The 72,089-nt window shown below is 37.1% G+C and overlaps 3 protein-coding genes across 3 annotated transcripts; 1 reads left to right on the top strand and 2 right to left on the bottom strand.

Annotated features, from left to right (window-relative positions):
• Window positions 1-18,195: 18,195 nt before the first annotated feature.
• On the bottom strand, window positions 18,196-44,058 carry IntS6 (integrator complex subunit 6). Its single transcript, XM_089727607.1, has 16 exons — window positions 43,733-44,058; window positions 43,558-43,635; window positions 42,892-43,131; window positions 36,598-36,778; window positions 32,190-32,395; window positions 30,543-30,725; window positions 29,885-30,037; window positions 29,059-29,289; window positions 28,733-28,924; window positions 27,089-27,298; window positions 26,315-26,515; window positions 24,702-25,004; window positions 23,142-23,256; window positions 21,719-21,873; window positions 20,866-20,992; window positions 18,196-20,061 (listed from the first exon to the last, which is right to left on the bottom strand). Exons 1-16 carry the CDS (start codon window positions 43,847-43,849, stop codon window positions 19,832-19,834), a joined length of 2,922 nt encoding a protein of 973 aa, XP_089583733.1. The 5' UTR covers window positions 43,850-44,058; the 3' UTR covers window positions 18,196-19,831.
• Window positions 44,059-45,506: 1,448 nt separating this feature from the next.
• Snup (snurportin-1) lies at window positions 45,507-55,094 on the top strand. The gene is made up of 9 exons (XM_028185576.2): window positions 45,507-45,886; window positions 46,382-46,475; window positions 46,750-46,920; window positions 48,109-48,303; window positions 48,887-49,017; window positions 51,244-51,392; window positions 52,441-52,655; window positions 53,958-54,014; window positions 54,840-55,094. Exons 1-8 carry the CDS (start codon window positions 45,735-45,737, stop codon window positions 53,976-53,978), a joined length of 1,128 nt encoding a protein of 375 aa, XP_028041377.2. The 5' UTR covers window positions 45,507-45,734; the 3' UTR covers window positions 53,979-54,014; window positions 54,840-55,094.
• A 7,763-nt stretch (window positions 55,095-62,857) lies between these two features.
• LOC149502930 (uncharacterized) lies at window positions 62,858-64,461 on the bottom strand. Its single transcript, XM_089727606.1, has 2 exons — window positions 64,023-64,461; window positions 62,858-63,760 (listed from the first exon to the last, which is right to left on the bottom strand). Exons 1-2 carry the CDS (start codon window positions 64,421-64,423, stop codon window positions 63,559-63,561), a joined length of 603 nt encoding a protein of 200 aa, XP_089583732.1. The 5' UTR covers window positions 64,424-64,461; the 3' UTR covers window positions 62,858-63,558.
• Window positions 64,462-72,089: the final 7,628 nt, after the last annotated feature.

The following is a 72,089-nucleotide window of genomic DNA, read 5'->3' as shown; positions in this document are numbered from 1 at the left end:
CGCGGAGAATACTTCGAAAAGCAATAAATACATTTTTAAATAGTAATGTTGTGTCACTTCGTTAATTCCCGAAATTTTCAGTGCCACCTAGGTAATTGAAAAATGAAACCATTCCATCAGTATTTTCTTATGACGTTGTCACGTTCAACTATCGTCAGTAAACAGACTTTACAGACAACCGATTTTTTTTCCTATCTATGTTGATAGCCTCTCAAGGTGCACGGTCATGGTGCACTTTCAGCTGCAAAGGATAAGTTGCGTATCCCGAAATTATCTACCACTTCAGGATGAGGTTCATGATGTTAATGCAACCAAAAGATTACGAAATAATACCCTTACTACTTTCACCTCAAAAAAATTTTCTTTAATGATTCCATATTATATTAATTAAGCTACCATTACAACTAATTTTGTCGATATTATTTACTACTACTATTTACGCATACAAGCAAACCTAATATAAACGTAGTCATCGCCGCGCATGGACGTGTCAAGTCGTCGTGGCCTAAAGGATAAGACGTCCGGTGCATTAGTATCTAGCGTTGCACCGGTGTTCGAATCCCGCAGGCGGGTACTAATTTTTCTAATGAAATACGTACTTAACGAATGTTCACGATTGACTTCGACGGTGAAGGAATAACATCGTGTAATAAAAATCAAACCCGCAAAATTATAATTTGCGTAATTACTGGTGGCAGGACTTCTTGTGAGTCCGCACGATAACGTACCGCCACCCTTCCTATTTCTGCCGTGAAGCAGTAATGCGTTTCGGTTTGAAGGGTGGGGCAGCCGTTGTAACCATATTGAGACCTTACAACTTATATCTCAAGCTGGATGGAGCATTTAGGTCGTAGATGTCTATCGGCTCCAGTGACTACTTAACACCAGGTGGGCTGTGAGAACGAACACCCAACTAAGCAACAAAAAAAAAAAAAAAAAATTACATCGACAATACAAACTTAACCACACTACTGCCTGTTGTAATTTCGTAGCACTCCAAAAATACCTTACAGGTGGGCGGACTCATTCGGAGCTTTTAAATGAATGGATTCAGGTATGATTACTTATATGTATAATAATACTACGTGCTAAATGATAAAACGAGGATGTGCAAACTCTTTAGCTCGTTCTTCCGAGTACTTCCTTGGGAAAAAAATGCTTAGTATACTCCACCTGTCCGTCAAAATTAGGAATCGTTTCACTAATGAGATCTATAAAATTAAGTCTCATAGCCCTTATTTTCATCGGAGAGTAGGACTACGAACGTTTCTAGCGATTGTTAGTTCATTAGATTATCGGATCTATGCAACGTAAACGAGCCCAAAATGAGTATTCCGTTTAATCCGGCTTACGGGTCTATTACCGCCGGAAGAAAACAAGGGATCAGAATTAAAGAAAAGATTAGTAATTCGCCGTCTGGGAGGCCGGAGTGAAGTGGCGCAAACAATAAATCTTGTCCGTTTTCTTCCGTCTGGCCACTGCAAAAACAGCCACGCGTAATTAATTACCTCACTTGGTTCGGGGTCAGCTTTGGAATCCAATCCCTGCTTTCGACTTTTTTTGGCTTATACCGAACTGTGGATGGATAATTGATTCGATGAACTAGATAAGGTTCTAACGTTTTCTTTTCTGTAACATTCAATGATTTTCTAATAACTACTTAATCTCGTTTTCCTAAAAAGTGATGAAATTGAATTCATTTTCGTTTTTACCAACGTCCTAGCTATTTCTGCGGAAAGATCCAAAATGTTGTAAGACGGCTGTCTCAATGGCTCGCAGGACGACCTATCCCAATACTAAAGAATAATGGTAGCTAACAAAATAGTAGGCAAACTAGTAGACAGCGGCTTGGCTCTGCCCCTGGCATTGCTGAAGTCCACGGGCGACGGTAGCCACTCACCATCAGGTGGGCCGTGTGCTCGTCTGCCTACAAGGGAAATAAAAAAAAATGGAAGAAGTCGTACTTTTTATTTTATTTTTTATCACCTTAGTGGTGGAAATGAAATTAAAGTAAGATCCCTTAGCCTTGTGCCTATATTTTTATAAACACAAAGGGTGCCTACGAGTGCGTCCTAAGATCAAATATCTGATTTATAATTTACAGAATCAAACATTGAACAGTTTACTTGCCATCCCGCATAAGTAGCAAGTTTTGAATTTGTTATGATCAGTACTTTTCAATTTGTAACTAAGTTAATTACCACGCAAATTCACTGCCTACATTGAAACTCCGAGTAATTCGAGATCAATAAAGGCAGTAAATAGAATTGTGAATTCATTAAAACATTCCTGAAGAACTGATTGCTCGTCGGCTAAGTAGTTACTTCTATTTCGTCGAACCAAAGTTACGGCAGTCTATTAATTCCAATGAAACCAAGAAATGCGAATATTTTTTACAAATTAATCTTCAAAGCATCTGATAGTTCGAATGAGGGATGACACTTTGCATTTTCATTATAAAATTAATATCGGTCATTGAATAAAAAATTTGTTATACTTACAAGATTTCTGTTTTGATTATAGAAATTTCTGTACTTTATTTAAAGAAAAGCTATTGATTTTGTTTTTCAACTATTGAATTCCTAGCATTATTTAAAATTACAAATAATTCGAAATAGATTTCCTGTAACTGCTATCCTTAGTTGGAAACTAAAAAAAAAGAAAAGCTCGTTCAGGATCTCAGTAATGATCTGCTGCGAGCAAGGATCGCTTTGAAATTGTTTTCGTTTTCCTTTCAGCGGGTGCCGTCCGTTGGCTTACTGCCGCCGAGGAAATACGACGCGCTTATCTCTTGCACCGGAAACGTATCGCGGATATCAATGCTTTCAACACCGAAAATACTTTATTCAAATTTAAATTTACACGTACAGACGTAAGCACGATTGAATAGTAGAAAAAAGGTCAAGTGCTTATACTCTCTCAAAACAATTCGATGAGCAATATAAAAAATGTATGAATTAACAATGATAATAAAATTAATGATATCAGCTTGTCTAATAACTATGCTTTCTGATTTGTGAAGGAGGTGTAACGCCCCCTTGTTTAGAATGAACATATCATAACCATGACTATTGCATTTAATATTGGGTGATTTTGACGACGTAATTTTTCTTTTATTAACTTAAATAGACAACTCACTGTCTATCTGATTCTCAACAGCTACCGTATCTATCCGTATCGTATCGGCAAGATAAAATAAATGGAAATCTAAATAAGAAGCTAAGTAAATAAGAAGAAATCGTCACAATTCGTAAATACAGCACCAAAAATATTGTGTCCTTACGGTTAATATTAAGTAACAAAATACTTATACATTTTTATTTTTAGCAACTTACGCGTAATTTTAAGCTATTATATTCAACCTTGCCTGAATAAGGAGCTCCTGATGGAAGCCTCTACGGTGGCGGCGTGGGCGCCCATGCGTCCACATCCGGTTGAGGTCGAGGGCGAAGCGGGGTGGTTCCGGGACACGATGCGACGCATCTGCGACGTATCGATGCCCCGGATCAGCCCTCGGCCTCCCAATCGCCAGGTGTACTGGTGGTCGCCCGAAATCGCGCAACTCCGCGTGGAGTGCGTTCGGGCGAGGCGCGAGTGCGCCAGGCATCGCCGCCGTCGCTTGCCGCGGCGCAACGATCCGGTTGCGTTCGCAGTGGTGGAGGCCCGGCTGTACGGCACATTTCGCGTCGCGCAGAGGGCTTTGCAGCTGGCCATCAGAAGAGCCAAGAACCAACACATGGAGGGTCTCTTGGAGACGCTGGATGAGGATCCGTGGGGGCGACCCTATCATATGGTGCGCAATAAAATGCGCCCATGGGCCCCCCCAATCACGGAGCGTCTCCAGCCTCAGCAGTTGCGGGACATCGTCTCGGCGCTGTTCCCGCAGGAGCGGGAGGGATTTGTCGCTCCCGCTATGGACGTCCCGTCGGAAAACGGCGGCGACGCCCCTGCTGAGGTGCCCCATATAACGGGGGCGGAGCTCCATGTGGCCGTGCGTAAAATGTGCGCGAAGGACACGGCGCCCGGCCCGGACGGCGTCCATGGCCGGGTTTGGGTCTTGGCTCTTGGTGCCCTGGGGGACCGACTCTTGAGGCTTTACAACTCCTGCCTCGAGTCGGGACGGTTTCCTTCATCGTAGAGGACGGGCAGACTCGTGCTGTTGAGAAAGGAGGGGCGCCCGGCGGATACTGCCGCCGGGTACCGTCCCATCGTGTTGCTGGATGAGGTGGGTAAGCTGCTGGAACGCATTCTGGCGGCCCGCATCATTCAGCATCTGATCGGGGTGGGACCCGATCTGTCGGCGGAGCAGTATGGCTTTCGAGAGGGCCGCTCAACGGTGGACGCGATCCTTCGCGTACGGGCTCTCTCGGAAGAAGCCGTCTCCAGGGGTGGGGTGGCCTTGGCGGTGTCGCTCGACATCGCCAATGCGTTTAACACCCTGCCCTGGTCCGTGATAGGGGGGGCACTGGAAAGACACGGAGTGCCTCTCTACCTTCGCCGACTGGTGGGTTCCTACTTGGAGGACAGATCGGTCACGTGTACCGGACACGGTGGGATCGTACACAGGTTCCCGGTCGTGCGCGGTGTTCCACAGGGGTCGGTGCTCGGCCCCCTTTTGTGGAACATCGGGTATGACTGGGTACTGAGGGGTGCCCTCCTCCCGGGCCTAAGCGTAATCTGTTACGCAGACGACACGCTGATCGTGGCCCGGGGGGGGAGTTTTGCTGAGTCTGCTCGTCTTGCCACCGCTGGGGTGGCGCATGTCGTCGGCAAAATCAGGAGATTGGGCCTCGACGTGGCGCTCAGTAAATCCGAGGCCATGTGGTTCCACAGGCCCCGGAGAGTGCCACCTGTCGATGCCCATATCATGGTTGGAGGCGTCCGTATCGAGGTCTGGGTGCAGTTGAAGTACCTCGGCCTCATTCTGGACAGTCGTTGGACCTTCCGTGCTCACTTTCAGAACCTGGCCCCTCGTTTATTGGGGGTGGCCGGCGCGTTAAGCCGGCTTCTGCCCAACGTGGGGGGGCCTGACCAGGTGACGCGCCGTCTCTATACGGGGGTGGTGCGATCAATGGCCCTATACGGGGCGCCCGTGTGGGGCCAGTCCCTGGCCGTGGGGGTAGCGAAGCTGCTGCAACGGCCGCAACGCACCATCGCGGTCAGGGTCATCCGTGGCTATCGCACCATCTCCTTCGAGGCGGCGTGTGTACTGGCTGGGACGCCGCCTTGGGTCCTGGAGGCGGAGGCGCTCGCCGCTGACTATCAGTGGCGGGCTGACCTTCGTTCCCGGGGCGTGGCACGTCCCAGCCCCAGTGTGGTCAGAGCGCGGAAGGCCCAATCTCGGCGGTCCGTGCTGGAGTCATGGTCCAGACGGCTGGCCGATCCTTCGGCTGGTCGTAGGACCGTCGAGGCGATTCACCCGGTTCTTGTGAATTGGGTGAATCGTGACAGAGGACGCCTCACTTTCCGGCTCACGCAGGTGCTCACTGGGCATGGTTGCTTCGGTGAGTTCCTGCACCGGATCGGAGCCGAGCCGACGGCAGAGTGCCACCATTGTGGTTGCGACTTGGACACGGTGGAGCACACGCTCTTCGCCTGCCCCGCATGGGAGGGGTGGCGCCGTGTCCTCGTCGCAAAAATAGGAAACGACTTGTCGTTGCCGAGTGTTGTGGCATCGATGCTCGGTGACGACGAGTCGTGGAAGGCGATGCTCGACTTCTGCGAGTGCACCATCTCGCAGAAGGAGGCGGCGGGGCGCGTGAGAGACGCACAGGCCCGCCGCCGTCGAGCGGGGGCCAGGGAGGCGGATCTCGCCCAAGCCCTGGCCCTCTAAGTGTTTCGGGTCCCCCTCATATGTCGGTCTGGGGACCGGCGAGGGGGACCTAAGAAGACGTCGTGCAAGCTGCTCTGCACGCGTTTTACGCATGAGCATCCGGGTGATGGAAGGCCGGCTATCCTCAACCCACGCTGGTTCTGACCCAGCGGGGTATTCCGTAGGATAGACCATTCTAACCGGCGCCATCTAGGCGGGCTTCGGATAGCCTGCCGACCGAGAGGGCTGGTGGTCGTGGCGCCGACGACCACCAGTCCGGCGTCCCGAGGGGGAGGGTGATGGGAGAGATGTGCTCCGCACTAAACGCTTCACTTTCCCCCCTTTGCCTTTTCATGAGTTTTGTCTCATGCGAGGTTTGGACGTTGGTTGTTGAGAGACAGGAGGTTTTAGTCGGTTCGACTCCGACATACCCCGCCCTCCATCCCCAGGGAAGGGCGGAAGTCCGGCGATTTCCTCCTGACAAAAAAAAAAAAAAATTATATTCAACCTTATAAACAGTTTTTGTCGAAGATTTATTAACATGGCTTAATTTTATATGATATAACTTTATAAAACAATTTCGTTCAACATTAGTTTAGCATTGATAAAGAAGTGGGTTGCAAATTTTATGGAATTTAGAAAGTATATCTGCCAAGGGACACGCACGTATACCTCAACAAAAAGTTTTAACTAATAAATAACTCGCTATTACACCTTATAATCTTAAACAGCAAACTTTTAAAACCTGAGTAATATAACTGAGACCAAACATTAACCACAGTCACAAGAGTACGATTTTAAGATGGTACTTAGGATTTTCTGAGGTTTTCGCGACTCGTAAACATGTTAAAAAGCTTTCAGTTTAATTTTGGGTCTATTTTACACGTTTTATGCTTTAATACATTTCGAATTTTTGTTCCAGTGACAATCAACGGTTGGACGACCGTAAACGTCTTATTATTTTGGTTGTATCACGATCGATTATGAGACAAAGCAAATACGACGCATGTGTCAGCTTTCGAATTATTTATTCCAATTTTTTTTAAATAGTATTATTAAATTCCTATAATATTGTTACGCTTAAAGTAAGATATAGCAATGAGTACGGCATTTTTGAGCACCAGAACACAGAATTCTCTTCGGTTTTCGTGAAAACTCCCTTCAGTTGATTGTCGGCTAATTCTTCGCGCTCCGCTGAAGGCTGTACAACGCAATAAATTCTTGGCATTCAGACGAAGCAACCATGCGAGAGGGCCCAGATAAAAATAAGATGACTCGCCTCCTGCCACATTTTTTTACTTCGAAAACAATACTTAGGAACTTTCATACGTTGAAGCGGCTCCAATTGCTTCTCGTTGGTTGGCTGTTTCGATTATTTTAGTGAATTTAATTCGCACAATTAATATATCATTTTATAGATTAATAGTAGACACATACATTTTATATTTATCAGTGAAATAACGCATATAATGGAAAGTATAGTAATAATTTTGGAGAACAAATAAATTTAAATGAGAATTTCTTTTAGATTTGAAGTGCCTATTGTATAACTGAAACTATTATAATAATTATGTATTTTATCACAGATAACGGAAAACTAACATAGCAAAACATACAAAGTCGTGTATGAAGAATTTTAGACTGATAACTTATTGGCTTCGATTATTATTTAAAAGCTAACTGCAATGCTTACATTATAGATTTTGTAAACAAAATGTACGAAAGAAAAAACATTTATTTTATTAAATGGTCGTGATGTACGTCATAGATACAAAAAAAATTCAATTCTGATTTACCTTAGTTGACTTTAGTAATGGAACATAAAAATCTGACGAGCGTAAAAATTTCATGAAAACTAACAAAAAAACGTAGTCTATTCAAAAATTATCAAGCACTATAAACCCTTCCGGACCTTGGCTTCGTGTCTTGCACGACAATTCCCGCATGTCGTTCCGATAGCTGGCGTTTTTGAAAGCCAAAAGCCACTCCAATTTTATTTTCACGCCTGCAGCTCGTAGATACGACGAAAGTTTCGTCGGAGGCTTTCGGTAGGCGTGAGGGCGAAACATAAATAGCGAACCGACGCGTCGCAGCCATTGGTCTATCGACGTTATTTCAAAAACAATGTGTACGTCTATTTTGCAACATCCTATTATCTTACATTCGCGTTATGAACGTGATTTTTTCCTCTCTCACTTCGTGTGCAATTTTGATGGGAATACAATGGATGAATCTATATATTTAAAAATGAATTGCTGTTCGTTAGTCTCGCTAAAACTCGAGAACGGCTGGACCGATTTAGCTAATTTTGGTCTAGAATTATTTGTCGAAGTTCAGAGAAGTTTTAAAAGGTAGATAAATATGAAAATTCTCGAAATTAAATAAAGTTTAGGTCTTTTATTTATCGATTGAGACACTACGAAGTCTGCCGGGTCAGCTAGTATTTTCATAAAAACTGTTCACGTTTTACGCCTTTCGTGTTTTGAAATGAGTCGCATTTTATAATATCGTGTATCGATTAACGAAACTTAATTTGAGGTCGAACCAAATAGGCAGAATGAAATGGCCGGAATTATCACCGTATTAATTGAAAATTCGATTACCAAAACACACAATATAAGCCGGGTGAATAATGTGGTTAGTTGTTTGTTTGCAGCGTTGTATTATATCGTGAACGTTTAATAAAACTATTTTAGCTTAATAAATCAACGATAGTTTTATTAAGATTAATCTGATTACTAATTAATTAAAAATGTTTAATGTGTTTATTTATTAAACATTTGATCTGAAAATTTTAATCTATTACGTTCACAAAGTTTTCTCTTGGCACATTGTTCATTTTTTTTACAATAATTTTATGATTGATGAAAATGATAACAACAACAACAACAATGAAATATGTATTATGTGGTTTTATTTAAAATTTGGGACATATCTGTAATAATATCTGGCAAACCGGTCAATATCTAATAATATATTCCGAAACAAAAAAACATTGTTACTAATTCTAATTGCGTTGATGCTTCGGTAAGCGTTGTAACATATCACTTAAATTCTGCAATATGCCAAAGTATTTCATCTATATATTATCCTTTCTAACGTTTCCCAAATCTTATTTAACATGAAGACATGCCAGCTAATTCAGTAACGTACTTACTCTAATTAAAACATGTCATTGTCGTCGTGAATAGCTAAAATTTATATCTAGAAAGCAATTAATGTGTACCTAAATTTGCGTAAACTAAAACAATTCATTATTATTAAGTGCCAACAAAACCCTATGAATATAAATTTAGTATGGTATGCCTTTTTTCATCCAATTAAAACTTGTTATTTTATAGTAGTGGTTTGGAGACTGATGTGTTTTTTTTTTATAGCTTAGATGGGTGGACGTGCTCATAGCCCACCTGGTGTTAAGTGGTTACTGGAGCCCATAGACATCTACAACGTACACCGGTGCATCGCTATATCAGATACGAATGCACCGAACGTCTTATCATTTAGGCCACGATGACTGATGTGTAATATACAATAAATAATATGTAATAATATATGTGTATATGTATAATAAAAGAATTAACGAAAATAATAACGTTAATTATTTTGAATATGGGATAATAAATTTAAAAATGTGAATGATTTTGCATGCATATTAATAGTGTATAATTTTTATTGGGTATGAAAAGCAAGAAATAAAAGGCTTTTTTATTTTTATTTATTTATTTATGTATAATAATATCTTATTTATAAATAATACATACTTGAATAAGCTATCAAGTTTTGTGTTAACTGATGATAGGGCATATTGTAAGCCTGCACACCTAGGTATCACCACCTTTTTTCCGCCGGTAGCTGCACTGCATCGCCCGAAGGCCACCATAGTGGCTTCGATGAGGACACGGCCGAGCTCACGCTGGCAAACTGCTCCGCCTGGCAGCGATAGTGCCGTGTCCTAATCTCGCTAATAGGTCCAGACTCGTTGCTGCCGACTTGGTAGACTGGTTCTGGTCCAGCGCGGTATTTCGAGATATCAGCCGCACCCTTGGGGCGACCTGACAGGCTGGTAGATAGGCGACGTAGACCCGTCGACTATCGCTTCGACGACCCGTCAGTCGGGCGTTTTGAGGGTGGCATCGTGAGTCTAATTGTAGTATTGACCACGGAAATCCCCCTACTACGGGATTCTGATCTCGGACGGATCAGACGAGAGAGTGCCAGGGGAGTCGTTCGGTGGGTAAGGTCCCAAAAATATTCCATGGGCCCGCGGTCTACTCCCAACACCTGCAGACCGTCAAGTCCCACGTGCCTCATATGAGGTTCGGATCCTGAATTTGGAATTTCAATATTTAAAATTTCTTCTTGTATTTAGAACTATTATGGTTATATTATATTCATGTAATATAACTACTAATATAGATCCAAATTATAAAAAAAAAATCATAATCGAAAATATTTTAATAGATATAGGCGAATGGTACTTGAATTATGTTGTGTTTACTGAAATAACGATAATAAAAAGACAGTTTCCTGGAAGTTCCGCGGCCAATATCGAATAAAACGGTCAATAAAATACAGATATGATCGCTTCAAAATTTATCAGCAACCCATCAAATATCTTGCGGAATTTCACGGGCCGCTTACCCTCTGCCGATGTTTGTACAAGAATCGATCAGAAATTGTTTTGTGTTTCAACAAAAAAGTGATGTTTGTTTGCTGAAGATGGCGAATAGAGATAGATGAGAGAGAGAGAGATAGATAGCTATCATTTAGCAAATAGACCGAGCTAATAATTATTTACTCGTAAAACTTGAATTGAATCATTTGTTACATCACGAGACCAAAGTTTTAGGTGAGTTTAAGAAAAAAGCGTGGACAGGCGTATTTTCAAAAGTGTGTTTGAGATTCAATTACATATTTTAGGTACCTTTCATTACATTGATATACAAACTCTTAACGATAAAATTAAACAGTTGAGTCGATGTACAAACACGTATGATTTTATAAATAAGAAAAAAAAGCATTACGAAAGATATTCACATACGAACAACCGTGGAGGGGAGCTCATTCCATAGCCGGATGGTACGTGGCAAAAAAGACCTCTGGAAACGCACTGTGGGTGACCGCAGAGGCTCCAGGTAGTATGGATGAACTCTACTCCGGTGACGGGCGGTGCGATGGTAAAAACGAGACGTTGGTATCATCTCGAACAATTCCTCAGAGCACTCCCGATGGAACTTGCGGTAAATAAAAATAAATATATATAAAAATGAATTGCTGTTCGTTAGTCTCGCTAAAACTCGAAAACGGCTGGACCGATTTGGCTAATTTTGATCTTGAATTATTCGTGGAAGTCCAGGGAAGGTTTAAAAGGTGAGAAAATATAAAAAAGCTCGGAATTATATAAAAACAAACAATTTTGTTTTTCTTTTGATGTGTTCCCTTGATGTGTCTTTTATTTATCGATTGAGGCACTACGAAGTCTGCCGGGTCAGCTAGTGGGTAATAAAAATAGCTGTCATCATTGCGCTTTTTGAATGTAGACACTTGTGTCAATGTTTCGTAGTTTTAGTCTAAAAACATATTCGTATATATGAAAACAGATCTTTCAGCTCCAAATTAATCGTTATTATTTGGATTAATACTAGACAAAAATTAAATACATAAACAATGAATAAACATTTTTCATTAAAATTCTCACTTCGTGTGGAAATCATTGAAATACGCTAGCAAGAGACTAAATTAACTATAGCCCTTTTCAACCTCGTCTCATCAGCCGTCTGCTCTCCAAGATAAAAGGACCCACCTTAACTGGCAAGGTGAAACTGATTATTTTGAACACCATCTTATTAACGCCGCCTTGGAAAGTATTGTATAACCCATCGACACTCCGCCCCTTAGCGCTTTAATTATTCAGAGTTTTTTTAAGGGCAACCTTGTGCGACCGCCAGACGCAGGTATTTAAGAGAGATTTAAAGCTTTATTAAAACATCTAGGTACAAATACTTGAGTTAAGCCTTCAGTCGATATCTCGAGAAAATCGTTTTAATAAATTCTAGTCAACTTCTGTTCAAAATAACTGATAGAATTTCAAATTAATCTACTCCGATGGCCGAAAAGTACGATTAAGGTACAAGATGAAATTTCTTTTGGGACCAGTTTGACAAGAGAAAATCTCTTTTGTAAAATATATGACATTTTTCACTCACGTCGTTAACGAATGCCGTAAAATTTTCAAAATGACTCATAAAATGTGTTTTTACACACACTGGATTTGGTCAAAAGGAATACGTTATACCTTTTAAAAAAATACGAATAGAATTAATACGTTTAGGAGAGTTTGATTTCATAGATTTCGACTTTATGTGTAAATAAATAAATAATATATATAGAAAAGAGAATTGCATTATTAAACAATGGCATGCTTTAATTGTCATTTTGAAGACTCCTTTCGATTTAGTAATAATGGTTTGATTTTTCAATAATTCATATACCAAACACGAAACTATGCCATTATACAACCTTATATTTAATATCAATGAAGCCATGTTTATTGTGAAGCAGAGCGGAAAGAAGTTTATTTATCTAAAATTGATTTGGCGGTGAAATTGACTGAAACTAATTTAACAAAAAAAAACAATTCACTCGTATTGTTCCCGCTAAAAGTCGTGCCTTTGGGTTTAAGTCAATAATAGCTTTAACAATATCATCATTCGGTCGCGCTCTCAATTCCGTATCTGTCACGAGAACTTGAATTGGCACGCGCTGGGCACCAGCCTAGCTGAATCTGATCCACCATCGTTCACGTTCAGGGACTGTACCCCGTCTCCATACCGCTCAAGCCATAGACACCGTAACGTCATACATCACCTCAATATTACATAGGTCGGGTCGAAGCAAGTTGTAGCGGAGAACTTTCTTCACCGCTTCACCTATACGACGACCTCAATCTGAAATCGATCCGGAAACACCTGAAGTCAGCGACGGAACGGTACTTCGATAAGGCTATGCGTCATGATTATCGCCTTATCGTTGCCGCCGCTGACTACTCCCCGAATCCTGCCTACGCAGGAGCCAGTTACCGTCGACGCCCTCGACACGTCTTTACGGATCTATCAGATCCAATAACTCCTGCCTTAAACACCTTCAGCTCTAATACTAGGAGTATGCTTAGGAGCTCTGGTAACCTTTCTCGTTGAATTCAGCAAAGAGTTCATTACTGTTTGACAGCAGAAATAGGTAGGGTCGTGGTACTCCCAAGTCTTCCTACCACCAGTCATTACACAAATTATAATTTTGTGTGTTCGATTTTTATTACACGATGTTATTCCTTCACCGTGGATGTCAATCGTGAACATTTGTTAAGTACGTATTTTATTGGAAAAATTGGTAGATACCTACCTGCCTGCGGCATTCGAACACCAGTGCGTCGCTATATACGCCAATAACGACTAGACTAAACCAATGAACAGATCAAACAAATTCAGGCCTTACATTTACGTTTCTGATATTTTACTCATTATTGATATTTCTGATATTTAACTCATTACCAAAAAAGAAAAAAAAAATATTTCATTTACACGCATTCGTCGAACAAATGGCGATAAAGCACGTAATTTAGATAACAGAATGGAAACAAATATACATACATCACCCGCGTTATAAATAAAATGACCAAGCGTACTTCTAGATTACAAGATTGCAGTGAAAATAAATTGAATGTAAACAAAAATTTTAATTGGGTAAACGGTTAGAGTATTTTTTTATGTTTTCATTTTTGGTTCCGGTTTCAGTTGTTTTTTTTTTTACATCCGGTATCTAAGTATCAAATTATTTTCGCATATTCGATGTTTAGGTATCGTAATGGTATTAAAGCTTTTTTGGCCTAATAAGTTTCACTTGTCTACAGTCAATGGAAAATTTAAGGTTTTAACTTTCGTAACTATATACTTTGCTTATATAAATTATTTGTGAAACCTGTGATAAGTAAATGAGTAGTGTTTATGTTTGTTTTAAATTTGTTAAGTATTAGGTAATTGACGTGCTTTTTTATATGACCCCTAAATTAATATTTTGTCTCTTAAAATTAAGAAGGGAACCAAAAAGTGAAGAAGTGAACTATTCGCGAAGCAAATTATTATTATTGTAAAATATTTTTCACCAGACTAGCGCTCAGTAGTAGTACAATTCCAGCTTCTTCGGTAAAAAGATTCCATTCATACGTTTTACCAAAATATCCTTCTAAAATAGCCTTTATTATAAACATATTTGAGTACTTAAGCTCACGTTTCAAGGTGAGCATCATCCATCTAGTTATGGTTGTTAGGACTCCGATAGACACTTAACATGAGATAGACTGTAAGCATCTTATTTTATATGTCAAAAAGCAGTAGGTAACTAAAATGTATCCAAAATTTATATGAAAAATACTGTAAAAATACTGTGCGTAGATTTTACTGACGTTTGCTCATGTTGTAAAGTATTTTACAGGGTTTATCTGCTTTTAGAATTTAAAATAAACAGATCTAAAATTTATACCATAAGCATTACATGAGATTGCTGTACAATGCTCTTTTTTTTGAGATTCTAAATTCCAAATATGGTTTAGATTCATAACTTGAAATAAATCATTTAAAACAATCCGATAAGGTTAGTATTGCGACAACCCGCGAACTGGTCGAATTATTTGAAATAGAATCTAATGCGGGGTTGGACTCGGCGCATCCAATTTTGCGTTTACATTATCAGTGTTGTTACAGCCCATTCACTCGCCCTCAATTTCCCAAGGCGGTGCCTCTATAGAATACACGCTTCTCAATTATCTGTGTCGCCGATGAACAACGTTGAAATTAATCTATTCCTTTTAATTATATGTATAATATATATTATGATTCGTATGACACGAATACGAAAATCTTGATCTAGTATTTACACTTACATCTACGTATATTGTATTGTGTTGTATTTATACAATTCAACGATTCGCTTGCCCGAAGTAGTTCCCGTAGGATTATAGATATTGGAATGACCAACCAAAGGATACAAACGTATGTAGAGGAAATGTAATGGAAGGTTAATTGTAAAAAATAATTAAAAACTGTTTTATTAAAATACTGCTTTTGTTGTGTAGAGGTGGTTACGAAATCGTACTTCGTCGAATAGTAAGCAGTTGCGGCAGCTAGTAGTAGGCGCAATGCTAATATCACCGCCAAGTATTATATATTATAATATAATTAAGTAAGCGACAATCAAAGTCTGGGTTGCATTATATATCAGATATCTTTGAAACGAAAATGCTTGTTGAATTTGCGGCAGTTTAGAGAACGATGGTGCCAATCGATACGACCTCTTAATATACCTACTGGTACTTGGAAGTCCACCTATTCAAGCAAGGACAAAACAAGTTGGTTTTTACTGCTGACGCACTGATGAAGACGTCGCTGAGTAAATGCCTTATATACAACTAAATTAAAAAAAATGTGAGCCGTCACGGGACGCCTGGCAGATGTGAAACATCGACATTACTTTATAAAAGTAATATGCAGAAAAGAACAGATTGTGATAGGAACTAAATATGTCATAATGATAAAATAAAATGTTACGAAAACATAATTTGTTTTCAAGTAAAACACAGGTTATGTGTACTGTAGTAAACAACACTGTATACACTACGAAGTATACACTATAGGTATCCGAGCTCAGTGTAGCGAGAGAGATGGCTTAACGCCGGATCGAGTGGGAGAAAATCGTAGTCGATTGCGCATGGCGACGCGTCGCCACGCGAGAAATCGGTTTTACGTGCGGCTATAGATGTTTCACATCAAAAAATGATTTGGAGGGAACATGGAGGCCAACGCGTGCTGTGAATAGTGTTGTTACTAGCTTCTGCCCGCGACTTCGTCCGCGTGGAATAGTTCACAAATAATGCTTTATTTTAGAACAAATTTAGTTAGCGTAAAAAACGTTATAGTGAGCCAATCTTAATGCGGAATTTACATTACGAAATTAGTGTCATGCATGTTGTACTCAGTTTCACGAAAGTAGTTTCGATATATGCGAAAGTAATTTCGTTAAAAAATTAGTGTCGCGAAATCCACAGTATCGCAGTAACCATGGCGCCTTCAGCATCAAAGCTATAATTTGCTATATTCAATGTAGCTAAAGAAATGCTTATATAGGTACCTATAAACTTAAAAAAAGACTATCAAGAAAAAAAAAAGTTGGTAGATTCGAGGATGGTCAACAAGAAGGCATTTAGGTGCAATGAAGTTAGTCCCTGAATTAGCAGATGAAGATCCTGAGAGTTATCAAAACTATTTTCGAATGAGTGAAGATAATTTTGATTTTTTACTGTAGGTGTTTCGGTACCCTTGTCATTGATATTCATTAATAAGATCTATATTTTTTTCTGTACTCCATCGTTGGTTTGCCATTTTCAACGCTTGAAGCGCGTCCGAACTAACAATACACACGTCCGCACAGCGCAGGCCCTTTCGCGACATTAGTTTCACGTCGCGTCTACACTATGAAATTAGTTGCATGACACTAATTTCACCAAAAAATCGCGCAGGGCACAAAACTAATTTGCATGCATGAAATTAATGCATGCATTACGAAAGTATTAAATTACACGTGAAACTGTTGGTAAAACTAATGTCACGAAATTAATTTCACGCCACTAATTTCGTAATGTAAATTCGGCTTAACATATAGACATGCTGTCGCGCACTTTTTTTAGATCTTTTGATGTTATATAGGCTTCCTCGATAAATGGGCTATCTAACACTGAAAGAATTTTTCAAATCGGACCAGTAGTTCCTGAGATTAGCGCGTTCAAACAAACAAACTCTTCAGCTTTATAATATTTGTATAGATGTGGTTTTTTTTCGACGTACGTGTATAATAATGAGAGGTTACTGGGACGAGGACATTACGAGCACTATAACCAATGATCCTATATTTCAGTAATTAATGTTTAGCTATTAATATCAGACCGGACTTACCTTTGGCCAAAAGCGCTTTCATCAGAGTAATCGGATTTTTTTAAATTTAATTTAAATTTTTAGGTAATTTAAGTTTCGCGTTCTGGTCTAAAGGCTAGGAAAATACGGTTGAGACTTCGACCTCATGTCTCAAATTCGGTGCTAGCATTTACGTTACGCAGTCCATGGGGTCTGTGTGCTTAGTGCGAGAATTGTCCTAACAAATTTGAGTTAACTTTTACGCATTCGAGAAGTTAAAAAACTCGCACTAGGCACACTGGTAACCACATAAATTTGGGTGCGCCGTGAGCTCCTTCGTCGATCTAAGAATGATCGCATTTTGTTTAATTATATTAAATTTTGAAGTTACCTGCTAAACTGTTACTGGTGGTAGGACCTCTTGTGAGTCCGCACGGGTAGGTACCACCACCCCGCCTATTTCTGCCGTAAGACAGTAATGCGTTTCGCTTTGAAGGGTGGGGTAGCGTTGTAACTATACTGAGACCTTAGAACATATATATTAAGGTAGGTGGTGCATTTACGTTGTAGATGTTTATGTGCTCCAGTAACCACTTAACACCAGGTGGGCTGTGCGCTCGTCTACCAATCTAAGTAATAAAAAAAAAGTTATAACATTGACGAACTATTAATTGTATTATGGACTATAATATGACTATGTGGCTACAAAGTCATAAATAACTATTTTGATTATATTTAAATGCTATTCATTACGTAATACTTGAGTACAAGCAGATCGCTTGCAATTCCATATAAGGTTATTAAAATACTAATTTATTCCTGGGATCTCAACAGTCGTAGACTATTTAAAACTACTTTTACGTGAACGCGCACCATGCGTTCGTGACTACGAAAATATAACTGTAAAGCATTGGAAGTAGTAATATGACTGAATAAAATAATGATAAATAAGGACTTTTTGGCGGGAACGCGAGGAGTGAAGTTGTGCGATTTGTTTTATTATGTCTATTTAGTGTTTCTTCGGGTTTAAATGTGTAATAACGGTGGTTTATTAACTGTTTAATATATGTGAAAGTGCACAAATGTGGGAAAATGAAAGCCTGACATAGCTTCTCGGGATCCTCCAAAAAGTCCACTGAAAAAATCTCAGAAAATTACCACCATTTTACTGAGATTATATTTCATCCCATATCATCTCATTTCATTTAATTTCATCCCAGTTGATTAATGTCTCAAATTAATCATATTCATTGCATTTCACTCCATATTATCATTTTTCATAAAAATAAGAATATAAATTATAATAAGATATGACTTAAAGGTCATAGTCATAAAATCCCTTAAAAATAAATGATAAATAATAAGTGATATTGATTAATAAGAATCTGTCAATGTCAAAATTCGAATAAAAAAAAACAAACAAAATAAATCCAATAAGGATCATAATTTATTTTAAAAAATATTATAATACACTTTACAATTGACCGAACAGTGTCAGCGCAGTCGGATCGAACATTTCATTGTAAATTTATAAAGCCAATTTTATTCGTCTTTTAAGAGATCGGTCTAGAAAACGACCAAAATTTACTATTTCATTGAAGATTATAATATTCATCCGACCTCGCTGACGGTCCCAATGCATATAAACATCCTACTTATATTTCTCATTGGTAATAATCATTAAAAACTAAATATATTTACATACAGTTATTTATTTACAAATAATATTCAACGATTTGCACATATAAGACACCTTCGTAACACCTTAAAATGCATATTGCTTTTGACATATTTAAATTCTTTTAAAAATATGCTTCCAATTTAAGTGAAATAATTTTATAGTTAGCTCGTCTATTACAAAGTACCCGCGCAAGAGACGTTCAACATGAAATCGATACGAAAACGTCACACAAATAAACAAATCAAGAATAACCGAACTTTCCAATTAAAATAAAACTTAAGACATTCGTGGTCATTATATAAACTATTTTGACATCTCTTTAAATATTAAAACATTTGGTATGTATTGATTCGAAGGCGTATTTTATTCAAACGACAACTGACAATACGGTTCCGTTTATCGTGATTTAATTAAGACGATTCTTAAGTAGTTCTTCGATTGGTAATTTTGTCTTATGATATTTTTGTCGTAAAGGACTAACTATATATTCAGAGAAAAGGAAAACGCAGAACATATTTGTAAAAACGATGTATTAAAAAAAAAAAACATAAAAAGCATACAGTCATAACTTTTACAACGAAATACAATTAAATGCCCTTCTGTCATTGGTATAGGAAACGGTGCAGTGAGAATTTATGTATTTTCAAGATACCGACTTACGAAGACAAACAAAAGGCGGATTGTGGAAACCTAAAAATACCAATCAAAAGTAATTCAACAAAACAAAAAAAATATATTAAGGCCCTTCGTCCACGATTATCAAGTGACGAAACTGACGTAAAGAACGAAACAAAAAAAGAACTTTAATAAATACGTTTCTAACACGTGTTTTCACAAACGATTCTCGCGAGGAATAGCATCATGTTACAAATATTAAAACCAGATAAATTAAATTAGTTTGCTTAATTGCTGACGGTATGGGGTATATAATGAGCATGCATGAGAAAGTACCACCATCTTGTCAGTTTCGGTAAGCAGTCATACTTTCTGGTTTGAATGTTAGGGTTAGCGTCTACATACACGTTTCAAGATCGTTGGTACTATTCAAGTTGTCAATGAACGCGAGTAAGCATTTAGTACCTGGTGGAATCAAGACTGCTCCGTTCGCATACAAAAAATAAAAGAACAAAAACCAGCTTCCAATTGTCGGTCGGTTGCTTTGTGTAACATCGGCACGCCACTGCAATAGGGCTGCGACATTCTTTAAAAAAATCGATAAATTCATTTTATTTTTTTTAATTAATCGAGGACGAGGGTAATGTTCCGCAACAAAAGCAGTTTCATTCTTTTAATAATGTTTGAGCTCCAAACGTTCTAAGCAGACTATTAGTGTACGTCGAGGGCGCGTTAATGGAACGTCCACACGACTTTTTGTCGTCACTAGCTATGATTCGCACCACTGTTGTAAACCGCACTGTTGTTCAAACGCTTGATCGTACCGGAAGCGCTGCTTCCGTTCTTCTCTAATCCGGCCAAGAAGTCTTCTAGTAATTTCGCTAGAGCCTTCCTTTTAAACCTTAAGGATTCGTTAATCACATCACGTAACACTTCCTTTTTAATGTCCACAGTACCTTGCAATTGTTTTAAGTGCTCAAACAGTTTAGTGAAATCTGAAACAAAGATTTGGTCATTAGCTACTTCTAAAATTATTAGAAAACAATCTACTTCGAAAAACTTTCTTCTTTTTAGTTTCAATGAAATTAATAAAGGTACTTCACTAAGAGAAAAATACAGAAATTAAGAAACAAAATATAATGTTATATATCGGTTATATATGTATGCATATCTACAGTGATATATATTGGCTCATATAAGATACTAGAAGTGTCGTAATATATGAGAATAATTTTTAGAGATAAATATTTCACAAAAACTAAAAAAAAACAGTGTGCTTAGTGCGAGTTTTTTAACGTTTTCGATAGCGTAAAAGTTAGCTCATATTTATTTGTATGGAATGGGATCGTTTGTCTACGTTTGCCGCTAGGGGCGCTCTTCCAACTGCATACAAAATTGGTCTAACTTTTACGCTATCGAAAACGTTAAAAAACTCGCACTAAGCATACTTACTGATCGTGTTTTTTAATCCACTGTCTGTTATGTATGTTCTATTCGTTACTCATGATTTTTTATTTATTTTTTATTGCATAGATGTGTGGACGAGCTCACAGCTCATCTCGTGTTAAGTAGTTACCGGAGCCCATAGACATCTGCAACGTAAATGCCGCCACCCACCTTGAGATATGAGTTCTAAGGTCTCACTCAGTATAGTTACAACAGCTGCCGCACCCTTCAAACCGAAACGCATTACTAATTCACGGCAGAAATAGGTAGGGTGGTGGTACCTACCCGTGCGGACTCACAAGAGGTCCTACCACCAGTAAATGTTAAAAATAATGATTAAAATGTAATGTTACCTCTTCCGGGTCGTCTAACGGCGCGGTACACCTGCGCCCTCACGTCGAGGTTGTGTCGACGTATGTCGGCTAACTCCTTCCGCGAAGGTTGAGGCACTGCAGGCGGCTGGGCTGCCAATCTCTCGCTCTACAAACAAACATACAAATTTTCATTGAGTTTATTTTTTTAAGGCATTTTATGACCTAACAACTAAGACCTTTAAGTCATGTTTTACTGTAATTTATATTCTTATTGTTATGAAAAAGGATAATAAGGAGTGAAATGAAATGAAATGAAGATGATTGATTGATTTGAGACATGATATGGGATGAAATATAATTTCAGTAAAATGGTGGTCATTTACTGAGACTTTTTCAGTGGACTTTTTGGAGGATCCAGAGAAATTACGTTCAAGGGCTTTGTTTCATTTTCCCCCATTTTTGCACTTTCACAGATACTAAACAGTTAATAAACCACCGTTCTTACACATTTAAACCTGAAGAAACACTAAATCGTGAACAGTATCAGGGACAATTCCAATTCTAGCTTACAATCGAAAATCAAACTTACAACCTTGGGACCTTATTGTTTAGATGGGTGGACGAGCCCACAGCTCGCCTGATGTTAAGTGGTTACTGGAGCCCATAGACATCTACAACGTAAATGCGCCACCCACCTTGAGACATAAGTTCTAAGGTCTCAGTTTAATTACAACGGCTGCCCCGCCCTTCAAACCGAAACGCATTACTGCTTCAGAGCAGAAATAGGCGGGGTGGTGGTACCTACCCGGGCGGAGTCCCAAGAGGTCCTACCACCAGTAAAAAAACACAGTAAAACTGCTACTGGAGCAATGAATATTAACAAGTCATTTACTTTCCGTTTCCATTTCTTCGCTCGTGAGTTCTGAGCGTCGTTCTGAGCGGCGAGCCCCTGCAGGATCGCGTTGATCTGAAGTTCCTGCGAGTCCAAACGCGTCTCGGTGGGCGGGGACGGCGACCGCGGAGCCTTGCACGGACTACTGTACGCGTCTGCAATAAGAACAATATCATCAATACAACGTTGTGTTTTTCGAAGTGAAACTTCTTTAGACGTGTTGAGAATAAAATCGTTACAGCTAGAGAGATAAGATACAATTTAGGAAAAGCGAGAATAAGAAAATAGACAGAGCGTCTCATGAGCCACTCAGCAGTTTTTTTTTTGCTTAGTTGGTTGGACGAGCTCATGGCCCACCTGATGTTAAGTGGTTACCGGAGCCCATAGACATCTACAATGTAAATGAAGTCACCTTCCTTGAGTTACGAGTTCTAAGATCACAGTATAGTACAACGGCTGCCCCACCCTTCAAACCGAAACGCATTACTGTTTCACGGCAGAAATAGGCGGGGTGGACCTTATCATGCGGACTTACGAGACATTCTACCACCAGTACCGTGGAGAGAGGGATAGGACAAAGCGAGCTAGGTAGCTTCTATACAGCATTCCCTACTACAAAAGAAATTTTGTTTAAGGATGAAAAATGTAGAAAACCACAATGCTACACACCGCAAAAGAAGTTTCACTTCTTTCATGTGCGCCACGTGACACGCGTACAAATTTTTTTATTTACATTATCTACACAAACATTTGTAGTATTAAAAAATTTAAGGTACTTTTATGGGATTAAATACTATTATTTAGTTTATAAATTTTTTTATGTCAGTCGTATCAATATTTTGTGTATTATAAAATTTTTTGAAGTATCTCACAATCCGACACTTTTTCATATAGAAAATTAACCTCAAAACGTTTTTTTTTTTAAATGCAATACATTTAAGAATTTGAAACACTTCATTTTTATAATAATACTAGATGACCCGGCAGACTTCGTAGTGCCTCAATCAATAAATAAAAGACCTAAACTTTCGTATAAAATAAACTTAAAACAAACAAAAGGAATCCGTCCGACGGGGGACACATCAAAAGAAAAAATAAAATTGTTATTTTTATTTAATTTCGAGCATATTTATCTACCTTTTAACCCTTCTCTGGACTTCCACAAATAATTCAAGACCAAAATTAGCCAAATCGGTTGAGTCGTTCTCGAGTTTTAGCGAGACTAAAGAACAGCAATTAATTTTTATATATTATTATATAGATTTGAGGTCCATCTTGTGCCCAGCACACTATGGAGAGAGGGCATTCCCCTTTATTCCAAAGATATCATTATCTCTCCTTTTTATCGTCCATAAAGATTAATAACGAAATTTTGGTATTAGTATTATTGGTATATTGAAGTTTGAAGTGAGATGTAACTGACCGCCGTTGAGGAATGGTTTGACGACGGGCGGCAGGTTGGCGGGCGGCGCGAGGGGGGGCGCGGACGGACACGGCGCCGCGCAAACCGACCCGCCCGAGTCCAAGTTTGGAGGCTCCTGGAATATACAAGACATATAATATTACCAATACTAGTGGTCCGACAGCAAACGTCCCAGAGGACGCAGTCCCACGAGATGGTCGGACCAAATACGATCTTTTCTAAGCATCAACTTCCACAATGCTCTTCATGAAGCTAAGGATCGCAGCAGATGGAGGGAAATCGTACGGGAGAGACCCTCAGTAATGAGGAAAACGACGCGAGGAGGAGTAGGAGTGGTCCCGCAGTAGTCGAAATTCGACTATAATTAATTGAAATTATAAGTTTGAACATTATTAGATTTCTATTGTCAAAGACTTCTATTACCACAGATTTCGCCAAGGCTACACTACAGACAAACAATACTAATCTATTCTCAATTTGTGGTGTGTGTGGTGTGTGTGTGTGTGTGTGTGTGTGTGTGTAATGTTTTTTTTATTAATTTAATGTATTATTAACGCATAATTTAAAAAAAAAATTAAGTTTCTGCACTCTTTCTCTATATTCTCTATAAGTGTGGGAAATTTCAAACTCCTCCGTGCGCGCAATTTTCGTACAAAGGGGTACAAAGTTTTTGCTTCACGTATTAATATATAGATATCGTCGTTGCAAATTTAAAATCTCCTATGCGATATTTTGATGACAAAATGATGTTTTCATATATTATGAAAGTTATTTTGAATACCTATACTCAGCAAAAACTCCCATGTGCATATCTCAATAAATCACTTTATTGCGCGTCAATCTTAAAAAAATCGTAATTTTCGGTTTGCATTTTATTGTAGATCAAAGTACACATGTATCCTATGTGCTAAAAAAATATTTGCATTTTTTTTCCAGGAGGTAGTATTATTAGATTTTCTCGAAAACAACGTTTATACACATGAGTCGTCTATTATCAAAGGCGGCAATCTGTACATTTGGACAAAATTTTTTTATTGATATGTCAATACAGATTTATTTGAATATAATCGTCTCCTTCAAAGAATACGGTTCAAAACCTGCATTAAATAAAGGTTAATAGTTAACCTGTTATTTATCTAAGATGTCGTTCCGAAGAGTTTTGTGACTGCCAATGGAATACAAAGTCAATAATTCGTTTTTCTGATTTACCAATCATTGTCCAAAAGTCAGATTGCCGCCTTTGATAATAGTCGACTCACATAGGAGATTTCTAGATTCGCCGAGCTTGTAGGTGAGCTCACGGGGCTCAAGCCTGACGACGTTGCTAACACGAACCCTAGCAAGAGCCGTGTTTCACAGGATCTACCACAGGATCGGAAACGCGACCCACTGAGAAGATCCGGCGAGAAACTCAGTGGGCTGTGTCTGTGAGTTAATTTACGACGATATACCACTTCAAATCGAATTATTTAGGCTAGAATTGGTCGTTTTTTTTTGAAATAAAATTAATTGGAAAGGTTCCTTTCCTTTGTAATAAACACTAAAGCCTACTCTACTCACCTCGGGTGGTCGCCCCGATGGCAAGTCGGATGGCAAGGGCGTTAGTGGTGATGTCGGGCGCCTAATCGCGAGCGGCGCCGGCTGCGGGGATACGGACAGGGGGACCGCGGGCGGGGACAGCGGCGGGGCTGGGGACGAGGAGGGACGACGCGCCACCACGTGCTGCGGGAGAGGTCCCGCCTTGCGTTTAGGTGGGGTGATCCGCGGGAGGTCGGAACCGCGCTTGCCGCCCGCCCCGCCCCCCGCCCCGCCTCGCACCGTACCCCCCACGGGGTCGATGTCCGCTTCGTCTACCATCATGCGCTGCAAGAGAACAGAAGAGACATTAAGTATTTTTTTACATACATTAAGTAATTAAATTTAATACAGATAATAATATTATCTTCGGTTTTCGCGAGTTGCAACTACAATTAAGACTATTTTTACAGTTTTATCTCGTGCATAGTTCCACAGTACAATTTAATAAACGACAATTCTATTTATCAAACAAATCCAGTACTGATCGATTTCAAATATAAATCAACAAACACAGTGATGCACATTATGATTTGTGACGTCACCATGTTGGCTTAGTGGAAACATGAGCTGAAACTGGAAACAGCTATCGTCGAGATATCTGTATCTAATAAGAGATATAAACGAGAATACATTTTTGGCGGGAATTAATAATCCATCCTTTATTGGTTAAGCGAGTGTTAACATATCATTTTTAAAGCATGAATATAGCTCTGAGATAAATTTACTTAGAAAGTTAATTACGAGATTAGAGACGGGTTAATTAAGACAAAATTAACATCCAAATAACGTACTTCTTTGATTTGTTATATTTAAAATTTACGATTCGCTTTCTATGAAACAAAAAATAGTGAGAAACTTGCTCGACGAAAGTCAGAAGATCTCGATACTTTACGAATGCGTTGAGGGTTGACGAAAATGAAACAAAAGCTTAAGTTAATCTACGATCTAAGACTTATTGATCAACATTTCGATTCGATATTTAATCGTAAATAAAACATTAGATTAGATTTAGATTAGATTATACTTAATCTCAAATAAAATGTAATGAGAAAGAAGCCAATGGAGGTATTGAAAACAATTTCTAACGATTTTTTATCTATAGATAAAAATTTAATAAAAAAAAATTGCTAACAAAAAAAAACAAATAATACAATTGTATAGAAAAAACCTAAAAAGTATGTCTAGCTTCAATTACGTCACTATTTAGTATTCGATAACTGTATTTATTTTTTCGAAATCACGATCAGAATGTATTGTTTAAGATAAAGTCAACTTAGTATATATTAATATATACTTAGTATATAACTTAGTATATCATTACGTACTTAATATATGCTTAGTATATACTTAGTATATAAGATAAGATATTAGTAGCGTATTTAATTTAAATTAAGGTAAAGAATGAAAATTTCCAAGCTCATCATCACTCTCATCACATCTTCAAACGACGCTTGTGGAGATTATTGAGCTGTAGGCAGCGGCTTGGCTCTGCCCCTGGCATTGCTGACGTCCATGAGTGACAGTAACCACTTACCATCAGGTAGGCCGTATGCACGTTTGCATGCTCGGTAAATAATAATAAAATAAAAACTCACTTTGTCAATCTTGAATGGATTCCCGAACATGTGCTGTCGAACTGGCTGAGATTCGATTTCTCGTAGCTGCGGCGTCATCCGCTTCAGATACTCCTGGTAGTTGCCCATCTGCGCGACCGGCATGGAGTGCGCGCTGTCTTCGTCTAATAGACGAGTGTGAGCGAGGGAGGGCTGCAGGAAATTGGCTCGCATTCGGACCACCTGCGGATAAGTTGGTAGTATTTAAAATTGTATAGTTTTAATTTAACACTTGGGTATTGGTTGGGATGTCTTACGGTCAACACGTTACTGTTATTAGAACAGAACACATCAGTAGGTCAGCCTCACATATTAATAATGATTTTTCGTTTATTTATTGCGTAGATGGGTTAACAAGCTTACGGTCCTGTACACCTGGTGTAAAGAGGTTACCTGATCCAATTGACATGATAAGAAAAATGTCACCACGCACCCCCAGATATAAGGTCAAAGCGCCAATTGCATTATCAATCTATCACCAGAAGATAACTTAAACAAAACGTATTTTATGCACAATTGCACAATTTGACGTAATTTTTTCCAATCTCATATTTCCTATCTTTTTAAATGCATTATAAATTTTTCGAACAAAAATAACGAGTCAAACATATCAACCACTTGGCTATGACCCTGGCTTTTCTGACATTCATTCCAACCACTTATCATCAGAGGGGCCGTACGCTCGTCACTGTTCGCTATCGATACATGCAAAAATCATGTGTCGTATGGGTAGCGATATTAAAATTTTCAACTCACTTGATCCAACAGATCTCTCCGTTGTATATCGAATGGATTACGGTATGTGTGGGCTCCGCTTTTATGGCGACCCCGCGAGAGTCCTACCACGAAGCCGCCAAACTCATTGAGTTGATCACGTAAGGCGGAAAATTTATCTTGAAGGCACGGGTGGGTCGTGAGGTCTTTCTTGAGAGGCGACCGTGGCATTACTCGAACACTTTCAGCTCCCTGTAAATTGCAAGCCCGCTGCATTAATAATAACTAGTGGTCCCGCGGTAGTCGAAATTTGACTTTAATTACTTGAAATTATAAGTTTGAACCTTATTATGGTTATATTGTCAAAGACTATTATTTTACTTCTATAATTACAGATTTCGCCAAGACTACATTATAGACAAACAATATTAATCTGTTCTCAATTTTACCACAGACTTTAAACAATAACAAAAATTTGACAATAAACGAAGAGTATATGTGTGTATGTCAAATACATGGTAGTGTGTCATGTTTCTTTTATTGAATTAATGTATTATTGAGGCATAATCTAAAAAAAAAATTAGCATTCTGCACTCCCTCTCTATATTCTCTATAAGTGTGGGAAATTTCATACTCTTCCGTCCGCGCAATTTTCGTAAAAAGGGGTACAAAGTTTTTGCTTCACATATTAATATATAGATAATTAAGTTATGCTACACGCGAAAAGTTGAACGAAGTTGGATGCAAAGCTAATAATAATTCCATTTAATATTTTTTATTAAGCTGCTACGCTAACATTGCAAAGCAGCACCTTCTTTAGGTATGACGTCATCTATGGCTAAATTAGTAGATCACTTAACAATAGATTTAGCCGCATCCAACATACATTGAATGTGTAGCTTGAGACCAAGATCGGAAAAATAAATAAATATTCGATTTTACTAAATTATTAAAAATATATAAATATCGTGTTTTTGTGGTTTGCCTTAATTTAATTAACACTAATCATACCAACACTTACACTTAACCTATTTCTACCATAACAAGTAGATTTACGACAAGTATTACTCAAAATATACAAAACCAAACAAAAAAGATAGTATAAAAACTGATAGACTGTAGATTAATTGGTAAGAAAAAGTCATGAAGTCAAATGTGCAAAAGCAATAAGATGGATACGTGCATTTTCAATGCAAAAGTTCAAAATGGGTCGTTTGACCATTATGGTATGTTTAGTGTTAAAGTAAAGTTTAAATTTAAATGAATTTGTTATTAGATTCCGGATTCTTATAGGCAAGAATTTATGATTTTTGAGGTCATCATTTCTAATAAATTGCTTGATGTCAGTCAGATTAAAGGTTTAGTCTTGATCTTCTCGTAAATAATTCGAAACTCCCGTGTTTGACACATTACTCAGAATAAATTTACACATATTACTTATATTTTATGTCGGTACTATAACATAATTTCTATTTACTGAACCAACCTTGGCACCAAGTGTTTAACAATTAACTTCGAACAATAATTCTTTAATATGTATGTATCAGTTAAATTATTTGTAGTTTTATATATTTGTATTCATCATCATCAGGCCACATTTGTCCACTGCTGGACATAGGCCTCACCCAATTTACGCCACACCGAATATTATGTATACTTATAGAACACAATATAATGTGTACTCACTTTTTGATTGTTACTATTGGCTTTATTAATAACATCAGCGCAGAGCTTTTCAAATTCGATCTTCGCTTGATTCTTCAGTCTTTTCAAATAGTTGAGAACGGAAAAACTCAGAGAATTATCCTGAGTGTCGGGTATGATGCTCTGAAGCAGCTGTGGTGAAGCTCCCATTTTCGTTAAGGCTCTTCGTAGAGGCTGAAAGGTGAATAAATCGCATCAATTACTTTTGAGTTTTACTGGTTCAATAGTGTTAATTCCTATTTTTTTTTAAATCCAGTATAAAGTTAGTCAGCAAATGGATAACATTAACAGTAATGCATTGAACTTACAGCAACATAGTAGGCCGGCATGCGGTCCAAATAATGTTGGAAGGCCATTTTCCACTCCGGCGTGGGTTTGCAGCGATGTACTTTGAACAAATCGTCGAGCAACGGCAATAACATCGGGTAGTTGTAGGGTAGTACGAACAGATTCACACAAGTTAGGTTCGTTGACGCTTTTAAGTAACCAAATGGTTGATTCATTTCTGAGGTTTTACACCCGCTATTTGCCACGAACACCTGTAACATAAATTAAATAAAGGATAGTTAATATGTTACTGCCATCTACAGGAGCAATGAAAAACTAATAACAAGCCATCTAGTGGCCGACGCCCGTAATCAAAATGTGTATAAGAGAAACGACCTAGATCGTATTTTCCCTCTCTCCACAGTCGAGTGGTTCGCGATACGCTCTGTCTATTTTGCTCACTCTCGCTCTTCCTAAATTGTATATTTTCTTTCTAGCGGTAACGAATCTGTCACGAGTTAAAATTTACTCTCAACACGCCTAAAGAAGTTTCACTTTAAAAACTTTTTTTTTATTACTATTCTGTTGAGTAAAAGTAAATTTGATTTAACCATATAGGCATATTCGGTTGATCTTTTACTTAAATACCTTTAATATTTAAAATATGTTTAGGTCATTTGTCGTATTTTTAAAGATATAAGCTTAACATACGTATTTTTAAAGATATAAGCTTAACATAGACAGTCTGGACAGCTTGAATAGGACAATTTAAAGAAATTATCGGTCCATAAAGCTACGTAGCTTTTATACTGGTGTTGATTAGTAACTACAGAAATTAAGTATTCACATATGTAAATATTTTCTTACCTGCCAACAAATTGTTGGTTGCTTTCTGGCGAGTATGAATTGTGTCAACGGACTGGGCTCGAGTTCGTACTTATCAAAGGGAAGATTGTCGATGACCATCGGCTCCTGGCTTGAACATGTGAACTTTACAACTGGATGAGCTGAACGAGGTGGCTGAAAATTATATTTTAAATATTTTATGTTATATTTATTTTTAAATATTTTATTTTTATTTTAGTATTTTTTGTCCTTTTCTCAAATACACTATATGAGAGACTGCAGCAATGTTAGATTAAGTCAAGAGAGTAGAATTACATTCATGAGTGCTAGTACGTTAAGATGCTTAGAAGTTGGATATACTATATTTTTTTTCATTAAGTTCATCAAGATACGATAATATGATTATATTTAATATACCTTTACACTTACTCAATTGTGGCCCTTCCTGGCCCAATAATTATAGAAACAACATCTAATTCTATGGATTATCGAACATCACAGAACAAATTCAAGAGCTATTCTCTAGGTAAACACTTTCGTCATTTATTAACGTAATAGGATATTAACGTAATTAATAATAAAAAAAAAACACAAGATTAGTGACGCGTTCTGAGGAAAAAATTCTAGGTCCAGTAGTAAACCAATAAAGGCTGTTGTAGATGCATCAAATATTACTCACCAGAGTGGGTGCATTAGGATCCGATCGGAACGACTCCGGTATTGGCCAGAAGCCTACAGCGAATCCTTTCTGGGCGACGGTCCGCGGCACGTAGATGAGTCGACGACACGAGTGCCACGCCTGCGGTGCGCCGCCACTCTGATTCTGATTCGCGCTGGTCTGATACGAGCCACCATTCCAACGCTGTAAATGGACAAAGTTTAGTTTTTTTTTATTGCCCTTGTAGGCAGACGAGCATACGGCCCACCTGATGGTGAGTGGTTACCGTCGCCCATGAACTTTAGCATTGCCAGGGGCAGAGCCAAGCCGCTGCCTACCGCTTAATACTCTCCACAAGCCTCATTTAAAGAAGGACATGTCATAGCGCTCAGGAAACACCGTGGAGGGGAGCTCATTCCATAGCCGGATGGTACGTGGCAAAAAATACCTCTGGAAACGCACTGTCGATGAACGCAGCGGTTCCAAGTCATATGGATGAACTCAAACACAACTCGCGTCTCGCGAGCCACTAGACCGTTGAGAGAAGGTAAAAGACAAGCTGGCTAGGTCGTTTGTCTTAAACACAGCATTCTCTATTACAAGAGAAATTTGATTTAAGGATGAAAAATGAAGAAAACCACAACACTACAAACTACAAAAGGATTTTAACTTCTTTCACGTACACCAAGTTACATGCGTACAAGTTTTTTAATTTACATTTATCTACACAATAAATTATAGGTACTATTAAAAAATTTAAAATACTTTTATGGGATTAAAGACAATTATTTAGTTTATAAATTTTTGTTTCTGGTAAAATACTTGTCCGTTTCTTTGATAAATACTATTATGTCAGTCATATCAATGTTTTGTGTATTATCTTCTTATCGCTTTTGTAATTCATGACTGGGGCAGTTATGATTGATTTCATTACAATTGTTTTTGTTCATTATTATTGATTTTTTTCAGTATCATTTTTACATGGTAACATGATAGCAAAATAATTTGCATCACTGTAATTCATTATTATATTAGAACTTTTTGGGCTTTCTATCCATAACTTTACACCAGGTCGAACGTGAGCTCCTATAGTTTATTGAAAAATGTGACGTTAACTTCAAAACGATGCATTTTTTAAATTGTCTGTCTGACTGTTTTATTGCCAGCACAAAAATAAATAACAATAATTCATTTAGACCAAAATTCCATTGTCGTTTGCGAATATGAAAACTTGGCACTCGTTTATTGAACTTATGTTCGTTTTGAGTTTGGAAAATAGGTATTACTAAATAATAGTTTAAAAAAAGTAACAAAAAACGCTTTTATAGAAATCCAACAAAACACTTTTTATAATTAATTTATAAAAATTTAATTATTTTCATTAAAATTTATGTTCTGTTTTTTAGTTGGATTTTCTATATAAAAGCGTATTTTGTTAGTTTTTTTAACTTTTTTTTTCATTTTTTATTTGAATATCAATTTTTTTATTTTTTTGTTTGTTTTAATATTGATTTGTCATCAGTCCTTAATAAGTATACAAAATTTCGAATTAATCCGACGTTTTGAAGGGGGTCAAAATCATGTTCAAAGATTCCGTTACGTAAGATACTAACATGCATACCTACGTCTGAAGCTAATAAAAGCGTATTAAAAATCAAAACAACTCACCCCGTTTCTGTCGGCGTCGGCGTCCACTTCCTTTTCGGTGTCGTGATTGACCTCGTCCTGGTCGTCTCGGCCGGCGGCGCCGTCGATCGGAGGCGGATCCGGTCCGATCTTCTCAAAGTTGATAACGACGCCGCTCTGCACTTTCTGCACTAAGCTGTCGATGCACTGCATCAACATACGGTGCGACGTGATGCAGTATGAACGACCTGAAATTACAAAATAAATATGAACCCCTCTTTTAATGATGCGTAGTTTAAACTTGATCAACCATAGCAATCGCGTGGGAAATTAACATTCCTACCGAAGATATACAACGGCACTTTACTAAATGTATATTTTTATAATTATTATTTATTAATTGAGGAGTGACTTTTATTTATTTATTTATTTATTTATTTATTTATTTATTTATTTATTTATACTTTAGGCACAAAACAAAACTTTTCAAAATGGCTTATTTCTGTATGATCATTTTTTTCAGAAATAAGAAAAATACGAAAACTTTTCATACATGAACATTTTTAGTAACAAACTTTTATGTACATAATCTAGGTAGGTTAATAGATCGTTTCACAGTGTATATATTATTTTTTAATGCTCTAAATTATGAGTTATTATCATATGATTTAAGGAAATAAGCCATTTAGTCGCAAACTCCAAGAAATAAGATGTTTTGTTTTAGCACTCCTAAGAAATAAGCCATTTTGTTACGTTGTTAAGCCTTTTTGATACGTATTAACAAAATTTCCCTACAAAATGTTCTAGAAATGAGCCATTTTGAAAAAAACTCCTATCATAATTAGTAGGGCCAAGAATTAAAGTGAATTAAGCTATTTTGTTGCGGAAAGCATTTTCTATGGCCATTTTCTTCGAGATTTAACTACTTTAGAACCGAACACTTCACGTCATACAATGTGAGTGTACACAAGTCCCGATTGGCATTAAAAAATAAGTAAAATTGGAAACCCGAAATAAGCCGTTTTGAAAAGTCACTCCTCAATTATTTCTTATTTGGATGAACGACTTCGTGGCCTGTCTGGTTTTAAATGGTCACCAGAGCTCATAGACAATTATATAATACAGTTGAGACTTTAACCTCAAGGCCGGTGGCGATATTCTAGTTACGATGTCTATGGACTCGTACACAAACCTACATACATACTTCTTATTCTTTGTTTTCTATTACCCTCTTCTGGGGTGTAGGGCTCGAATCAAATCCTTCCATTTATATCGGTCTTAAGCAGACTGTTCTAGCTCCTCCCACGTCATGCTCAATACACAATACAATAAACATACATACGCCATAAAAAAATCTACAATACATTAAAAGTTACAATAGTTTTACGAAATATACAACAGGATATCAGATAACGATAATAGATAGTACCGGTTGTAATAAGCCTTCTCACTCAAGTTTCATGTCCAACAACAACCATTTGTTGACAAACAATATAAGCGAGCGGCTCAATGATTGGTGTATACGAAAAACAATAGATCAAGATTTGGTGGTCTACGTGAAAACACATAATATAATAAAATGAGATAGAAGGCATCACCGATGAGCCTTTTATTACAATGTAAACAGTCACAGATTACTTTCAAGAGGGTCGTATTATAAAATGTACTAAACTATGGAAGATGAAGTTTACATTTTTTTAAGAAGGAATCCCTCGGGTCTGTGGGCTGTCTTCAAAGGACAACATAAAGCGGCAGTGTAAATAATACTCCTTAAAATTTGTAAACAAACGTACGCATGTCATTATTCGTTATAATTTTCCTCTTCAAAACTTACAAAACAGTGAAGGTTTCTGTTTTGTTCCCTTTGTTTCTATTGTGTATCTCGAGTTTAGAAGCTTAAAGTCGGTTTTACTTTTTGCAAAATTCGAATTTATAAGGATTTCTTTGCAGTTTGTTTACTTTTTTATTTTGTGGTTCCTCCCACAGCGCCGACTACACTCATTAGATCAAACAATTAATCTAATAGGATTAATCGCGCATATAATAACATTAGAACCAGTTATAATACGAAATGTTCGATTTAATAAACTGAAATCAATGTGGTCCAAGATAATTTTTTTAGGGCGTTCAGTTTTATCTCGATTTTAGAATTGCAACGAACGTAGATTTAAAAGAGATCAAACAATTGATCTAATAGGATTAATCGCGTATATAATACATTAGAACCAGTGACAATACGAAATGCTCGACCTGAAATCAATCTGGCCCAAGATAATATTTTAATGGCGTTTAGCTTTATCTCGATATTAGAATTGCAACGAACGTAGGTTAAAAGAATGAGTTGACATATTTTTATATGTTACATTATTTTCGAAACATACATTTCTGGTACTAATTTAAATTCATTGCCTTGTTCACATATTTTAATTGCATACTTACACATTACATTGAAAAACCTACTACATAACACTGAATTATTTATACAAAAACCTTGACTATATGAAAACAAAAACTAGTCGAACAGGTTTTGAAAGGGCTTATGCTATCCCAAGATTTCGAATAATATGTACATCGGTTTAAAAGGCATTTCATTCAAAATTTAACAACACAAATGCATTTCAGAATATTTAAGTCATAGAACAGGAATTGTATTATTAGTTTCGAAGACATCATTAAAATGTAAATTTTAAATGTGTATATTGAAAAAAAAAACAGAGCACTAGAACTACAATATATAATTTGATGCTAATCACTATGCCGTTATAGGAACACGTGAAAATTAATGTTGAGGTCCGCTTTTAAAACTATAAAACACTTCATAGGAAAAGGACCATATCTTAAATATTGAGTAAATAGGCTAAATGAAATATCACGAGTTTAAAATCGATAATAAACAAAATCGATATTGTTGCTCAAATGTTCTGGAAATTGAAGACTAAAACTCAAACTGTCCGTATAAGTAATTTCATGGTTAGATATACAATTTACGTCACCTATTTGGAATATAATTTCATTTTGTGTATGTCTGGCTGTCGAGACGGAGTAAAAAGCGTGATGGAAAGAACGTGGGCGTCTTGTAAATCCGCACGAGTAGGTACCGCTACCTTGCCTATTTCTGCCGTGAAGCAGTAATAGTTTGGTTGGAAGGGTGGGCCAGCCGTTGTAATGTAAGACTGACTTAAAGTACTCATGTCTCAAGGTGTATAGCACCATTTACGTTGTTGAGTTACATGAGCTTCAGTAATAACTTAATACCAGGTGGACCCAAAGCTCTTCCACCCATTTAAGCACTAAAAAAATTATAAAAAGCCCTCTAAAACAGTGCAAAACTTTTTAATGCACTCAATAGAGAAAGATAGACTAACTTTTTAGAGGCACGTTTAATAACATGTGCCTGGAGGTAATATCCTTGATTATTGTTTTATAAAAATAGACGAAAGCAGTTTTAGCTGAAGTCTAAGATTCAAAGTTTGTCAAGTCCGCTCTTGAAGGAATTTGATATCTATCGGTCCATTTAGATCTTCTTTGGAAGTTTTCAATTTATTCATTTGACAATTTCAGAACTTTCGAGTGCTTCTTGTTCGTACAGGGTTCGAAAGTTTTAAACACGTTTTCATTGGCTTGGCCTGTATCTATGCATCGGAATCTTTCAACGTAATTTTCAATAACTTTTATTTGTGCGATTAATTTGAAACATTTTAACTCGTATCAGGGACCAAGTAAAGTACAATTATTGCTTTGACCTATTATTAAAATCAGTGTGCTTAGTGCGAGTTTTTTAACGTTCTCTATAGCGTAAAAGTTAACTCAAATTTGTATGCAGTTCCAACATTTGTCTACGTTTGCCGCTAGGGGCTCTGATCCATTTCCATACAAATTTGAGTTAACTTTTACGCTATCGAGAACGTTAAAACACTCGCACTAAGCACACCGAAGTAGAATCGACAAAATTTTAAAAAATCATGAAGTTACGGTTCGCGCAAATCAAGATAATATTGTATATAAATAGTTATTGGGTATATATTAATAATACGCGAGTATCCAATAGTAAGAACGCAATAATGCAAAAAGTTAGTAACTTGTCGATATCCCAGTAGGTGGGAGGTTGGCACAGCATGTACTCATGTTGTAGGTCAATTTGGCCAAGTTTTACGAGCGACCGCCTGCTTCTTAGCCACAAGCCTCATTGGCCACGATTGGTCTGAGATCAAGAGAGAGAGAGAGCAAATCAGGACAGGAATTATTGAGGCCGCTATCTCTCTACCTATTGTCTGGTCGAAGAAATTTATAATACCTAAGCCTGAATCTTTCGAGCAATATTTTGCATTTATTACACTACTCTTATTTATATAACAAAAATACAATAAAACATGTGAGAAAGTGCCAGCTTTTAAATGAAAAACAATCCAAATCGGTTCACCTATTGGTTTGACGAATTATCAGTACTCACCTCCGGTAACTTCGCACATGGCATCTATTGGTGACGTATCGGAGGGCACGAGGCCGGTGTCCCGTTCTACGGCCGGAGTGCCGGCCAGTCTCAAAACAAGGGAGAACAGACGCTGATCCCACCGAAACGGTTCCCGGGTTAACTCCGAGCCGGGAATAGGGCAATTCATGGGCAAGTTGAACTGGAACAAATGTACATAGGTAAATACTTATATAGACACAAAATAAACAACAGCACAACTAATACTAAACGTAGCAGAAGAAAACTAATGATTTTATTTATTTCTAGATTTGTTTCGTCGTTCATGTTTTTACTGGTGGTAGGACCTCTTGTGAGTCCGCACGGGTAGGTACCACCACCCTACCTATTTCTACCGGGGAGCAGTAATGCGTTTCGGTTTGAAGGGTGGGGCAGCCGTTGTAACTTGAGACCTTAGAACTTATATCTCAAGGTGGGTGGCGCATTTACGTTGTGGATGTCTATGGGCTCCAGTAACCACTTAACACCAGGTGGGCTGTGAGCTGAACCACCCACCTAAGCAATAAATTAAAAAAAACACTGCAACATGTGATTCTAACGACGAGCTCACTGCCAATCTGATGTTAAGTAGTTTTCTCGCACTAAGCACTTAACGTCAGGTACTACATATGCGCATTTACCAATTCTGACTAATAAACGGGGAGTTGTGATTTTTTTACCATAAGCAACAAATTGGAGTGTCATGTAAGATTTTGACATGTACAACAAACAAAAAATTATGTGAGTACACAATAAGTGGAAGTCTTTCAAACGCATTTCCGTACTTCGTTATGCAACGAACGAATGACATTTAGATGAACTCGCTAATGTGACGCACTTTCGAAAACATTCAGTAATGAAATGCCCGAGTCTTACTTTACGTCCACTAAAGGTTTCTCTCGTAAACACGATCAAGTGAGGTTTTATTGTAAAATTAAAACGGTTTTGTCTTTTCGTTAAAATAACTATTTACGCTTTCTGATATGTATGTTAGAGACATTTGTAATTCAATTGAGCATGCAGTTAAATGATATGTCACTACATAGTATAAAACAAAGTCGCTATCCATAGATAGATATAGATCCATAGCATACATAGGGATATAGGGACATATCCCTATATCCCTATGTATGCTTAAATCTTTAAAACTACGCAGCGGATTTTGATGCGATTTTTTTTAATAGATAGAGTGATTGAAGAGGAAGGTTTATTATGTATAATAACATCCATTAAATAGTGGAGAAATACTGTTATTTTTGAGGTTTCTAATGTGATGTCGTAAATTATCCAAAAAAATTCATGTTTCCGAAGCGAAGCGAGAGCCGGTCGCTAGTTTGAGATAAAAAAAATTTTTTTTTACTTTTAATCTATTTTATCGCTCGTAGCTTCGCCATCGCGCACATACATACATAAGATGTGGGCGAGCACGAGTTTCCTCGAATCAGTTCAGTGGTTTGGGCATGAAAACGTAACAAAAAGTTAGTATTATATAACAATTTTAATATTGATAAAAATTTTAAGCACCCTAACAGTTTGAAACAATAAACAAGATTTAACGAATTTTTTTAAATGAAACTTCAATTTTTTAACAATGTAATATATCAATGAAACTACAAAATTAAACAATTTAATGAAGTTACTTCACTGGTCACATTTGTAGATAAAATTGTGCATTACAATATGTACAACGTCTACAGTTAGGTACTTGCTAAGATTGCGCAAAAAACATTAATTGGCTAATGTTTCAGTTTTTCAATGAATTTTATTTCTATTTATTTGCTTGGTGTTATGTTTCATTTATCTGTTAACGAGAAAAGTGTTCGCGTCCTAACTTCAAAACGTCCATTAAAACCATTTCTACTAGTTTCTAGTAGTTCACCAAATAATCGAAATTTATATTTATCACTGACATCCTTTATGACTTAATTTGTCATTTAAAAAAATACGGGTTGACAAACTAAAACTGGTTTGGTTTGCGAGTCGATGTCTATTTATGTATACATAGTTTATCAGCAAATTAAGAGCATAAATTTTGTGCCATGTCGGCTATGGCCACAATCAAGGAAGTTCCGTTTGGAACTTTATTTATAATTCAATAACGAAAGGAATTCGCTTGGCATGTATCGATACGAAAGTGCACTCGCTTTTACACCGAAGCACCGTGCACAATATATGCACAGTTAACCCACACCACCACTCAATAAAACTCTGCAGTGCTGCTGAATAAGCAAGTTTATTGATGTTTAGTTTGCAGTGAGAAATGGAGATCGGGAGTCGGTATATACTTAGATGAAAGGTCAGTTTGCAAATGAAATTCCCTGGAAACAGTAACTTGTCTACGAAAACTAGAGACAAACTAATGTATAAAATGGATGTTTAGTATTAGATTTTTATTTAGTAACATAGCTTTATTCAAGACAATTTAAATTGGGTGTCTTAGTAGTATTTTCTTCGGTTTCCGCGACTAAAAGTAGTTTTAATTAAGTAGGTTTTTTCCTTCTACGTAGGATTAATTATTATCCACATTATTAATATTCCACAATCATGTTCAACAGTTGCATACGTTCCAAAAGTTGCGTTCTTCGAGATCCTAATCAGCTCTAAATATTATTTAAGCAATTTGAGCTCATCGGTTCTTTAATTTATTATTCTAGGTTTTTTTTTTTTATGATTGACATTTGCGTAATACGTTAGTTCTGATAAGGTATCATCAACGTGAAATAGATCGAGCGTGAGTCGCTTCAAGCGTACGCACAACTGTATGGATAGAAACAGGGAAATGTGACCGCCTTTTAAATTGTAAACAAACCTTGTTTTCGACCAAGACTAAACTTTAAAATTCGTTACACCACAAACCAAAATATTAGATAAGATAATATCAAAAATGTTAACTGATACCGCCGAATGCCCGACGCCACCACTTAACTTAATTTAACTTGGTTATCACTTGACCACATTGCACTGAATAGTGAGCAAGTGTATACAAGGTTTTTTTTAATTTAGCGTAATTAATAATCGTGTTAATGCATTTTACGAGTCCCCACGAGTATGTAATATATTTTTTGTTGAATTCTGCCACTGAGTCGTCGCATGGACTTTCCTTCTTTTTGTTCTACCTATTCACTGGTAGCCTAAGGGACTATACTAGCTTCTCGCAGAGGGGTAGATGAGCTCACGGGCTCAACCTGAGAGGATTTCCTAACACTAGCCCTAGCAAGAGCAGTGCTTCGCATAATTTATCGCCGGATCGGAATCCTGACCCACTGAGAAGATCCGGCGAACTCAAACTCAATAGGCTGTGTTTACGGAAGACTACCAGCGATATACATACAAAAGTGGTAAAAAATTGCCTTTTATTGAACATCTCTATGAGTATATTTAGTAAATATAACTCAATTCATAGGGCACTGCGGTGAAAACTAAATCACAAACCAAAACACAGCTGTTTACAGAAATCGAATAGTTTTAGGTCCTACGAGAATGGTTGCTTACTAATGAAACGGTTGGATAGAACTGTTTTCACTTAATTATATTAACGTTGACCGCGAACGCAAATGCATGGGGTTTATATAATTTGAAACGAGTTATGTCTTCTACGTTTTTATTTATTTGAAAAACTGTTTGTTTTTCTATTCATACCTGATATTAAGTGGTTAATGGGCCCGTAAGCTGCCCTAAGTACACCTACATTTCGATCTTAATAATGCTTAACTTGAAATTGTTAGAAAACAATCTCAACCATTCGCATGGTATCCTCATTAATCTTGCCACGTTACTATTTATATCAAATCCTATTCACAAGTCCGTAACGGCGGATGATGCTAAATATGAATCATACTTTTAAAACGTCCACGCAACTTACTCCTTCATTAAGCACTAATTACCTGATGTGTTACAATCCTTTTTACACTAGAACGCCATATTATTACTAATATATTTGTTTTTCATGTATGTACCTACTTTTTTTTTTATTTATTGCTTAGATGGTTGGATGAGCTCACAGCCCACCTGATGTTAAGTGGTTACTGGAGCCCATGGACATCTACAACGTAAATGCACTACCCACCTGAGATATAAGTTCTAAGATCTCAGTATAGTTACAACGGCTGCCCCAGCCTTCAAACCGAAACGCCTTACATTGAGCCTTATGATCAGAGTTCCGTAAAGTTGCTGTGTATTTTACTCGAAACTATTAGCAGTACAATATAGGGTACGATATTTGGGTAGTTGTGCTCTATGAAGCGCTACACAAGTGTACCGAAATTTAGAATAAAACAAAAAATACGTCGGGTGAGTAAGTTGTGCCTTTGGTTTAAAAACTCAAATTAGACAATAATTGGTGGATAATTGCGGGGGATAAATGCAGGACTAATTCCAAGCTCTGTATTTAAGATACTAAGAACTACTACTAACACTACTGACGGTTGATAAGGAAGGTAGTAGTAAAAGTAATGTCCCTGGTCAAATACATGAGTATCTTCAATTATCCAGATAGGCTGCCTGACCCTCTGACCTTTTGCGTTGTTTGTGTTAGTCACTTCTCACTTTTAACGATAGAGTGAAAATTTCTCTCAAACTCAAAGTACTCTGTTTAATAAATAGAACTATTCCACATATTTGGTTTTTAGTTTTCGGAAACAACAGAATCTACCTAATCCATTACGCACTTGCCCAAATACTTACGCTGCCGGACGAGATAACTCATTAAGCGTAAATACGGCCGATGACATTAAATCCCAAATGATCTAATAGAGTACCGTGTGCTTAGTGCGAGTTTTTTAACGTTCTCGATAGCGTAAAAGTTAACTCAAATTTGTATGGAGTTACAACGATTGCCTACGTTTGCCTCTAGGGGCGCTGTTCCAACTGAATACAAATTTAAGTTAACTTTTACGCTCGAACACTTGTGAACACAGTTCACGTTATTTACCTACAAAGAAAAACTAAAAATTCTTTAACTAGATTGATAAGCAAACGAGTTCGGCTCATGAGGTGTTAACGCTTATCGTAGTCCCTATATAACACGACGTGAATATGACCGCCCACTTCTAAATATAAGGTTGAAATCACAACTACGTCGCAATATTAGTTATCCTGTCCTAGACACCGGAACTTGCTAGGTGGTACGTGCCCAATCTCAAACCTGCGACCTCTCGCATGCGAAGATCGTATAAAACTTGCAACATGCGCAATTAATTAAAATGCACATTCTGGGTGGTAGTTTCAAGATAGAATTACCAGTTGAAATACTTTTAAGTGGAACACTACATACCATCCAAATACAGGCATGCCCATTAACATTAAAGAGATTGTAAACTTAGTAATAATCATCAAAAATTCTACCATTTTCCTTTGGTTTATTAAAGTTTTAATATACGAGATATTATAGCACTTGCACACATACCCCAATGATTCCCTGTCAAAGGATCGGCTAAAACAGAACTACAAAAGTAGTTTATATTCTATTTCAATCAAGCTGAATTTTCTCTTACTTGTTTTCTTGAATCCAAAATGGAATACAATTTTTTCTGTAACTATTTTCTTTTTGTTTTTACATAATCCTATCCCAAACAAAACATTTGTGCTGATTTACAGGTATTGAGAAACCCGTTTACTACTATGATGCTTATTTAATTATGTTAATAATAAATTCATTATTTTGTTGATAAAATTATTCTCTTTTATCATTCCAATCTCATTAATGACCCTTCCTGAATGTCAATTAAAAAGATTTATAATAATTGACATTGTAAAACTCGAGTCTCATATGTTCAATATTTTCAGTGTTGATTATTCCAGTATCTAACAATAATTCCCTATTGATTAAATTTTTATCACAAAGATTAAACAACTTCTCTTTTTTAAATGCATCCCCTTTTCCAAGATAAATTTAAAAAACAAATGTAATAATTGCAGACACTATAAGACTAAAGTCTTAAGTGTGTTTTTATGACTATTTTGAGACCACACAGGTAGGTACAACCACCCACCTATTTCTGTCGTGAAGCAGTAATGCATTTCAGGTTAAAGGGTGGGGCAGCTGTTGTAACTATACTGAGACCTCAGAACTTATATCTCAAGGTGGGTGGCGCATTTACGCTGTAGATGTCTATGGGCTCCAGTAACCACTTAATACCAGGTGGGCCGTGAGCTCATCCGCCAATGTAATAAAAAAATTCGTTATAATTTATGAGATAATTATTTCAATATATAATGTCTGATCTGTGATAACTGACTCTAACATCATTTACATCATTAATGTAAACATTAAGTTACCTCTTCCTGAATGCCAGCATTGCTTGACAATTTGCCACCATCTGTGATTACTACTATAACTGATGGCTCAAGGTAGAAAGGGCATCTGCCTTGGCCATATGTGTCAATGCCAGTCTGCATACGGTTAATATTCAAAACATCAAATGCATGTTTCAAGGCAGCACCCATAGTTGTAAGACCCAAACATTGTAGATTTTTTAATTCATTTATAAATGTAGCCAGATTCTCTTTCCAACCAGCCTGCAACAAAAATTAATGACAAATTTTGAATTATAATCTTTAATTCATAGAATGATCACTTAATGTGATTAATTGCTAGTTTCAGATTGTAAAATTTCATTCTGGTTATTCCAGTGATAAGATTTCAAATTTCCCCACCAAAACGCCATTTCGTTGAGCAGCACGATTTCGACCAATAGAATCGTGCGACTAGAGCGCCGTTCCGTAGCGAGCCAGCGCTAACGCGAAGGCAGCAACGGCGGCGGTTCGTCCTGTTTACGTCGTGTTGTCTATTTCAATATCTTTTATTATTTCAAAGTATGTAATGTTCCAATGTTCTAAATTTCAGAGTATTGTGCTATGCAAGGATGGCACAAATTACTTAAGACAGCCCACAGATGTAGCACTAGTAGAAAATGTTTAACGTGTATATTCTCACATACTAACCTTGATGTTCGCGGGTGGCTCTTCGAAAGTTAAAAGCATATACCTGTCGCCTCTGCTTTCGGGGGAACGTTGACGCACCTACAAAACAAAATTGATCAGTCCAGTACACCAACACGCGATAAACAAATCGATCACAAAAACGAGGCGGCTGACGAGTCGATGACACTGCACGTACCTTTACGAACGTTTCCACGGCGCCCTTGGCTACATCGAGTAATGTTGGGCGTCCGCCCAAATAAGCTCTTTGATTCATAGAAGCAGATGTATCTATTAAAAATACAATTATAGTCATCGTGGAAATTGCCTAAATGTCCTTCAAAATACATTAAAATATGCGCACGCTATTATAATAAGAACAAATATGGCCGCTACATCGTACGCAGGCTCGCTGAGAGGCGACCGTCCGACAGCCGCTTCGACGAGCAGCTGAACAAGCTACGCCACGAAGACTCCAAAAGTACCACGTGACCTAATCATACGTTCGGGTAACGTCGGTGTTCAATAGAAAGATTGGTTCGGCAAATCTCGCCTTTTCGTATTAATGTTACAAGAATGTGCTTAAAACTTCCAAGTATTTTAAATAATTGGATGTAAACAAATATTTGAACCAATTAAAAAAGAGAGTTGTCTTATGGACACCCTGTTGGAACAGAATAATAATATATTTATCTTGAATGTCTTTTTCTGTGTTTTTAATGTAATTATTAAGTAAAAAATCAGTTTAAAATAATTAAAAGAACCATAAAATGTTCACAAATATAAAATAAGTTGGTATAGCAGATAAGTTTCTGGAATACTAATGAAAAAATATATCACAATTTTATTATTTAATATAAATATAGAAAATATGTATTGCATGTTCTCAAAATTGACGACAAGCTGAATCGATAGAAAAAAAATTCAATTTCCTAATCGATCGTCAAGTGCCTTAAAAATCACTGGAAAGAGAACCCGCAAACAAAACATTCATAGAACTATGTTCCATAAAAGGACAACGAATTACCACTTCATTACATCTAGGCATATAAAATATGTATATAAAGAACTAATTAAAATTCTAGAAGATATGAATGGTGAACCATTTTAAGAAGTGGCGCCAATTTCTATTTTGTAGTACTGGTACGTAAGTTTAGTGCTATGACTTGAAATAACAAAATCCAAGAAGTTCCAGAAGAAGAACATCCTGAAGTGAAGTGGATTTGAAGAATGACCTCATTAATGTCAAGAATAACCTGTATAAATAACAAAATAAGACAATCTTTAAGTATTTTCCACATTTTAGAGCTACAACTGAGTAAATAATTTCATGATTGCATGTGTTGGATACACAAAAAAATAATCAATTAAGATTTTTTTAATTCCGTTTAAAACAGTTGTTGTATTGTCATTAAAGTCGACCCGATTAAATACTTTAAATACTTGTGTAAAGCGAGATAGATCACCATGAGTGTGTTTAAACCTCTACTATGCTCTAGGGCGTATTATGATCCCGAATACGGATTCTCCCGTCCGAGCGTAGCTAGAATAGCCTCTTAGACCACCAGCAAATCGGTAGGGGAAAAAACGGATTGTGTAAATCATGATTGATTAATTCCGATGTACTGCTCCCTTATAATGAGCAAGTTGAATACATTTATCTCTCTGAATTATTTTCATTCAGCAGTTTACTTTACTAATGTTCCCAGCCATGTTAAATTAGAGTTGTGATATGGATTAAATGAATTGCTAATTTATCTATTACTAGAAATTTCAAACGTTAATTAATTAAAAAGTAATTATTAAAAAATGCCGTTAGCACGTTGTTTCCACGAAAATCAGACATTTGAAACATAAAGTTTGGCAATACCATGTTTGAGCGTCGATTTCCTGTAATTTTTGTCGACCAATGGCGGTAGAACTGGCAAGCATGAGACCTACCTACTGGGCATTTTAGAGCACAGGAGCTCTGACACATTGTTAAATGACAAAAGTTGACAATCTGACAAGTATCAATCCATTGACATTTCTCTCACTGTTTCGAGAGATTTGTCCTGAAAATAATATTTATTTACTTTAAATATTTTTACAATAGTCCTGGGCTACTGATTAAACTAAACAGTTAAAGAATTGTGTGAATAAGTTTGTTTTTCACTGGTAATTGAAAATAACATCCGGATACGATCTACAGTTCAGTAAAAATGGATGATATTATACAAAAAATAGCTTCTACTGCAATCCATTTCGAGGATAAGGATGCCAGTAAAACCATGTTTAAAGACCTTTACAAAAATAGAGAAAAGAGTAATAACCAAGAAGAGAGACGAAAAAAAATGCTAGAAGTTCAAAAGTGGTAAGGTTCTATGATTAAACCCAATTAGTATTATAAAAAAGTAGAACAAGAAATATAAGTAAATGAATATGGTTTTTAGTTTCTTAAAAACAACTAATTAAACCTTAAAAATATTAGTCGTAAGTTTTGTTAAACCTAATTCTAGTTCTTAAGTTTCCAATTGCACCAAACTAGTTGTTACGTTTGTAATCCAGCTAGGGTTGAAATATGTCGCATTTCCCAAGGAAAAATAAATGCTTTTGTCACTTTTTCATCTATAAACTACATAGTTATAATTTCATATGTGCTGGGTTTTTCAAAGGCCATGATTTTTACGATGATTAAAGTATCCTACCTATGGGTTCAGATTATTAACTATACGTGTGTGAAATGTTGTCCAAATCTGTCATTTTTAAATGATTCAAACTCAAATTTATTATCTTAGTAAAATTAATAGACTTACATTCTTGAAGTAAAAAGAATTTCAATGACTATAAAGAAATGTTTATGTTCCAGTAACCGCAATGCTACCACAGACACATTTAGGGGCATATTAGACATTGTAAATAGTGTCGACACAACAGAAGATTATTTTGGTTCTACAACGCAGGTTAAAATGTTTAGTCATTTATAGAAATATTGTTATTTATTAGCTTGGTTGATTTGAACACTGATTTGAAACCACAGATATATCAATAATTTGAATTTATACAACAAAGTATAGATAAAACTATATTATTTAATAGATTTTGTGGTGTGTCGATTGAGCTCTCTCAATGTCCACTAGTGGACAACTGTGGGCTGATGATAATGATAAAAATAGCCAGAATATAATGACTAATTACTTAAGATCTCAAGTAATTAAAATTATTTACTTATTTCAGACTTACTACAGACCGAATATATATGTTGCAGGCTTTGTTAAAGCCCCATCATCATACTATAATGTATTGATGATTTCTGAATGGATGGTAGAAAAACCCTGTGATTTTGCTCAGAATTGGTATGTTGTACCATGTCCAAAAGGTAGTAGAGTGTTGATTGTTGCTAATAATGTAAGTATTATATCTGACTACTAAAAACTAAAAAAAAAATGTAATCTGTGTTTCGGTAGGCAGCATCTTGGCTCTGCTCCTGGCATTGTTGAAGTCCATGGACGACGGTAACCATTCACCATCAGGTGGGCCGTATGCTTGTCTGCCTACAAGGGCAAAAAAAACATTAAAATTAAATTAAATTAAATTAAAATTAAAATCTATGTTACAAATACTTTTATTCGATCGATTTTGTCAAATCCTAATGGAAAATTTAAATAAGTATCTTTAGCATACACATTAGCTACTCCAATTCCAATTCAAATTTTTACTCATAGTCAAAAAAGCTATTAATTAGTATATATTCAACTTTAAAAACTTCATCTTTCTTGGCTTCAGACTACTGAGTGATTGAAATCCAGCTCCAACAATCCACTAAGTTTATTTAGTATGAAACAATGCATTTTTAAATTGTCCAGAAAAACTTTTAATACTGTGAGTTTCTGTTGTCTGACTGATTTGTCGAGTTCCTAGAACTATAACCACAAGAGGGAGATTTATGTGCTTTTCAAATCCGGCCAATAGGTCTTTAAATTACCAGAGCACAATTACTTTGAACACAAAAAAAAGTTATGTAGGAACCTGTGAAATAAAATCATTTATAAAAATTACTTGTGTCAACCAAAATAAAAGTCACAAATGCTCAAAATAATAAAATAAACTTAAATCAAAGATTAAAATAAAACTGTAAGCGATTAAGTACCAATATCCATATTTTTCCTGCAAAGAAATTGTGTGTTCCTGTTTGAATAGAAAATTGAGACTTTCACCTCATGCTTCAAAGTGGATGATAGGTAGCGTTAACTCTATGGGATTCAGAATCAATTCAACAATAACTAAACAGTGAGTTTTTACTCCCAACTAATGCAATAAAAAGACCTTTAACAACTGTTCCTTATTGGACAATTGCTTCATCACTTAATTTAGGTGATTTCTAAGTTATTAATTTTTGCACTGATTATAATAAATTCCTTTGCTATTCAGTTTATATGATGAAAGAAAATTTAATAAAAAAACTTTTTGTCTGTTCAAACATAACTGTTTTTTTTTTAATGCATAAATTTAGTAATCACTTATTGGAATAAGATTCATTTCAGTTAATTATTTGTAAATGTTATGTGTATTAATAGAACAATGGATATTTTTCAGGGTAGAACCAAATTATATAATAAGTATGGAAGATTTAGATTAGATACTAAAACTCTGCTGCCGGGTGGCCATCCTAATAAAGGATATCAGAAAACTGATTGCTGTGTTCTAGATGGTTTTTATGATTCTCTATCAAATAGTGTTTACATTCTTGATTTACTGGCATGGAATAATCAGGCCATGACTGATGGAGAGGTGAGTTTATGTTGTAAGCTTGTCATGTTTTTCAATATTTTCAAGCATGTCAAACTTTCAATCAAGCTTTTGATTTCTAATTAACAGTTTTTTTTAAAGTGGTACTAAACAACCTGTATTTGAGTATTTAATGGAAACATTACTTTTAATTCAAATCTTCCAGTAACAACTTCAAATTAAGAAATTACAATAAATATCAGTAACAAAAATAAAAGAAATAAAAATATTGCCAATAAAAAATTTTTTTGGGTTACATTTTGAGCCAAATTTTTTAGTTTTTTTTTTACCTAGTCGGGGCTATTTCAGATAGGCCCGGACAGGATTCTTTAGCACGAATATTGCAACAACTATTACATTTTCTGACATCACAGTAGTTACCCAATCAAAACTACAAATGATCTAAAATACATATTATTGTATAATCGACACAATAATATTGTCTATATGATAACAATTGAATGTAAAAGAGAGACATAAGACATACACATGTGGAAATTATTGATAGGCGAAGTTTGTTTAAAATATAATCACATTTATATTCTATGGTCACTGTATTTTCTCATTAATGATGGTTTAATTTCAGACTGATTTTCGACATTTTTGGCTACAAACTCAAGTTTTTATAATACAGGGACTGAACGTACTTAGCAAGGTCAATAAGTTAAAATTTTTTTTACTACCCAAGGTACCTTGTTCACGTGAAGAATTAAACCAGTGAGTATAAATCATAGGGCCACAGCTGTATTTATTTATTTATTTAGACACACCAACAGCAATACACACAAAACATTCAAGCTTAAAATTAACATGTATATAATTAAGTACTGGTATGTAACCCAGTTACAGGCATGTACAGCAATCTCTTATAACAAACTATGACATGATACAGCAATTTTACAAACAGCGGAAAAATAGGCTAAATTTAAATGTTAACAGTACGACAAAAAAAGTATATTTGAAAATAACATGAAAACAAGAGTTAACTATAGTCGGATTTTTAATTAGACGAAGCCAGCTGACAGTAGCTAATGTCACTTTGTGAAATAATGTTGCTATATTTAAAGTAATAGTGACGCGTTCAGTTCTCGTTCAATCACATGAATGAACAATGAGTGTGAAGAGTTAATCATTAATTTCAAACTATAAAAGAATATTATTTATATTTTACAATAAAATTGTATTAAAGTGCTCCAATATATGTTACCAGTAGTATGTAACTACAATCAGTTTTTTTTTATTTTCATTACCTACCTATAATTGTTATATTTTATACATCTATAGTTTCAACTATATGATGTATTGGAAATAGGACCGTCTTACAAGCTTCTTCGCAATGTTTTTCTTAATGTTTAAAACACTTGGTGTTCAGTACAGGTAGATACTATAGGAACATAATATTTCGTCGAAAACTCGTTGGTATGTACAAAGCACGCCTAAAATTCGAACCCCGTACCCGATACCGGCAATTCGGCACACCAACTATTCACTAGACAATCGAGGCAATTTCACTAATTCAGGAGTTTTTTCAATCGTTCACTTTGTCACAACACTATTTTTATTTCATCAAAAGCTGACAACACAGTAAACGTCAGTTGACTTCGTCTAATAAAAAATCCGACTATACTTAACATTCTCTCATCAATTATAAACAAAGGAACTCGGATACTAGTTTGTTTTTGAGACCAGGACACGTGTCGTTAAAAATGCTGTATGTAAACACTATATAAAACATTCTATAACTTCAGAACAAAAGTTTAAAAAAAATAATCTGAAACATAACTGTTTGCCTCTTTTATGCTATCCAATAAATAAAACTAATTATAGTTAATGATTGTGAATAAAACTTAAGTGTAGTCTGTCATTAGCATTTAAATTTGGCACAGATACTCTTTTTGCGGTCCACAATAATAATTAATAAATAAAACACAATAATAAAGGAATGTGCTGCTTCTGGCTTAGAATTGGACCGAACCATATTTGCCCATGCCTCATCCTATGCCAACGATAGTATTCCCAAGGAGGGTTCATGTTAGGCAGGCGGTCGATCGTAAAACTCATTCCAAATCTCTACTGCATACGATAAAACGACATAGTGCGCCGACCACACATAATGTGTTTTTTTTTATTGCTTATATGTGTAGACGAGCTTACAGCCCACCTGGTGTTAAATGGTTACTGGAGCCCATAGACATCTACAACATAAATGCCGCCACCCCCTTGAGATATGAGTTCTAAGGTCTCAGTATAGTTACAACGGCTGCCCCACTCTTCAAACCGAAACGCATTACTGCTTCACGGCAGAAATAGGTGGGGTGGTGGTACCTACCTGTGCGGATTCACAAGAGGTTCTACCACCACTAAAAAGAAGAAGTCTCCTTCTACTAGGAGCTTACTAATAATTTGCGTAAATCCCATGCAGAATGCATATTATATACAATGGCAACATATGAGCATAGCAACATTTATCTATTGTAACCGTTATTATAAGACTGGTTGAGGGACCAGAGAGTGAGAGAAGTAATTCTTGATCCCGGGAAAATGAAACGGGGTCGAAAACGGCGGCCACGTCTTGTAAAAAGAATAGTACAGTATTCTCGATAGAGATCGTATGCCCGTGATTCCAAAAAAAACTTATAATGCGTCTTCTGTGGGTAGGAAAAATATTAAATTTAGGGTGTAATATGGTCAATTACGAAACAGTTCTGAACTGTGACGTCAAAGTAAACAGAAAAAATGATTCAACTCTAAAATAGGTATATACATTTTGTTTCGGTAAGTTTATACACATTACGCGAAATCACTCATACCGCTCGTCAACTTATTTTATTTGTCTTCCATTGCGTGTAACAAAATAGTAAAAAAATAATATCTTTTAGTAATAAAGTCTGAGGAATCGGGAGGTTGGTATTTCACAGGTGTATTAAAATGTTTGTTTTTAAGGTTCATGATGACATATCCAGCATTTGAAAATTACATACCAGCACTAGATGGTCTATTATTCTATCACAAAAAGACCCATTACATCTCAGGACAGACTCCACTGGTTGGATGGCTGTATCCATTCATGGTAAAAGAAGTACTTGGATATGGTGAGATATGGATTAATTTTTTATAAACTTACAAGTTTACATCCATTTTGGGAACACAGTAATATCTTACATATTAGTGAAGTTCCGAATATTATATTTTACTTAAGCTGACTCCGATATGCTTCGTTATCCACATTGGACTAATGTTGATGTCATAATTGATGCTGTTTCATCAATAACAATACTCTCCACCTTGCGTTAATTACCCTCATTAATGAGGGTCGTTGGTTTCTTAACAAATTTTTCTTGGACTATCTTTTTATTGTTTTTATTGCTCTAATAGGCAGATGAGCGTACGGCCCACCGGATGGTGGGTTGTTACCGTCGCCCATGGACTACAGCAATGCCAGGGGCACAGCCAAGCCGCTTCTGATCTTATTTCAACTGTGTTTATGTTTGGCTGCTTAAATTTCATCGTAGACTGAGGCTGAGGGTAGGGCTTACCTGGTTCGACTTGTGCATTGGACTTCTTCGTCTGGCTTTCTTCCGCATAGCTTGCCTGTTATCAGCAGCTGGTCTAAATTGTCGCCTCTCATTCTGGTCATGCCATGCCAGGAATTTCTAATCCTTCATAGGATTAGAAATTCCTCCACCTTCATATAAAACGCAAATGATAATTCAATGTAACTTAAATGAAAAAAGTTTTGAAAACTAACATCAGCGTTAGGCAGCAAGCAATAGTTAGAATCAGAAAGCTGTTCGCTTGTCAGCCTTGAGTGACATCAAATTTTTTTGTTTGTTATTATTTCTTGTAAAATAATATATAAATAAGTATTTAAGTATGCTAGGATAATTTAGCCATGATTTTTTGGCGTTGACTATGAAATACAGTTGAAATATACAATTTTTTTTTGTTTGCACTTCTAAGTTTATGTTTACTGTTTTTTGTCATAGTCTATTAATCTATTACGAATATAGAGGCATAAGGATTTCGAGTACGCTATATTATCAAAGTTACTATGACGCCAAGGCCAATGACCGAAACCGGAATTAGTCACAGCAAAACGAACACGATTGAATAATAAAAATAATTATCGTACTTTTTCAGACATAACCGTGCACGAGTCGTATAATTTAGAGCGACCCGAAGATTATACAAATCAAGCAGATTACATCGTTCGGTTCGAAGAGAGGAAGACGAGAACCAAACAAAGTAAACTAGATAGACTGAGGATCACTCAAATGCAGATTGGAGATTACGAATCGGGCGAAACATATTATTCCAGACTGTACAACATGGACGTCGGCGACTGTAATAACGAGGTACAAAACCAAACCATACTTAAAGACAGATTTGGCCTCGTGGTTATGAAGTATACAAAAAAAAACAAAATGTGTGCAATTCACACGTGGTAGAAGTGAAACCTTCCAAAATTAAAATACAATTATCCTAAACGTCTTAAGTATATGTAAAATTTTGTCATTAGTAAATAATTGTAAGGTAGCGCCCTCTGTGAATTGTTATTTTAATTTCACGTATAATCCTAAATTAAAATTCACTACAAGAGCTTTCATACACACGTTAGTATTAAAAAATCTCACAGATGGCGCTGTATTAAATAGTATGTATATTTCTGTCTCATTCTTTGCTGGCTTCATCCTACACATTTTTGTATTTGTGTCTCTTACCTGTCGTTTTTTCCGTTGCATCCGGTTTGAAATCACAACGATTCTAAAGAAGTTTTCACTTCAGTAAATCTTGCAGCAATATCATAACCCATAGACAACCTGGAGAAAAACATTATCCGTGAAGGATGACATCATAATTCGTCAATAGATCAGGCCTACGTTCTATCTATTAGCGAAAATAATACCGAAATTCACTAGTAGTACATAAGATTGAATAATGACCACTACTATTTGTTAAGTTAGAATATAATAAAGGTCAGCACTGATTTTAAAAAGTTGTTACGCAATCTTTAATAAACTCCAGTAAATGCAACTTCATTACGTGTGACGTCATTTGTGAGTACATCAGTGATCTAAACATAGACTATACCAATATATATTATACTTACATACGAGCCATGAGCTCTGACCTTGACATGCGCAGAAGTTTTTACTGGTGGTAGGACCTCTTGTGAGTCCGCGCGGGTGGGTACCACCGCCCTGCCTGTTTCTCCCGTGAAGCAGTAATGCGTTTCGGTTTGAAGGGTAGGAGAGCCGCTATAACTATACCGAGATCTTAGAACTTATATCTCAAGGTGGGTAGCGAATTTACGTTGTAGATGTCTATGGGCTCCAGTAACCACTTAACACCAGGTGGGCTCTGAGCTCGCTCACGCATCTAAGTAATAATAAATAAAATAAAAAAAGTACATTTTTGGGTCTGTTTGGGGGAACGAGGCAAGAACGGGGGTGGCGCCGTCCATGTTGATTACGTGATTGGATCTCCCCGCGTCGCGTCACAAGCCGTCATTTGTGATGGGTTCCCTGTGCTGATGTTCCACGGACATCACTGCAGCAAACTACACTTTCGTCCAATTTTATTAATTTAAATATTAAGTGTTATTATCTACGTTTATTAACCACACATTTTTTATTAACCTTATTTATATCTTCCAGGAACCAACTTCACATGAATAAAATATACTGTGGATAAATGTACACTTAGTACCATACGTACGTATATATTATTTTAAATTTTTTAGTAATAGTATGTTTTTGTTTTTTTATCTTGGACATTGATCAATACTCGTATCCCATAGTTCTTGACTAAAACAGCTGTAAGATTCTCTTATAAGCTCTTATAAGACTCTCTTATATATATATATTAATTAGAAATAGGTTTAGCTATATTATTCAAACGGTTTCCTTGGCACCAGAGGCATCAATGAAAATCATCTAAAATCTAAAGCTTAATAATATAAATTCGTGTATTTCTTCCATATCCGTCACCACACGGGAAAAGCGAATTAGCGGTAAAAACTCGACAACATACCTGCTCTACAAAAATAAAATAAAAACGGGATGAATTGATAATCTTTTGGGGTTATTTCTGACTATAATACGAGCGAAACCCCGGGCAAAACTATTATAAAATTAGTAACATAATTTTAAATGCTAAATTGAACGAAGTTAATTAAATTATAAAATAGAGTGAACCATTTATTTTTACCCTAAGTGTACGATGCGCAGACGGCCCTCCACTCTTTTGTCGAGAGCTCACGACTCGTGCCGATTACTATACTTGGGGCTGTCGTTTTTTTAAATCAAATTTTATTGAAATTGCATCAAAAAGATAGCGATCGAATGTTTAACGCTATCTTCAATAATATATAGATTTTCTATCTTACGAACTACGCATGTTTGCTGCAAATAATCAGGATGGTGCTAACCAAATACGCTAGCAATATCTACTTAGTAAAGGCAAGGAGACCGTATATGTAATCCCATTTAGTATATAAGTAATATAAAGAAGATGTAATTTTTGGAATGTTGTTCCAGGACCAAATTGCTAATCGAAGTATTCAATTCTTCTAAATTCGGATAATCATATTAAAAAAAGGGATGATAAGAGATTAAATACTTGGTGGATGATAATATTGTGAAGACGCTGGAGTTTATCAGCACCGAAGCAAATAGCGTGGACCCAGGACCTGAAATGAAACCTATGAAATCTATTTACAGTTTAATTTAAGTAAATAAAATAATTATTGATCGATGTGTAGCATAACTATTAATAAAGGAATAAGTAGCTCACATTGTTGTTTTTTATTTAAAAAAAGTTGTATTCTTCCTTTTTTTTAATTAACATATTATTTTCGGGTAATTTAAATTTTAGTTTTAACAGTTAAAATGGAATAGGTAGCTAAGGATTGTTGATTGACATCATAGTTATTTTGGACTAGGCTTATGTTAAATACATATTAACTGATGCGTAATATACTATTGAAATTCAGTCAGGCGGCGACTATCACGAATTATATGAGAAAACTTTTATTCTTGGTAACATTAATGATGCTATAACAGAAACCTTCCTTAGAGTGGTGCAGTAGACAATCGCAACTGGTAATTAGGTAGGCAGCGGCTTGGCTCTGCTTGGCATTGCTGAAGTCCATGGGCGACGGTAACCACTCACCATCAGGTGGGCCGTATGCTCGTCTGCCTACTAGGGCAATAAAAAAAAACTACTAAGTTTTATGATAAACAAATGAATGCCTTAAGAATCAGAGGTTCAACAAAATATAAGATAAACAGGTGGATGTCTTAAGCATGCATCGAGAACCAACATGCATACACACAAACGAATAGTTATTTTTGTTTAAATAGAAAATTATTTCTAAATAAATGTAATAACAAGATGTGGTACTTACTGGTGGTAGCACCTCTTGTGATTCCGTACGGGTAGGTACCACCACCCTGCCTATTTCTGCCGTGAAGTAGTAATGCGTTTCGGTTTGAAGGGTAGGGCAGCCGTTGTAACTATACTGAGATCTAGAACTTATATCTCAAGGTGGGTGGCTCATTTACGTTGTAGATATCTATGGGCTCCAGTAACCACTTAACACCAGGTGGGCTGTGAGCTCATCCACCCATCTAAGCAATATGAAAAAGATAAAAATGTGCTGTTTCACAAATGCCTCAACGTAAATATGCCACGTATCTTGAGACAAGAGGTCCAAGTGTCAGTAAGACTGTAAAACGGCTCTCCCATCCTTCAAACTAGAACGCATAATGCTTTGCGACAGGAAAGGTGGTACATGCCCATACAGGCTTACAATACGCCCTACTACCAGGCGTTGCGGCAGGAAAATCCAGGATACTGGTACATGCCTGTGCGGGATTACAATGTGTCTTATGTGTCTTACAACTAGGCTGATTTTACACGGCCTTACTACTACACCGTGGAAGTCGTATGTGAGCACTTATAACATTTGTGTTTTCTTAGACAATTATAACTAATTGCTTTTTTTTATTATTATTATGAAGGTAGTATTACTGGTGGCCCAGAAGCCTTCCAGTTTCACCAGGACATGTGGGTGAGCAAAGGCTCAGCCAGGAGGAGTGGGATTTGCTAATAGCTGCCTGAGCTCCTCTGAAAGAGACCTAACAGCTCAAGGGCAGATGCTTAGCGAATGTCTACCGGATCGGAATCGCGACCCACTGAGAAGACCGGGCTCGAAACTCACCGGGCTGATGTATGGATTAAGTTGCACGTCGAACTCTTTGCCGAGTTCGACGAGTACGGCTACCAGAGTCCCTAAGCCTGCTCTTAGTGTTAGAGCTGAAGGCGTCTAAAGCAAGAGTTATTGGATCTGATGACCAATAGTATTATAATTAATTAACTTCAGAAACATTGAAATATGAGATCGAAAGAGAAATCACTCTGTCCCTGACTAGATAGGTATTTTAATTAACAACGTCTCGTATGCAATTCGTTATCCGTCAGTATTGATTAAAGTAATTTCAATCCTCAACGAAACTCCAGCCAGTCTCAAGGAGATACAAACGAGTCTCAGCTAATTTATAGTGTTGACCGACTGTAAGGAAGGGCAATAAATATTTAATGAGTATTTACAAGGCTTCGTAACGACAAGTCTATTTCTACAGTACCGTTTTATACGCTCTGAATATTAATAAAGCGTATGTCGTAAAAGACCTACAAATGAATAGCAAATATTGGACTGCAACCTTCGTCCGCAATAAAAACCTACGAATCGTCCATAATCCGATAGAAAAAGGACAAATGGAAGCGCTAAAACGTAAAGCTATAAATTTTTTGGCTGTTCAATATAAAGTGAAACCTAAGCGGAGAAATATGTACTCCGATGTTCATGAATAACTTTTTTTTAATTACCTTGATGGGGAGTGGTTACCGTCGCCCATGGACTTTAGTAATACCAGGGGTAAGGGCAAGCCGCTGCCTACCGAAACAAGCACGGTGAAAGAATATCATTGTGTGATAAAAATCAAACCCGCTAAAAAAACTAATTTTCGTAAATACTATACGATGTCTACGGACTCAGGTAACCGCTTAAAAACAGGAGAACCAGAAGTTTATTCACCCGTCTATTTAATAATTTACTATATAAAAAAACGGTTGGCACTCGGGAACTGCCGCGGTAAAGCTATTGCATAGTATTTTTTATCAACTTATGCAATTATAATTAGACAATGATAATTTAATATTAAAACAATAATAAAACAAGACCACGCTATATTAAACATTAATAAAAGCAAAACCTTAACTGTCCCCTTCACGCTCATAAGCTAGACCGCGCGAGAGAGTGATGGGCAGACTTTTCATGATGCGCATGCAGTGTGACATCACGCCACGCGCTTATTCACAAACACTACACAAGCGCAACGTGTGAACGTGTTGAACGCGAGCTACATGGTAGGCGGAGTGAGGGGTGTATGGTTTTTTTCGTTACTAAATTTCATGATTCGGTCGCCGCGCTCAAGGACCGCGATAAAAGCTATGCAATAGCTTAATAATTTCTATTTTTTTTTTTTTTTTTTTATTTGTAACATAAATACGCAAGATATAATTATGCTTACATAGCATAAAAAACATAAAATTACATCTTCGTCACCATCATAATATATAAATAAAATTGAACATTGACTGCGTGTGTACTAATTAAAAAAATATGAACACGAGGTGGTGAAAAATCGTTGGTGGGTATCGTTGTAATATTTTTATATTATGTAGATAGAGAAGTCAGTTATTAACTCGTGTTAAGTATATACTATCTGAGAAAAGTTAGTGCAATGCAGGTGGCTGTGGGATATGAAAATCGACATTGTCGAATCGCTTGATATGAGTATACCCGGCGTCTTATCGCTTAGGCCAAAACGATATCAAATTTTGGTATCTTCATCTTCAATCTCCATTATACACAATATGGTAGAACTGTTGAATCTGTAAGCCATTCTAAACACTTTCTTATCGTATGAAGCGTTTACTATCCCATTTGCAAGATATGGAAATATGAACAAGCGCCTGGAAATCGTCCAAAAATGTGTCAAAGTGTACGTATTAAGTACCTGACCGCTACTAGCGTTGGCACCGACGGCTAACATTCTATTCAAAAGAAATGACCGACGACGTTATCTCACAAAGGAAAGCGAAGAAAATGACCAGTCACGGAACTCCGTCTGCCCTTTTCAGTTGTTGATCATGAACTTTCCGCTGAATCATTTGAAATCCGTCTTTAGTTGGATAGAAGTTTTATGAGTTTCTTTTCTTTGTAAATAGGTCTTCGGAACATTTCTATTTCGGCGAATCTCACTTGGAAAACTGAGCTTATCAGGTGCTTAGATCTTTACAGACAAAAATATTTTATGTATAAAGAAAAAATCCGTTTAATCTTGTACTATAAAAAAGTAATAAGACTAGGCACTTGAAACAGTGATGGTGAGAAATTTGATAGTGGTATTATTTACCACGATAGCACCTTAATTGACTAACAAACTGTAAGGTTTATGATTATTTATATTAATATGATAATATAAAGTCCTATAGATATTAAGAATTCTTATTAAATATGAGGTTTGTATTGCAAAACATTTAAATATTATTGTTTATTAGTTGCTCAATTGACTGTTAGCTTAAAGTCACGTGACTAAGCCACGTGACCAGTCAAGAGGGGATAGCCGGCTGAGACATATTTAAAAGACAATGCAGACAGTCAGAGCACGGTAGTTGAATAAACCGCATCAATGTAAAATTGGTAGATTAAATCAGAGTGTGAATAAAGTTAGTCTGTTTAATTTATATGTCTGACACCCAAAAATACTTTTTAAGAATTAAAAGAAGATGAAATATACCTCACGGACTTTCTATAAGTGACTAAACTTACTTAGTTACTTACTTACTAAGTATAAAATGGCAATCGTAGATCATAAAAAAAGTCGCGATAATGTGTACATTCTAAAAAATACAGTATATAAAACTATAACCGCTTTATAAGTAATTTTCTGCGTGTCGCTTTAGTCCCTCGTCCCAGGTGTTTTCGCCTCAATTCATTTTTTCCCTACCTACAATTTCACAGTCTGATAATTCAACGTAATGGATGGTAATAAGAAAAAAACGTCTTAGGTAGCGAGCACCTTATATGTAGCGTGGTCGTAACATGTTACTAGCTTAAATTGTTTAACGAACACAAAGCTCAACTAATGATTAATGGTTACTAGAGCTCATAGACACCACCGTGTGAATGCCCGTAATGAACCGGACACGTCAAAATGTGGTGTTTTGAACACACAGTGAAATGCTATGTTTTCTTGTATATGAAGGCAGACGAACATGCAGTTCTTTTGATGGTGAATGATCACTGTCACTCCTGAACATTAGCCCCCTGTACGAGGGGCTCAGGCTCCTGATGCCTTCGGTTCGCCGTTCCAGGGGGTAAAATTACGAGGAGAGATACGTTTTACAAGAAACGCGACACCTTGGTTTTCTATACTATACGAACCTCAAATGTGGACTGTTGAGCGGTGAAGGGTAGTTTTCTCGGTTCAATTTTGGAAGGTCCCTTCTACTGTCCCCAACCCCTAAGTGGAAGTCTGATCATTTCCTATGAACCAAAAAAACGGAAATTATCTATTATAATTTGGATTTATTCTTCCCGAATATAAACATAGATAGTGCCTCAACATAAAGCAAATAAATTAGATCTGAATAATTCTCATTTATATTTCCTTGGACTCTAAGATAAGATTAATGTGGATTAATTTCCGCTATATAGAATCATCTAAGCCTTATTAGCTTCTGAAGCTCGAATTTGGCATTTAGCTCCTAATCTGCATTGACCAGCGATTTGGATATTGCAGTGGAGCAAACTGTAATCCTCTGCCTGTTTTGGAACTAGTGGTGCAGTGAAGTAAATGTATAGGTTTGTGCCAATGTAGAAACGATAATACATGGATTAAGCTAGCAATATTTTAGTGAATAGGGTTTTTATTTGTAAACTCAATATGTGATTTAAATTACAAAACGATTATCACTATTAAAATCCTTTGTCATAACGGTATATTCAAAAAAAGGCCTTGTACTAATAAGAATATTTTTATTAAAGATAGAACGAAAAACTTTTTTTTTTTGTGAAATAACGTGATTGCGTTGAAATACGATAATTTCCGCGCCCCGGCTAACGACCGACCCGTTCCAAAGATTTTAATCAGAAATAATGCGCCTTTCTTGTTCGTGGTCGCATTAAAATATCTGTCAATAGACTATTTTACTTCAACACGAAATATTTATTTAGGGATAAAAGGTTTTTAGGGATAAATGGAAATTCGGTATCACTTTTATCGTAATAAAAAAACGTTATAATTTCAAACTTTTCAGAATTATGGTTATGATTTTCTCTTGTAGCCATTGAATCTGGAAAAATATTAAAAGTCTCTGAATGCCAGTTTTCTTTAAAAATACATCGACTATCTCCGAGCCCGCAACAACCAGATCAAAGACGGTATTGTGTTTCTCTGTAAAAACAGAAATTTTATTAATAAATATTTACAAAATTTTATATTACAAAATAAGATTGTTATAACATTTTAAAGTCTTTATCAGACCTTTGTGAGATTGTACAAAATTTACAATATTATATTTAATATATTATCATTATCCGTAAATAGAGTTTCTTACTAACAATTACATTTTTTTTTCTCGATAAATATCAGATTTATTACTATAATTTTTTTGCGTAGATGAACCAGCATATTTCTCACTTGGTGTTAAATGAATACCAGAGCCTATAAACATCACAACAAGAATTCCACAATCAACCTTGAGACAGGAGGTCTAAGCTTGTCAAATTGTATATTTGTCCCACCCTTCAAGCTAGAAAACATAAATGTTTCGTGGTAGAAAATTCCTGTATGGTGCTAACTAACTGTATGCTTACAAGAAGCCCTATCATGACAAAGGTGTTTTTTATTGCTCATGTAGGCATACAAGCATACAGCCCTCCTGATGATGAATGGTTGCCGTCGCTCATGGACGTCTGCTATGCCGGGGCACAACGAAGCTACTGCCTTCCGTTAATGAGAGGTTATGGTTATTTTCATTTCAATATTATCGAAAGCTATCCGGCAAACCTGCCGATAACTTAAATGACTGCCAAACGTTCTGTGTGTAAAAACCTGGTACAAAAGACTGAGCATCATGCTTTCGTTATAAATAAGCGAGAGTTGAAGCCCAGTATTATTCACGGACCTCTTCTCGTTATTACCTTAATAAAATCTGCAGAAATAAAAATTGTAATTTAACACAAGCGTCTTGTGGCGTATCCAGCACTTCGCCAAGCTATAATATGGTCGATAAAAACATTTCGGTTTACGTCGTGTGCGAGTTAACAAAACGCATTCATTGCGATTTCACGAATCGAATACTTGGGTTGGTTCTTGTCACGGAATAGATAAATCCGAACAAAAACAGTTTCACTGTAAAAAATTGCGCCAAGTCCACGTTTATAAAACTCATCTCAATAACATTTGCACTTTACAAAAAAAAGAAGACTTCAATAGCTTTCATTCTCTACAAAAATATGTGAAATACAAAAAAATACCAAGAAACCGTCATACAGACGAAAAAAAAAAAAAAATTGTTGAAAATTTAAAAATAAAAAAATAAAAATTTTATCGTACTTGGCGCGCGTCAATGAGTACCCCAAATTTTTCAGGATAAATCTTCGATCAATAATACTACTATTGATCGATGGGATAAATGAACATCCTTTCAATGTTTAGAAATTTATAAGTAGGTCAACCTATGAAATGCATAAATGTAATTAATGAATTATTATTTCGTAATAAGTTTTACAAAAGTTAAGTAAAATCGACACCTCATACGTATGTTATTTGAATTTTTTTCATTTCCCACTCATCTTTTATGATTTGAACTAAACACCCTCTCGTGTTCGCTTATACAAATACAAGCTACTTACGAGTCGATACGTATGTATACGTGGGCTTCAAAACATTTGAAAAAATTCTCAAAGATGTTTTTCAAAGGGTAGAAAAGAATAATAAAGTTTCAGCTGAATCTAAAGGGGTCGAACGCAAAAGTGGTCGATTTGGCATATAATAGCCCATAGGTATATAGTGAGAGCTGTTGAAAATTACCGTAGTTCTGTCTCAATTTCTCATAAAACGCTAACAAGAGCGAAAAAGACAACCTGGGTAACTTTTTCAGCTTTCACTGTATATTAAAGCAAAATGGTTTTTTTCTCGGGTTGAAATTCTTCCGAAAATTTTTGGGGTACTCAATGACGCGCGCCAAGTACGATAAAATTTTTATTTTTTTATTTTTAAATTTTCAACAATTTTTTTTTTTTTTTTCGTCTGTATGACGGTTTCTTGGTATTTTTTTGTATTTCACATATTTTTGTAGAGAATGAAAGCTATTGAAGTCTTCTTTTTTTTGTAAAGTGCAAATGTTATTGAGATGAGTTTTATAAACGTGGACTTGGCGCAATTTTTTACAGTGAAACTGTTTTTGTTCGGATTTCATATCTTTTTGTTAAGTATTATTTTTTGCTCATTTATTACTTAATAAAAATAAATTATAAATAGTCACTCAGCTTAAAAGCTAATGAAACGCTCAATTAATTAGTGTTTTAATGTTAGGTGCCCGACTGGCATGAGACTCTCGGGTTGTCAGTTCCGGTATCGACCGGGGACGCGTGTATTCCGCTTCAAAGTCTGGCGCGCACTAATTGGGGGTGGGAATGATGCAACAGATGCGCGGGCGCGGGTAGCGCGGGGTGGGTCGTCGCGGCACGGACCTGAGTCACATTCTCTTTGGCTGCTGTTGCCCCGCGAAACGGAACGTTGCGTTACATACTCCCCCTCCAAGTTGGGAACGCGTCCCGAGTCCAACTTGGGACTGTTAGTCTGAAGACGCGGCCTTCCTCTCTGCCTCTTTGGCATAATTGGATCCGTACTTGAATTTGACGGAGAGTGGGTTAAATCCGCGGTGTGATACTTGCCGATGACATTATTTGACAAGTCTGCTATGAAGTACGTTGTAGGACTAACTATTTTTACTACGCGATACGGGCCATCCCGTCGTGGCATGAACTTACGTGTTACACCCCTAGACGCATAAGCAAGCCATAACGAAGGAAATACTCTTCCAGTAGGACTCGGGAGCAAGCCACGGCGGTGGCATCAACAAGTGCGTAGAGTTCTACCCATCTTGTAGCTACATCCTCTACCAGGAGTACCCATCGCTCCCCCTGCTCTCCTTCTGGCAGTGGCCCGAACAAATCGATTGCGAGAACCTCTCCTCGCTGTTGAAGCACAGGAGTGAGCCTATACGGCGGTACCGATATAGGCGGATGATCACCGGTATCAATGTGGTGCTCGGCGTAAAGGATTGGGGCTCCCCCCACCCTAAAGATGTCTCCATTCTGCTGCAATAAATGTGATAGCTGCTGCCGTTCATCGGAGCCAAGCATAGAACCCTTATCATCACGCAGGAAGTCAGCAGTAGAAGCAAACATGCATGGCTTAGGGCACTCATATTCAATTGGATAGGTAACCCGTTTTCCCGAAAAATGGCAAGTGGATGAAGCAAAGTCAAGCACAATACCTGCCGCCACCAAAAAATCCATGCCAAGCAAAGTTTCATTATTTTGAGCATCTGGAAAAACAGTAAATTCAAGGGTTACTGACCTTTCGGGACTTATCCTTACTTCTAGAGTAGTGAGCAAAACTCGGCGGGTGCGCGCGGAACCGTCTGCAAGCCTCACCCGACGCCTGGTTTCCTCACACGGATGGTTATGCTTTAACAGCAATTCATAAAGCAACGCACCGGCAACGCTACTCTTAGCTCCCGTATCCAACAAAGCATTACCTCGTATACCTAAAATTTGAACACTTAAAATTGGTCTTAACCTAACCTGGTGCTCAGTAGAGTTATTCTGGGCAACACTTTTCACATTAGAATTAATCGTCGAAAAATGTCCGACGTTTTCCATGGTCACCCTATTTTCGTTCATCATGGTCACCCTATCGCGGCCACTTGGTACCTCGGAATAACTATGTTTTGGTTCGGTACCACTCGAATAACGCATCAGAGGCCTATTCCTAGAACTAATATTATTGTTTATATTATGATTAAGTCTAGAATAATTTTGAAGTCTAACCTTGTTATCAGTACCGAAAAAGCGCGGAGGAAGAATCGCCTTAAAATCGGTAGGATAATAATTATTTTCATTATCAACAAAATATTGTTTACGATTATTAATATAAATGGACGACTTTACGGTGTTTGAAGTGCAAACTGCAAGCTGTATGCAACGAGCTGTCGCGATGAATAGAGTTCACTGAACTTGACAGCTGTGTATTTACTTTACCAATAGGTAAATCGGATGTGACTGATCGGGTCCGTGCAGCGTCGACGGCGTAATAACTTGCGTTACACTTTGTACACTGAGACCGAGTAACACCTTTGGTACCACACCCGTAACACGAGGATACAGCTTGCGTATTTTCGTTGTCGAATTTAGTTTTTGACGCTAATTTTAAACACTCATCACGAATATGTCCGTACTTTTTGCAATAAACACAGAACAGTCTTTTAACAATCGACGTAGATGATACATTATGTGTTCGTGTAGCGAGGCGCGGGGACTCGAACGGTGCTCGGCGCAGCGCTGTCGTTGCGTGGCGGGCCGCCAGCGGCGCCAGAGTTGAATATTTTCCGCGGCGTCATCCGCGCGTATGTAGGGTCATTTCGCCTGTTCGCGTCCATCGCCCAATTCGCGTCCATTTTACGGATCTCCCTTTCAAAACTCTATAAATTAAGTATACTAACACACTAATAAGTCAAAATGTCATTACTGGCAATACCTCAATATAGAAGAGGCACGCACACATAAACAAAAGGTCCGTACGTCCAAGCAATCCTTTTTAAAAAAAATATTTAGTGACGGCTGTTCAACAAGAGAGCGCGGACGTCCGGGTTTACGAGACAAAAATAGTGGGCAGCGGTGCGTTTGAAGGTAAGTGCTATAATGTTTTATGGGTCTTTTGGATACATAGCTGTTTCTAGACGTTGATAATGATAAAAGGAATTATATTAAATATGAATTTGCTATTTTATTTTATAGTCAACAGTTAAAATAAGGTGGACGCGAATTACTACACTGAATTTATAAAACTTCCACTTTGCGTCCGCAACGGACGCAAACTATATCTACAGGGAATAATAACAAACGCAAATCGCGTCCATTTTTTTAATTAATTCCCTTCAATTGGTTTGTTTGTAAGTATTTTTGAATACTAAATTTATTATAGGTACATTTTTGAATACTAAATGTATTGTAGGTACATTTTTGATTATGACTACAAGCTTAATACCTATTCTACTTTGAATGAAAAGTATTTTTTTTAATTCTTATTGTTTCTGTTTAAGATGAGTTATTCAGAGATAAGAAAGAAGAAGGAAAAAAGAACATACACAGAAGAAGATTTAAGGGAAGCGTTGCATGAAATTCGAGAGAATAAGAAATCGGTAAGACAAGTATGCAAAGAATATGCTATTCCGAAGACCACAATATTGGACAAAATCAGTGGGCGCAGACCAGGTGGAGTAAACAAACCGGGTCCAGAACCTGCGCTAAGAGTAGATGGTGAAAAAAAGGTAGTTGAATGGCTTCTTAACATTTCCAAATGTGGATTTCCAGTGAAAAAACAGGAATTGCTTGATACTGTTCAGAAAGTAATACGATCTGATGCTGCCTGAAATCTCTAACAAAGCAAGAAAAAATTATCAAAGAACTCCAGCAGCCATATCTTCTGCCGCATGGAGAAAGTACTATGAGGATAAAGAGCAGATCAAGAATGAAAAGCAGGAAGCAATACGAAAAAGAAAGTTAGAACGAATAGAAAAGCAAGAACTGAAAAAAACTTTAAAACACCCTCAAACGGTTCGTAAAACTGCTCCGAAACGAAAAAAGGAAATACACCCTCTTGAAGAAGTCACAAAGAAAACTGTAGATGTGGAAATTGAGAAAGAAAATTTACCAGCCGTGGAACGAGTGAAATGTCCTGAATGTGACGATATACTAATTTCAGATGTAGAAGAGGACGATGAGAAAAACATTGGCTGTGACAAGTGTATTAGATGGTATCATCTGAAATGCACGCGATTAGTAGGATTAAGTTATTTAGAGGCCAAAGATAAGTCTTTTGAATGTGACTTGTGTCATTAATTAAAATTCTAGGGCATTAATCATCTTTCATCATTATCAATCATCTTTAATAAGTAAATTATAAAAAATCCAATCTCTCTTTAACTATATTATCATAAAAATATCACCCCTTAATTCCTTTTCTAAGCTGGTGGACGCCAAGTGGTCCAACGGGTGGACGCAAATTGGATTTTATGGACGCAAAGTGGGTAAATCGCATAATTCTTAATTTTGTCTTTAAACAAAAAAAACACAACATGTTTCGAACTAAACTAAAATTTACGTTAAAATAGACTATTATAATGAACACATTACATAAACTTTTAATTGAAATTAGTGCTGGGACGTTTTTATTTTCTCCTTCAAACTTGCCAACTGCACTAAGTGGACGCGAACAGGCGAAATGACCCTATGCTGCGAAGTCGAAGCACCGGCGGGAACTTCGCCTACGGTACTACCCGATGAACGTGGCGTCGCTCGCTGAGGATGATGAATAAATTCAGGCGGACTGGTCTCGTAGATGGAGTCCTCGATATGGCGCGTTTTCTTTAATAACGTGTCGTATGAAGTTATTTCGTCTCTTCTTAATCTTTTACGAACACGACGGTGTAGAAGGCCGTAAAGCATATCAATTTGAACTTTCTCACTAAGGTCACCAGGTGGGAGTCGAGCTAGTAGGGCTCGTGCTCTGGCAACGAAGATCTCAGTCTTCTCTTTTTGTCCTTGCGACATTTTGAAGAGCTCTAAGTAGACTCGATGGGGCGGTCTGCAATCACCGAAAGCGCTTCGTAACGCGTCTATATAAAGCGTCGTCCCAGGAAGTGATGCTAGCTTTAACGCCTTGCCACCACACGGCTGCATTTCCGGTTAGTAACATCGAGAGTCCTCGTAACGCGATGGCGTGTCCTACGTCAGCACAATCTTTGTATGATTCGACCGCATCAAGGAAACCGTCGAGTGAGTCGCCGGGCGCTCCGCTGAACCGCGCCGTGCATGACGCGAAGTTCCCAGAATGGTGAGCGGGCGTCGAGGAAGGCGGCAATGTCGGCTCCGACGTCGGTGTTGCTGATGATTCGAGTTGAGTTTTATGCTCAAAAACTCGGTCAAGTAGGCGTTCGAATGCTGCCATTTGACTTTCTTGTAATGACGCCATGTTGTTTGCGGTAAATGTTGGCGGTCGGTCCCGCGGTTGAACCAATTTCTTCTTCAACGTCTTGAAAATCGGATTGACGCCGTGACTGACGACGAGTACGTGTCGTAATTTTTTTTTTTTTTTTTTTTTTTTTATTGCCCTTGTAGGCAGACGAGCATACGGCCCACCTGATGGTGAGTGGTTACCGTCGCCCATGGACTTCAGCAATGCCAGGGGCAGAGCCAAGCCGCTGCCTACTGCTTAATACTCTCCACAAGCCTCGTTTGAAGAAGGACATGTCATAGCGCTCAGGAAACACCGTGGAGGGGAGCTCATTCCATAGCCGGATGGTACGTGGCAAAAAAGATCTCTGGAAACGCACTGTGGATGACCGCAGAGGCTCCAGGTAGTATGGATGAACTCTACTCCGGTGGCGGGCGGTGCGATGGTAAAAACGAGATGCCGGTATCATCTCGAACAATTCCTCAGAGATTACGTAGATTCACTCCGAAATACTAGTTAAAGGGCCCGCGCTTGGGCTGCCAGTTTAATGTTAGGTGCCCGACTGGCATGAGACTCTCGGGTTGTCAGTTCCGGTATCGACCGGGGACACGTGCATTCCGCTTCAAAGTCTGGCGCGCACTAATTGGGGGTGCGAATGAAACAACAGATGCGCGGGCGCGGGCGCGGGTAGCGCGGGGTGGGTCGTCGCGGCACGGACCTGAGTCACATTCCCTTTGGCTGCTGTTGCCCCGCGAAACGGAACGCTGCGTTACAGTGTAATAATAATCAACATCAACTTTTACAAATTTAAACCGAATTAAATTTTGTTTCAAATGTGAAGGGTAGATGACGCTGTTCTTAATTATTTCAGAATTTAAAATTAAAATCTGAAAGCCTTGAAACATCAATCCGCATAAATGTAATTTAAAAACTACAGTAAGAGGCTTAAATAAAAAGCTGAACTTAACTCAGCCTTAATTAGAATTTTCTTCGGAATTCAATAGTAAAGTTCAAGTTATTTTGATGAAATCAAAACCGAAATATTCATAGCATCTTAAACAATCACCTACGAATAAATATTAGTTATTATATTATTTATTATTCGTAGACAATCACAACGGTTTTATAGTTTTGGGAAGGGATTTTTTGTAACGCCATCTCGTAAAGTATTTCGGTATTACATTACAAAACAAAATTGTTTCTCCAACAGTAACAACAGTACTTGCTTCGGCAGTACTTAAACTAAAATACTAACAGTAACAACATTAACGTTATTTAATGTATAAACCGTTCAATAAGAACTGCAAACTATCTCCTTGAAGCTACAGTTTATGTAGGAATAATGACTTTTTGGCGGGAACGCGAGGTGTGAAGTTGTGTGATTTGTTTTAATTTGTCTATTTAGTGTTTCTTCGGGTTTAAATGTGTAATAATAGTGGTTTATTAACTGTTAAATATCTGTGAAAGTGCACAAATGTGGGAAAATTAAACAAAGCCGCTGTACGTAACTTCTCGGTTTCCTCCAAAAAGTCCACTGAGATCTTAGTAAATGACCACCACCATTTTACAGAGATTATATTTCATTCCATATCATCTCATCTCATTTCATTTCATCCCATTTGATTAATGTCTCAAATTAATCATCTTCATTTCATTTCACTCCATAATATCACATTGCATTTCACTCCATAATATAATTTTTCATAAAAATATGAATATAAATTAAAATAAGACATGACTTAAAGGTCTCAGTTACAGGTCATAAAATCCATTACAAATAGGAATAATTCCAGCGCACCCTGGCGGCCGTAGATTACCATTCTCGAATATTTATAGTCTGTGGCATGTCACTTTTTACATCGAAAAAAGTCAGGATCGAAATTTTTGAGCGAGCCATAGTTTGTGGTGATAAAATTAATAATTTCAAGTAGATTAATTGTTGTAATTGATATAACTAGTTAATATCAGTAAAATAAAGTTGTGAGTGATTGATATAATATACAATTTAGGAACCAGAAGTACTGTAGAATTAAATAAAATTTCGCAACCTCAAAAAACTGTTCTGCTCACAGTAAACACAGTCGGTAGTCTGGCGCTCCGTTTACAACGGGATTTGAACTTGGCGCCAGATTCTACCGAATCTGTGGATAAGGTTACCTTTAGTGTTATTGGTGAAAATCATTTATTGACCTACAGTTTACTTATAGTATTGTTACGGCGGTAAGAGTAATGCCATCTATCGCCGAATAGCCGAACGAATATCGAAGGATCTAGTAACATTTAGAACGCTCGAGGAGCACAACGCCATCTATTGTCAGATAGCGGAAACACAATACTCGAAATGTGTGAATATTCTCGATAATTCTAGGGATGTGGTATCGGCTATAAAAGCGTTGCAGAGAGGCATGCAGTCAGTTAGTAATCGGAACTACTCGAAGCAAAACAGCGAACGGATCACCTGAAGCGAAGCAGAAGAAGCGAATTGAGAATTTCAAATTGTTCTGTAAGTGTTCTAAGTGTTGAATACAGTTTTTAGTTGTACTTTGGTGGAACGTTTTATTTATCCTGAACCCCAGCGCGTAACAGTATGTAATTACGAAGGTAGACAGTTGTTATGATAATTTCTCAAACCTAGAGGTAGTTGTTATGATAATCCTAAACACAACAATTGCTAGAGGTTACCCAGCGGCTTGGCTGTAGCATTGGGGTTTCTGATGTCCATGAAAAACGGTAACCACTCACCATCGAGAAGGTCGTATCCCCGGTTGCTTACAATGGCAATGAAAATAATAAGTCGCAATCGGAAAATTAATGTACACTAATCATTTTTGCTAAATGCAATACATCATCTTCATTTCAGCGACATTTCGCTTAATACGCGACATTTATCTGCATTTAAAATGGTGCGTTTTATTTGGTACTAGCCGACCCGGCGGACTTCGTAGTGCTTCAATCGATAAATAAAAGATTTTTGTATAAAATAAACTTAAAACGAATAAAAGGAATCCGTCCGACGGGGACACGTCAAAGGAAAAACAAAATTGTAATTTTTAATTCCGTGCATTTTCATATTTATCTACCTTTTAAACCTTCTCTGGACTTCCACAAATAATTCAAGACCAAAATTAGCCAAATCGGTCTAGCCGTTCTCGAGTTTTAGCGAGACTAACGAACAGCAATTCATTTTTATATATAACTAGTCAGGTCATAAGTATTGTCACACAGTAAAAACTTTTCTTTTAGAATGCTGGCCACAAAAAAGTTTATTGAATTCGAATTTCGAATTGTTCATGAAAATAAAAATGTAAAAACTTTTAGAATTTTACTCATTTTTAAATATGGAGTGGACGCTTAAAGAAGACCGTGTTGCAGTTATTGCGTTGCATCGTTGCGGTTACGCGCCAATTCAAAATTTTAACATACTGAAAAATTTGAATATAACCAAAAGATTCGTTTATCGTACCATCAAACGATACAATGAAGACTCTAGTGTAGATGACAGGTCAAGAAGTGGTCGCCCTCGGTCGGTTAGGACTCCAGCAGTGATAAAAGCTGTGAAGGCGCGAATTCAAAGAAATCCCAAACGTAAGCAGAAACTGTTGGCCCTTCAGATGGAGTTAAGCAGAACCACGGTGAAAAGGGTGTTAAATGAAGACTTAGGGCTTCGGGCATATCGAAGAAAAACAGGACATCGTTTGAATGCTCGTCTAATGGACCTGAGACTGAAGAGATGCCGCGCTTTGTTGAAGCGGTACGCGGGAAAAATATATCGGGAAATTCTTTTTTCGGATGAAAAAATTTTTACCGTAGAAGAGAGCCACAACAAACAAAATGATAAGGTGTACGCACACAGTAGTGAAGAAGCGAGCAACCGTATTCCGCGTGTCCAACGAGGTCATTTTTCATCCTCGCTCATGGTATGGTTGGGAGTTTCTTATTGGGGCTTAACAGAGGTACATTTTTGTGAGAAAGGTGTAAAAACGAATGCAGTTGTGTATCAAAATACAGTCCTGACGAACCTTATGGAACCTGTTTCTCATACCATGTTCAATAACAGGCACTGGGTATTCCAACAAGATTCGGCGCCAGCTCATAGAGCGAAGAGCACACAAGACTGGCTGGCGGCGCGTGAAATCGACTTCATCCGGCACGAAGACTGGCCCTCCTTCAGTCCAGATTTGAATCCGTTAGATTACAAGATATGGCAACACTTGGAGGAAAAGGCGTGCTCAAAGCCTCATCCCAATTTGGAGTCACTCAAGACATCCTTGATTAAGGCAGCCGCCGATATTGACATGGACCTCGTTCGTGCTGCAATAGACGACTGGCCGCGCAGATTGAAGGCCTGTATTCAAAATCACGGAGGGCATTTTGAATAAACTTTAGTGTCATAAGAATCTATGTTTTGTT

This window comes from Bombyx mandarina, chromosome 05, assembly GCF_030267445.1.
Source record: "Bombyx mandarina strain Sakado chromosome 05, ASM3026744v2".
In the NCBI taxonomy this organism is placed as follows: domain Eukaryota; kingdom Metazoa; phylum Arthropoda; class Insecta; order Lepidoptera; family Bombycidae; genus Bombyx; species Bombyx mandarina.
This window is presented reverse-complemented; position numbering and strand designations above follow the sequence as displayed.

Coding starts and splice junctions, on each gene's coding strand:
- IntS6 (XM_089727607.1), bottom strand. CDS start 43,849: ATGACTATAATTGTATTTTTAATAGATACATCTGCTTCTATGAATCAA. Junction 43,636..43,732: donor CCGTGGAAACGTTCGTAAAG/GTACGTGCAGTG, acceptor TTTGTTTTGTAG/GTGCGTCAACGTTCCCCCGA. Junction 20,062..20,865: donor CGTTAGACGACCCGGAAGAG/GTAACATTACAT, acceptor TCTTTGTTTCAG/ATTTCACTAAACTGTTTGAG.
- LOC149502930 (XM_089727606.1), bottom strand. CDS start 64,423: ATGCGTTATTCGAGTGGTACCGAACCAAAACATAGTTATTCCGAGGTA. Junction 63,761..64,022: donor GTAAGGATAAGTCCCGAAAG/GTCAGTAACCCT, acceptor CATTTATTGCAG/CAGAATGGAGACATCTTTAG.
- Snup (XM_028185576.2), top strand. CDS start 45,735: ATGGATGATATTATACAAAAAATAGCTTCTACTGCAATCCATTTCGAG. Junction 49,018..51,243: donor TCACGTGAAGAATTAAACCA/GTGAGTATAAAT, acceptor TTTGTTTTTAAG/GTTCATGATGACATATCCAG. Junction 51,393..52,440: donor AAAAGAAGTACTTGGATATG/GTGAGATATGGA, acceptor GTACTTTTTCAG/ACATAACCGTGCACGAGTCG.